The sequence below is a fragment of the Rattus rattus genome, chromosome 1, assembly GCF_011064425.1.
Source record: "Rattus rattus isolate New Zealand chromosome 1, Rrattus_CSIRO_v1, whole genome shotgun sequence".
NCBI lineage: Eukaryota > Metazoa > Chordata > Mammalia > Rodentia > Muridae > Rattus > Rattus rattus.
The window spans coordinates 248,490,796-248,560,586 of record NC_046154.1 but is presented as its reverse complement, the minus strand read 5'-3'; the positions used below and the strand labels follow the sequence as shown (position 1 = coordinate 248,560,586).

General features: G+C 54.3%; 1 protein-coding gene across 1 annotated transcript; it reads left to right on the top strand.

Annotated features, from left to right (window-relative positions):
- The first annotated feature begins 24,914 nt into the window (after positions 1 to 24,914).
- Positions 24,915 to 60,041, top strand: Plec (plectin). Its single transcript, XM_032917179.1, is given in 37 exon segments — positions 24,915 to 25,638; positions 36,521 to 36,582; positions 36,767 to 36,781; positions 36,892 to 36,981; positions 37,772 to 37,849; positions 37,956 to 38,048; positions 38,878 to 39,044; positions 39,661 to 39,776; positions 39,848 to 39,954; positions 40,048 to 40,167; positions 40,240 to 40,335; positions 40,584 to 40,711; positions 40,979 to 41,072; positions 41,781 to 41,935; positions 42,017 to 42,326; positions 42,410 to 42,487; positions 42,561 to 42,722; positions 42,896 to 43,000; positions 43,111 to 43,206; positions 43,423 to 43,548; positions 44,371 to 44,523; positions 44,618 to 44,772; positions 44,865 to 44,991; positions 45,095 to 45,278; positions 45,359 to 45,516; positions 45,609 to 45,787; positions 46,914 to 47,052; positions 47,140 to 47,496; positions 47,569 to 47,652; positions 47,824 to 47,928; positions 48,020 to 48,118; positions 49,116 to 49,742; positions 49,744 to 49,878; positions 49,881 to 51,080; positions 51,082 to 51,189; positions 51,191 to 52,504; positions 52,667 to 60,041. Coding segments are annotated over 37 exon segments (14,082 nt in total). The 5' UTR covers positions 24,915 to 25,097; the 3' UTR covers positions 58,886 to 60,041.
- Positions 60,042 to 69,791: the final 9,750 nt, after the last annotated feature.

Below are 69,791 nucleotides of genomic sequence, written 5' to 3'. Positions count from 1 at the left end.
AAGCGGAACCACCAGGAGCGTAGAACTGGGAGGGTATGGAGAGGTTCCAGATGTGTTGGGAGTTGGGAGGCGGGGGAGGGGAAGGTGGGTAGGGGTCAATGGCCTTAGACCACCCGGAACTAGGTGCCGCTTCGCAACTCCTCTTGCTCTATGCAGAGATCAACACCTCCCTAGGATCAGGAAATTGCGGAACTGGACGGGAGGTGCTTGAGTGTGGGCAGAAAACGCTGCGATGAAGGCAGGCTCAGTTGGGGGCTGGAACAGAGACAGCCACTGAGGGGCTCCGCGGTGGAGTGGGGTCGAGAGAGGCACCAGCTTGAGGACCGTTGACTCTTTCCCAGCCCTTGGCCTGAGGGCAAGGCACAGAGCCCACATTGTGCCCCCACTCTATGCCACCCCCGCTGAGACAGAGCCCCATTCACCTCTTCGCACGCCAGTGTTCTTGGGGCAGAGAGCTAGGGCGTGTGCAGGCGTGGGGATGCGTGCGCTTTGGCTGCGTGCAGTAAGCTGGTGGGTTGCTAGAGCGGCTGCCGGGCTCCCCCGGGCCTTGCGGCATCCGAGTTCCCGCAACCCACGCCGCTGCGGCTCCAGCTATTTATAGGCCTTTGCTGCAGAGATCGCAGAGACAGAGGTGGGACTGTGTAGGCTAGAGGTAGGGTAGAATGATGGGGAGTCCTAAAGACTGAGCCTGGAGGTAGATGCAGTGACCACGGGCTGGAGTTGAGGGTCTTGTTTTGAAGAGTGGGACAATAGGGACATAAGCCGTGTTTGTTGATGGCCTCATTGCCAGTCTATTGGAGGATCAGAGGAGAGGGAATCCAAGACTGAAATGCAGGGAATGGAAGCTCTAGTCCTAGTGACAGGGTCCTATCAATGTGTGCTCGAAAGTAGAGTCCTCTTCTCCTCCGGTTTGACAGGTGGAGGGCGGAGTCGGCATCCTGTGCTGGGGATGGGGGCGGGGATAGCATTTGGGTAACTAAGAGACAGGAATGATGGTCAATGTGTGTGCTGGAGGTGAGGATAGATAGGAATGGGAGAGAGACTGTAAGGTCTGGGGTGAACATCAGGGGTGATGGGCAAGATAGGAGCTTGGTATCAATGTTCAGGTTAAGGAGGTGGTAGGTCAATGTACAGTATCACCTTCACCCACAGGTGAGAGTGTGAATCCTTCTTACTTTCCCTCCAGGAGGCCATGTCAGGGGAGGACTCCGAGGTACGGCCAGTGGCAGTGGCTGAAAGTAGTTCCAATGGAAGCAGTGGTTCACCCAGCCCCGGGGACACACTGCCCTGGAACCTTGGGAAAACACAGAGAAGCCGGCGGAGTGGAGGTGGTTCTGTGGGCAATGGGAGCGTCTTGGATCCTGCAGAGCGGGCCGTCATCCGCATTGCAGGTAATGGGGAGGGGACTGTCTGGTCAGCCTACCTCATCATTATAGGCCTCAAACACCTTCTATGTACTGTGTTCAGGTGTTGAATTGGATAAGACACCAGGGGTGATCAGCTATGAAGGAGGGTTCATTCTGAACTGGTGAGTTCAGGTAGCACAGCTCCACCTGCTGGCTCCACCTTGGTAGCTGCAGGAGGTTGGAGGTCTTTTAAAAGGCTGACGTCTGGCTTCTTGCTGCAACAGCTCAGCAGTGGTCTCCTGGAAACGGGTCCAGATTTTTCGGTTGGAATAATTTCTTGGTCTCTTGGCAGCCGTATCAGGGTGGGAGCACATTGCCACCTGGAAAGGAGAAGATGTTTTTAGCCTGTGAGAGCCCTAGAATCTCCATGAGCCAGAGTCCAGCAATTCCTTTCAGGACCTGCCAGTTTGAGGATGGGAAGAACTGAGGCGAAAGGCACCATGGGAGGCAGCAGGCAGTTGGAGGGTAGCTAGCTGGAGGGCAGCCTGTTCCTTTGAGAAGTGGGTCACCTAAGGCTGGAGACCATTGGGTGGGATGTCCTGGGAAAGGGAAAACTGACTCCATTCCATCAACAGGGATGATGAGGCATTTGAAATGCAGGAAATGGTAAGGGTAGATTTGAGAGCTGAAAGGCCAGGTCCTGAACATGGAGATGGTACAACATCTGGGAACTTTGCTGGTGGAAGCATAGCAGCAGCTTGTGGAGATGGGAGGGAACAGATAAAAAACTGCTTCCCACCCTGCCTCTAGGACTATTCCTGATCTGAGTGCATGTGTGGATGTGCGTGCACCTGTGTACACACATACACACACACACACGTACACACACGTGCACACACACTATGATGATCTTATACAAGGGGTTATTTTTCCACTTGATTTTTGGATACCCATCACTACCTCAGACGTTTAAAGACAGGGGTGAGGGTAGAGACAGGGTACCCCAGAAGCCCTTTTTACTGTTTGGGGGGTTTCCTGTGTTTATTGCCCTTCATGCTGTAGCCAGCCCCACATGCTTTGTGCTCTCTGGTAATTTTCTAAGGACTGGTTTCTAGACGCAGAGCTTCTGTTCATGGTTCATACAGTGTTTAAGGTTTCCAGGAACAGTACAGTTTCGTTCAGGAAAGGAAGGCGTGTCAATGCTGGGAGACTGGTCTGTGTTCGACGGATGGGTAGAAAGGGACTATTTTTTATTACTAAGGTATTTTCTTTTGTAAATTGTGTACTGCGTCTGTTTTGTGTGCGACTTTTTCCTATGTTCTAAGGGCTTCTTATATTCCGGGGATGCCAATATATCTCCACTGTTATGATGGAGGGAAGTTCAGAGTAACGGCGAAAGGAGGGAGGGAGCCAGGCAGGAAGGGCCTCACTCAGGTGACCAGGTGAAGTTGCCCGGGGCGAAGGCGTTGGAGAAGCGGCGGCAGGCTAGGGAAACGGCCCCCTTGACCGAGTTCTGTTAGCCGCATCTGGTTCCTGAGTAGGCAAGGAAGTGTTTGCAACTGAATGTGTGTGGGATCAAGGCTCAGACTCCCGCGAAGGGGCGCCAGGCAGCGAGTACAGCTACCCGGCAGGTCCGCTGCTGGCCGGCCCGGCCCCGCCCCGCCCGTGGGGCATCCTGGGTGCGGGGCGGGGCGGGGCGGGGGAGGCCTCTTTAAGCCGTGCGCGCGGAGGCGGCGGGGGCAGAGCGGCCGCCAGGGCTGGCCTTGCGCGGTGGCCCGTTGCGTTCTGCTCCCGCCAGCATGGCCCATCTGCTGACGTCCGGCCCACCACCCGACGAACAGGACTTCATCCAGGCCTACGAGGAGGTGCGGGAGAAGTACAAAGGTACGGAGCCGCTGGCCCCTGTCTGCCCTTTCGGGCGCGCGGGGCCCCTCCAGGTTAGCCAGCCTGACAGCCGGCCGTGTCCCCAGCTGCTGTCCCCGACCGTTGTCCCAACAGAGCCCAGTCATTCGCCGCAAGTCTTACTAACTTCGCTCGCCCCCTGCAGCCTTCGGGGCCCAGGGAAGGGATGGATGCGCTCCACTGAGCCCCCGCGTCTATGACCTTAATAGGACATCTCGAGGCACGGGTAGCCACTGGGGTGGGCCCTGGTGGGGGCGGGTGTGTGTGTGAAGCAGGGCTTTCCAGGGTCTTCAGTCTAGACCAGTGTCCGGTGTCTTTACCCAGCAGACACGTGGGTCAAGGCTAAGCCCATTCCCTGCCTCTCCTCTCGGGCAACTGCCTGTGTGGGGTTGGGGGTGGCTGCTACTGCCTGGCAGTGAATGGCATAGCTGCTGCCTCTCCTCACCTCCCCAAACTGGTCAAGACTGGGCCACACCCTCCCTGGGCAGGGAATTCCATCGCACCCTGACTTTGTCCCCTGGAAATAGCCCCTTCTTGTCTAGAGGAATTTCAGAACGCCTATCCAGCCCAGTCTGTGGCTTTGTCAACTTAACCTGCTCCATGCCCTCCTGGAGCCTTGGACCTGCCCAGGTTCGGACGCTGTCAGCCACTCAAGGTCCAAATGCTTGGCCCTGGGTTGGGGGTCTGTAAGCTAGCTCGAAGTAGGTGTGAGTCCAACTGTACCTCCCATCTTTTCAAGACTTAGAGGTCTGGGTATTTGTCACTGAGGAGGGTTGATATGGCAGTCCCAGGCAGAGCCCAACAAAACAGGTTCCAGCTCCACATGGCTGGTTTTGCTGGCTCTGCCCCCAAGGGCAGCTCAGGGAGAGTCCTGCTACACCATTGCTTGGAGCCTGGGTGCTACTCCACCCCACACCCTGCCCAGGCTGGGTATGTTTCACAGTGTTGGAGGCACAGTGGCTGTGTTGGGTTGGGGGTCTGCTAGTTTTGTAGCTGGCTGGTTTGCTCTTGAGGATCAGGTAGAGATGCTCCTGGGACCGTAGGCTCTTGAGTCTGACCACGGTCACAGTACCTTAAGAGAACCATTGGGAAGGCTGGGCTGATGCTCACTCCTCAAAGGTCTATATGGAATGGCGTGGGGCAAGGACATATCTGTCTCCTTGGGCCACAGCGCTGCTGGCAAGCCCCAGGGCAGTACTGTGTAGACCAGTATTGACTATATATAGTGGCCTTTCAAACCTTCCTTGTCTGATTGGTTTACTGGGCTTATATGGCCTAGTGCCAGAGCCTTGTCTAGGTATCATGCTAAAGCCATGATGGCCTCGTCTTCCTGAGGTAGGGGGGTTTCCTGCTCATCCGGGAGTGTACTGCCAGGTCCCTGGAGGTTCTTTGGGCCCATCTCTGTGTCCTTTGCTAGCCTAGTTCCACTGGAGACAGAGGTTTATGTTAGGCCCACTGGGCATATATCAGTCCTTGTCTGTCTTCTGGCATGGGTGGCCTTGGAGGCTGGTGAAGAGGGCGGTGGGTCCAGGAGTGCTGCCTGAAGTGGGATTGTCATGTGACAGTGCAGCTGCCTGTTCGTGTGTGTCTCACCAGCCTCAAAGTAGCTGCGTTGCTAAGCAGGATAGCAGGTGCTGGGGGCTCCTGGAGTGGTGAGCGAGGATCAAGAATACTTCTGAGGCGTGCTGGAGTAGCAGAGTTTCCTTGACTCTGACTCCATACAGGAGATGGCTAAGGACTGGAGCTACAGACCAAAGAAAGGAATAGCCTAGAGGAGGCCACATGTGCCCCGTGCGTCCTGCTTCCTTTTGAGGCCTGACCCTAGTAATCTCATTGAGACCGGACCCTAGTGGTCCCGTCGGGCTGCTGAGGTCCCTGGATTGCAAGAATATGGAGAGCTGTCTTATGCTCCCCGTTAGGTGGTTATGCCTCTGTTCTGCCCTTGGGGGCAGAGCCAGCAATTACCGTTGGCTAATTCTCTGAAGGTAGGGAGGCTTGCCTGCACTAGGGTGGTCCACGTCCCAGTGCCTGACCTGAGGAAGGGCCCTAGCCTTTAAAGAGACGCTACCTCCACCTTTTGACTCTCATCCCTTTGACCTTCCTTCCTATTTACAACTTTCCAGGCCTCCTCCCTAGAGTCTTCCCTGGCTGCTCTTCTTTGGAAAACCCCAGCCCTCCCCACAGGGCATTTCTTTTCCCAAAACTTTCTAAACTTCCTGTCTACTTGAGTCCCTCTGGCTTCCCGATCTACCCAGCCTCTTATCTGTGGAGATTCCCCCAGAGTTAAAAACCCATGGAGCTTGTGGCTAGAGAGAGCGCTCTGAGTGCCTAACCAGACGGAGGGTAGCAGCACCCTTGCCTCGTGGGCTGGTGACCTATACTGCCAATTGGCCCACCTGTGAAAGGCATCTTGACCCCTTGGTTCCCCAAGCCTGGTCTGTGATGGCTCCCAGAGCTGCACCATGCTGCTGGGCTACAGGAGCTGTGGCCATGAGGAGGGCAGGGAACGTTTTGAGGGAGCGGGGATAATTTAAGTATACGAAATGGGATGTTTGGTAAAGAAGACAAGGCTTGAGTCCTCCTCCACCCCCAAGTGTGAGTCAGGGCACACAGTTCAGGGGTGACAAGAGCAGCCCCTTCAACGCTACCCCATCAATTATGGGAACCATACAGTAACAGGCAGCGTGGGTGGCAGAAGGCATAAGAGTTGAGGCAGGAGTGAGTACTCTTGGTGAGTGGATAAGGATTGGGGGTTGGGAATCTGCCTGAGAGACCCACACCAGGCTGAGGAGAAGGTGGGTTGAAAAGAGACTGGGAGCTATGTCCATATGTCTACAGCAAAACTTGTCCGGGGTCTCCCGAAGCCCTTTGAAGGCTGTGGCCTACCTGGTAGTGCTGTGGGTGGTACCTTCTGTGTTCCTGTCCTTCTTCGCACTGGACTCTGAGCTCTGTTATCTTTGTCCCTGGCACCAGCACTCCCCCCAACCCCCCAGCTTGCGCTCGCAGGGTGTTTGTACCGATGATGAACGGTGACTGTCCAGGGATCCTCTGCAGTTAGGGCTCAGCTGGCCAGGGTGAAGGTTGGCAGTTGTTTGGGGCTCTTCTGAGAGGACTTATGATCTCTTAACTGTGGAAAGGAAAAACACTAAAAAGAAGTCTGGCACAATAGAAAAGTAGTAAGGTGCTGCTGCTGGTGCTGCTGGTGCTGCTGGTGCTGGTGCTGCTGGTGCTGCTGGTATTTGTGAGGGGGAGGGAGGGAGACAGAGCTTCCTGTACTCACCAGTTCTCCAGCTATGATGACCTCCGGAGTTGATTACCTCTGGAGACACTGGCATTCCTTATCAGCCCTTATTCTGTTGACCTCATGCCTAGTGTTTGGATGCATTTCACAGGTCAGAATACAATTCACTTATGTAAAGTGTACGATTTCCCGGGACGTAGTGGTGTGGCACCTTTCATCCCAGCACTTGTGTGAGGCAGAGGCAGGCAGATCTCCAAAGTCGAAAGAAACCCTGTTTCGGGGGGAAAAAAAGTGTACACACACCTATATCATTGCCTTTTTTATATGTATTAGAATATCTACCGAGTTGTACATCCACCATAATCAGTTCCAGAACATTCCACCCCCTGTTCCCCGCTATCGTAACTGGTCTGCTTTTAGCTCTTATGGATTCTGGACGGGCTGCTTCATCTAAATGGACTCCTTCTATTTGAGTCTGCCTTCTTTCACACATACCAGTATTTTATCCACCTCCCTTTTATGCCCTTTCTCTTTTTTGTGACAGGATCATACAGTTTAACTCTTTCTGGTCTTGAACTCACGATACTCTTGCCTTCACCTCTGGAGTATTGAGTTTCCGGACATAAGCCATCACGGTATAATACTTCATTTTATAGATAAAGCAACATTTATGTGTATATTTATTTCCTAGTGAATGTTTGGATTGTTATGACTAACGGTCTGTTAGCATTCGCATACACATCTGCGTGTGGATTTCTGTCTTTCTCTGGGGTAGATGACGAGGAGTGGAATTGCTGGGTCATGTGGTCATTCTATATTTAACCATTTGAGGACCTGCCAGATGGTGTTCACAGTAGCTGAAGTATTCTTCCCTCCCAATATCACTGTGTGAAGTTTCTAATTTCTTCGGAACATTTCCTCCCCTCTTTCCATTACCTATCTATTAATTTTTCTATTATTGTTTTCTTTTTGTGGACTAGCGTGTGGAACGCAGGCCATGCTAGGTGCCTTTCTAATGTATTGGAGTGTCTTTTGAATACTTACGCCCTGAAAAAGTACTTTTAACTGAGGAATTTTGCACTTACTATGTGTTGGGTGGGGTAAGCATGTCACCGTGAGCATGTGGAGGTTAAAGGACAGTACGTGGAATTTACTTCTTTCCTTCCACGTGGGATCGGGGATGAAACTCAGCCCCTCAGCCTGGTGGTTAAGTGTCTGTACCTGTGGAGCCGTCTTCCCAGCTCAGAAAGTGTATTAAGTTTTCATTATTATCACATATCTGATTTATTGATTTATTTTTGGTTGGTTATGCTTTACATGTCATATCTAAGAAACTATTGCTCTAATCAAAGCCAGATAATTTTATGCTTATGGCTTTTCTTCCTCCTCCACCTTCTCCTCTTCTTCTTCCTCTTTTTCTGAAAATTTAAAAAGGATTTATTTATTATTTATTATATGTAAGTACACTGTCGCTGTCTTCAGACACACCAGAAGAGAGCATCAGATCCCATTCCAGATGGTTGTGAGCCACCATGTGGTTGCTGGGAATTGAACTCAGGACCTCTGGAAGAGCAGTCAGTGCTCTTAATCACTGAGCCATCTCTCCAGTTCCATTCTTATTTTACTTTTACATTTACTATTTGTCCTATCTATCTATCTATCTATCTATCTATCTATCTATCTATCTATCTATCTATCTATCTTTTGTGGTTCTAGGATTGAAAGGCTTCCAACATGAGAGGTGAAGGGTCACCACTGAGCTACACTTCCAGTGGTAGCTCATTAATCTTTTTTAAAAAAATTCAGTTTGTGAGTATATTGCCACTTGTACATACACCATGTGTGTGCAGCGCCCGTAGAGGCCAGAAGAGCGCATCAGATCACCCTGGACTGGAGTTACAGATGTCTTGTAAAAGCTGGGACTTGAACCTGCGTCATCCAAAAGAGCAGCCAGTGTTCAGAGCTGAGCTACTCTCCAGCCCCTATATTTAGTTCTAATGTCGAGGTCTTTGGTCTTTTTTAAGTTTGGGGCTTGGCACGGAGTAGATATCTACTTTAGCGTGTGAATAGCCTGTTGTCCCAGCACGACTTGTTGCAAAGATTTTTTTTTTCCCTATTGAATGCTACAGTCTCGTGGTTTTAAACGATTACAAAACACTCTATTACCTGGAAGCATCACTGTCTATTTACTTGGTCCTTAGGTGGACGTTGAACTTATTTTTAAAGGTTACTGGAGCTGGAGAGAGAAGTTGGTGGGTTAGAGCACTTGTCTTCCAGAAAACCTGAGTTCTAGTCGCCTAGTCCACCCTGGCTGGCTGATTTCTGTTATTTCAGCTCCAGGGGTTCCAGCACCGTCTTCTGGCTTCCACAGGCACCTGCACTCATGTGGCACACACAGACACAAACCCACACATATAAATAAAACAACAGTAAAAATAAAGTCTTAAACAATAATTTAAAAAAAAAAAAAAGGTTGTGTTTCTAGGGCCAGGCTGACTCCATGGATAAAAAACACTGGCAGCGCGCACCCGACAACCTGAGTTCCATCCCCAGGGCCCACGGAGGAAGGGGAGCACTAACTCTGAAGGTGTTGTCTGCCTTCCACAAGCTCTCCTGGCACATTTGTGCACACACATGTGTTCTCGCATAGGTACACACACACACACACACACACATACACGCAAATAAAAATTAAAAATGTTGTATTTCTAGATTGATCTCCAGTGTAGATGAGTCCTTCAGATGTAACACAACTTCCTACAGTCTTGCAGAGAAAATTCTAACTTGAATTATCCTATGCTATTTGATTATTAACGAAAGCCAGCATTGTCTTGTAGAGTCATTAGCCATTCATATTTCTAATTTTTACATTTTTCGTGGGGTTGGGGATTTAGCCCAGTGGTAAAGCGCTTGCCTAGTAAGCACAAGGCCCTGGGTTCAGTCCTCTGCTCCGGAAGTGAAAAAAAAAAAAGACAAAATAACATTTTTCATGTGTATGTGTGTTGTGATGGGGGAAGGTGAGAGACATAGATATCATGTATATGTTACAGTGTGCACGTGGAGGTAAGGAGAAATTTTAAGTGTTGTTTCTTTGCGTCCACCTTGTGGGCTCTGTGGATTGAGCTTAGATCATCAGCAATGCCTGTACCCAATGAGAGGCCTCACTCCCTGCCTGTTTGCAGGTTTGTTTGTTTGTTTGTTTTTTTGGGGGTGTTGAGTTGCCTGTTTAAAAGTGTTGTTTTGATATAAACTTTTCCTTTGCTCCCTACCACTCTGTGTGTGTGTGTGTGTGCATGTTAGGTGACGTGTGTTATGGTACATGCAAGTACACATATGTGAGCATGTATGAGATACAGAGGTCAGATAACAACCTCAATGTCATTCCCTGCTGCTATCTTGTCTGTCTGTCTGTCTGGATTCAGGGTGTCTCCTAAGTAGGCTAGGCTGATCTGCCTGGGAGCCCCACGGATCTGCTTCTCTCTGTCAACCCAGCACTGGGATTATGAACATTTGCTGCTCTACCTGGTGTGTGTGTGTGTGTGTGTGTGTGTGTGTGTATAAGCATTTCCTTTAACTTCTTCATGTGTGTAAGTATTTGTCTGCATACATGTCTGGGTACCATAAATGTGCCTTGTGCCTGTGGAGGCAAGAAAAGAGTCAGATCTTCAGGAACCGGAGTTACAGATGGTTGTGAGCCTCCATGTGGTTGCTGGGAATTGAACCCAGGACCTCTGGAAGGGCAGCCAGTGCTCTTAACCACTGAGCCATCTCTCCAACCCCATGCCTGGCTTTTGACATGGGTTGGAGGAGTCCTCATGCCTGTGTGGCAGCCATTTTACTGACTGAGCCAGTGCTCCATTTTCCAAAGATTATTTTCCCTTGTGAGAGTTCCTTAGATATTTATATCTTTATGCATTATGTAAACTTCATAGTTTCTGGTTATTTTGTAAGCAAGGGAAGTTTTTATTGAAGCATAGCTGTAGAAAATTGTACAAATCTACACAAACATCTATACATTTCAAAGTGGGCCTGTGATCACTGCCCAGACCAGACAACAATGTTTTTTGGATCCCTTATATTCCAACTGCTCAATCTAACATCATCAATTTGTCTCTTTGTTTTGCTTTGCTTTGCTTTTGGAATTAGAGTTCCTTTACTGTGTAGCCCTGGCTGCCCTGGAACTCACTCTGTAGACCAGGCTGGCCTCAAACTCAGAGATCCGCCTGCCTCTGCCTCCCAGGTATCAGCCTGTCTTTAATTGAGTCTGCTGACAGTGACTTTGGGCAAATTTGTTTTAATTATTTATTTTAATAATAAAAATCATTATTATTGGAGCCAGGAGTGGTGTCTCATGCTTTTATTACCAGTATTTGGAGGCAGAGGCAGGCAAGTCTATGAGTTTGAGACCAGCCTGGTCTACAGAGTGGGTTTTAGGACATCTAGGGCTACACAGAGAAACCCTGTTTCAGCCCAAAATAATGTTAATTTTATTAATTAATTATTAATTAATTCTATACTGGTAACAACTATTATTATTATTACTTGGGATGGGTCTTGCTGTTTCTCAAGCTGGTCTCAAACCCTTGTGCTCAAGTGATCCTCTTCAGCTGAAACTGTGTGTACCACAGTTCCTGGCCAGGAGTCTTTCACATTTGCCAGTTTTCACTCTGTGACCTTTGGATTTAATGCTGTGCTTTGAATGGCTTTCTTTTATTGAAAAACAAAACCATGGGCTGGAGACATGGCTCTGTGGTTAAGATCCTTCGCTGCTTCTCCACGTTTGGTCTGCAGCGCTCACATCTGGAGACTCACAGTAATAGTCTGTACCTTTAGCTCTGGGAGAATCCAGTGTCCTCATCTGGCACCTGCACATGTATGTGCATACATGTGTACACACACAGAGGGAGACACATGCATACATACAAATAAAATAAAGACAGAACTAAAACCCACACACATCTGTTCGTTTGTTTTATAGGAGGGCTTCAGGGTCTGGATGTGGGTTCATGAGCAACAAGGAGTATTTTAAACATCGTTTTCCTCACCAAACTCAGCTTCTGAGAGCAAGGCCCATGGCTCGCTGCATCTCTGCAGCCTGAGCCAAGCCCTACCCCACTTGCTGAGAGACAGGTGACTCTGAGCTGGACCCCGCAGGCACTACAGCTCCCTGAAATGATTCCTTAGTTTCCCTAAGAAGTTACTGAGGTGGCAACGAAGACGGAGAACACTTGAGATGGGGCAGCCTGTCCATGTTAGGGAAAGCAGAAGAGTAGGTTGGCACTGGGTGTATACAGCTGACTCAGATGGGGACGTGACTAGAGAGCCAACCTGCTGAGAAATGCTGGGTTGGGCCTGACAGGGGACATTTCATTTGGAGCCACCTGTAGGGAAGACCTGTCTCCCAAGACCCTCCAAGTCTAGGGACTGGGAGGATGCAGGCTAGGTGGAGGGGGCTACATGGCATTGAGGTCTCTAGCTTCGGCTAGCCTGGAACTCTTAAGTAGACTAGGCTGGCCTGCCTGCATCCCTAGTGCTGGGCTTCAAGGCCGAAGCCATCACATCTGTTTGAGCGCCAAGTCCTGAGAGCAGATAGAGTCCTGGGAGCATTGGATGAGGGACTAGAGAGACTTCAGCAGGATTCTTTAGAGGTGCAGTCAGATTCCAGGCACTAAGGAATGGGGGGGTGCTGCTGGGGAGTAGAAGCTGGTGCAAGATGAAGATGATCCCTGTGTGGCTTGGGGTACAGCCCTTTAGGGCTCTTCATTCCTGACCTCTGAGGGGCGTGGGCCTTGGGTTAGTTGTGGAAGGGTCCTCTAAGTTGGGCAGTTGGCTATTGACAGGGACACTTATTGTTTCCCGGAGGCAAAGAAATCCTTTACCCAGGAAGGAGAAGGAGGCCATTTTGCTGCCCTTTTTTTTTTGAAAGGCATGCCCGCAGCTGACTGCGTTTACCACCCTGTTCCTGTTATAGCATCTTGGAAGTCTAGCACTTCCGTTTCCTTCTGTCTGTCCCTTTAGTCCAGGCTGGCAGAGTCACTTCTGGCAGAGCATTTTCATAAATCTGTGCCTGCCTTCTGTGTCACAGAGATCCCGCCACAGGGCTTTTCTGGGTAATCTCTTTCCTCCTGACTCTGCAGAGGCAGTTGAATGGACTCGTGAGTCAGTCAGGCAAAAGGCTATCTAGTCACACATGTGCCTTTCTTTCCAGAGCATCCTGTCCAGACAGTGGCGCTCCCCATGTCAGCATCTCTGCAAACTGAATAGCCTGTGAATTTCCCAAGTCACCAATGCTGGCTTCCTTTTGCTTAACAGTTGCTTCCTCGATCTCCTTTTCTTCCTGACCTTTAAGTGAGCCACAAGGAGAGACTGAGCCATAGCCGCTTGGAAATCCTTTCAGGTAACCATCGCGTTTGCCACACCCGCAGTGGGGCGCAACCTGGTCAACCTGGCCGCTCCAAGGATCACCTTGCTTCTAGTGCAAGAGAATGTCTTTCTCATTTATTTCTCCTCCTCATCCTCCTTTTTTTTTTTTTTTGGGGGTGGGGGGGTAGGGAGGGCAATGGCATGGTTTCTCTGTGTAGTCCTGGCTTCTGGAACTGGCTCTGTAGACCAGGCTAGCCTCAAAGTCAAAAGAACTATCTGCCTCTTCCTCCTTCTTTACAGGATCTTACTATATACCCCTGGAACCCTCTATATTGATCAACATGGCCTCGGATTTATAAAGATCCATATCTGCCTTTTTCCTTTCAATGCTGGAATTAAAGGCCTCACCCCACTAACTTCCCTCTGCCCTCCCTCCCTCCCTCCCTCCCTCCCTCCCTCCCTCCCTCCCTCCCTCCCTCCTCTTAGTGTACCATTGCTTTGAATAGACATCACAATCACGGCAACTTCTAAAGGAAGGCATATAATTAGGGACTTGCCTATAGCCTCAGATGGTTGGAGTCCATCACCATCGAGGCAGGGAGCATGGTGACGGGCAGGGATGTTAACTGGAGCAATTCCTAAGAGCTTACATCCTGATCTGCAGCAGAGAGAAAGAGACCGGGTCTGTTGAGGTCTTTAGATACCTCAAAGCCCAGACCCATTGACGTACCACCCCCACACCCCTCTATTCCTTCCCAAACAGTTCCACTAACTGGAGACCAAGCATTCAAACGTGTGAGCCTATAGGAGCCATTCCAAACCTCCACACTTTCTTTTCTTTTCCTCCTTTCTTTCTATCTTTTATTTTTGCAGGGGATGGGGAGGGTCTCCTGTATCCCAGAGTTATTAGCCTCAAACGCACCGTGTAGCTAGACCTGACTCTGAGGTTCTGATTCTCCTACCTCCCACTCCCCAGTGCTGCACTATAGACGTGCCACCGCTGCCACTCTGCCTGGCTTATGAGACACCTCATGCCCTCAGAGGCTGGAGGAGATGTTAACTCCTCCTGAACTGGGGTTAGCGATGGTTGGAGCCACCATGTGGGTTCTGGGAACATGGGTTCTCTGGAAGATGGGTGAATGTGATTAACCACTGGGCCATCTCTGCAACCCAGCCAGCTAGATGAGGTGTGTTGCTGTCTTTTGCTACTTTGTGGGTTCTTCTTCGACTTTTCTCCCCCACCCCTTTTTTTACCCTTTCAACCTCCCTAACATTAGATAGGAAAGAAAAACAGATGAGAGGAAAGGGAAGAGATCCCTGGATAAAGTCAGGGGTCAGCAAGGGAGAGACATTATCTCAGACTACTTCCTGCTGATTAGGTAGCCATCAGGATATCTAATTTCTTGTTTATTCTTATTTGAGCACAACTACTTCACAAACCGTGACCAACAACAACCAACAACCCATCAATAGCCCTCACCTCTCAGGGCCTTAGCATTTATACACCCTCTAAAAAGTCCCAGAATCCCGGGCTGGAGAGATGGCTCAGTGGTTAAGAGTACTGATTGCTCTTCCAAAGGTCCTAAGTTCAAATCCCAGCAACCACATGGTGGCTCACAACCATCTGTCATGGGATCCGATGCCCTCTTCTGGTGTGTCTCAAGGCAGTAACAGTGTACTCGCATATATAAAATAAATAATAGATCTTAAAAAAAAAAAAAGTCCCAGAATCCTGAATGTCGCACAGTCACAGAAACTACCTGCAGCTGGCAAAATCACGCCTCTGCTAGAGCACAAGGCAAATCACAGTCAGCTGCGTGGACAATCTGAGACACCTGAAGTTAAGACAAAAATATATTCTTGTAATATTTGTGATTCCAAAATTGTCACTACAAAGGTGTCCAGTGAACTTTAGTGTGTGTGTGTACACGTTTTTTTGTTTATTAGTTTGTTTGTTTGTTTGTTTGAGACTGAGTTTCTCTAACTGTTCTGGAACAAACTCTGTAGATCAAGGTAGCCTTGAATTCTGACTCCTGACTCTTCTTTTTCTTTTTTTTCTTTTTTAAAAGATTTATTCATTTATTATATATAAGTACACTATAGTCGTCTTCAGATACACCAGAAGAGGGCATTGGATCCCATTACAGATGGTTGTGAGCCACCATGTGGTTGCTGGAATTGAACTCAGGACCTCTGGAAGAGCAGTCAGTGCTCAACCACTGAGCCATCTCTCCAGCCCCTTTTTTCTTTTTTTTTTTTTTTTTTTTTTTTTCAAGCCCCCCCCCCCTTTTTTTTTTTCCGGATTTTTAATGTGTATGAGTATCTTGCTTGCACATATGTTGTGTACTACGTGTGTTCCCGGTATCTGTGGAAGAGGAGTTAGATTCCCTGGAATTGAAGATCCCAAGTTCAGTTCCAGAGCAACAAGTGCTCTTAACTGCTGAGCCATTTGTCCAGCACTGACTTTTGTAACTTTTTGTTTTTTGAGATGGTTTCTCTACATAACCCCAGCTATCTTTGAACTCACTATGTTAGACCAGGCTAGCTTTGAACTGCCTTTGTCTGCCTCCCAAATGCTGGGATTAAGACCTGCACCACTACACCTAACTGGTGTATACTTGGCCAACATTTGTAACTTTTCCCCCGTGAGACAGGGTTTCTCTGTGTGGCCCTGGCTGTCCTAGAACTCTCTCTGTATATCAGACTGGCCTCGAACTCAGAGGTTTGCTTGCCTTTGCTTTCAAAGTGCTGGGATTAAAGTCGTATGTCAGCATGGCCTGGTGAGACTGGATGAGGAGAAGAGGCCTATTTAGTGGGAGGTGTCAGAGACCCAACATCTAACATCAGAGGGCTTCATCTGGTTGGCCTCTAGTAAAGGAGGAGGGGCTTTGGGCTGCAGTAGAGCCTGGTAAATGGCAGCACGTGGGGGAGCTAAGAGCTGTGAAAGTGAGATCCTGGGAAGATCCAGGTGCATAGAGAACAATCTGCTCTGAGAGCACACTAATCCCGTCCCTTGAGGGAGAGCGCCCCTGTGAGACAACGTTAATCCTTCTTAAACAGCTAATTACTCCTCTTAGGGCCTGCTGCCTCAATCCCTTTACCTTGAGGAGTTAAGCCTCAACATGAGTTTTGGAGGGGACAAAGCACATTCAGACCGTGGCAATGGACACAGTGGATGAAATCATTAACCTCTCCTAGAATAGCAAGGTTATTAGCAGTTGGTTTTTTGCTGTTGTTTGTTTGTTTTTAAATAAACTGCTATAAATGAGATAGCTCAAGTGGTAAAGGCCCAAGCCTGACGACGAATTCATCCTTAGGACCCACATGGTAGGAGAGAGGACCGGTCCTCTGACTGTACCACCACACGCATACAAATAAATACCTACATAAGAGGGACTGATGCACTAGGAACTTTGTGTGGGGGTCATGCTCATGTCTGTGACTGTTGTTCACACTTCAGATCTTCAAAACTTAGGTTCTTTTTTTTTTTTTTTTTTTTTTTTTTTGGAGCTGGGATCAAATCCAGGGCCTTGCGCTTGCTAGGCAAGCGCCCTACCACTGAGCTAAATCCCCAACCCCAAAACCTAGGGTCTTTACACCAAATTGCAGTCATCGTGTTGGTTAAGTCCCAAGGTCCGGACCTCTGAGACAGACGCGTGGAAGTGTCTATCAGATATAATATGTATACAAGGAAGAAATGAGAACCACCCTCCTCTCAGTGGGAGGGACCACCACGGTACAGGGTTGGTGGAAAGGCCAGGGTCAAAGCAAGTATGTGGGATTTTACATTAAAAGACAGAAAATCAAGATCCAATTAGGATTTGCTTGCTCTTTTTTCCATAAGGAAACTGGAGGAACGAACAGGAAGGGATTGTATTTCTCACTGCGTTTGGGATCTCGGAGGGACGGGATCGGAAGAAGACGGTTAACTCTCTGCTTTTGATATTTGATTTAAATGATGACCCCCCCCACTTCCTTTTTCTCCAGAGACAGTGACTTATCCTAGACTGGCCTCAAGCTCTCCTTGGAGCTGGAGATGACCTTGAACTTCTGATCTTCCTGAGTTTTCTACTCAAACCTGTTTCTTGTTTTGCGTTTTTAAACACCCTCCTCCCCTTGAACCCCAGTGCTGGGTATGGAATCGAGGGTCTGTGTGTGCTGGGCTGATGCTCCACCTCTGCTCTGCACCCCAGCCTCTCGCTATGCTGACGAGCTTTGATTGATTTCTTTAGCAGCACATATAATTGGAACAACACAGAGAGTATCAGCATGACCACTATGCACAGAGCGTGTAAAGTTACGAAGTGTTCCAAATTAACAAAAAACAAACAAACAAACAAAATTTAGAATAAATTTTAAGATGATTACAACTGTTTCTTCCTCCGAGTGCCTGAGAGAGTGGACTCCTGCCTGGCTAATATCTAGCGTTACAGTCTCAAACAAATAGTACATCTTTACCATAACATACCTGGGTAGGAGAGGTAAATGTAAACAGAGTGCTCCCCCTGCACTAGTGGTCGTTTGGCCGGAACCACAGTTAGTGTTTGCACCCAGGTCACCTTGCTGAACAAAGTTTCTGGGAAGTTGGACAGCTGCGTTCTGAATGGGGCTCATTGCCTCAGACTTGGCTGGGTGTGGTACATGCCTTTAATACCAGCACCCTAGAGGCAGAGGCAGAGGCAGGTGGATCTCTGTGCGTGCTTGGCCAGTCAAAGATACACACAGTGAGACACACATATATTTTGGGTCTTTTTCCTTTTTTTTTTTTTTTTTTTTTTTTTTTTTTTTTTTTTTTTTGAGACAGAATCTCACATAACTCAGGCTGCTTCAAACATATTTATTCTTGCTGAGGATGACCTTAAATTCTGTTCCTCCGGTTTGCTGGGATTATTTGGGCATGAGTCACTGAACTGGACTCTTGGGTCTTTTGAAAATGTACTTGAATAAGCAGGCCAGTGAACTTGGACTTGGTTTTCTGTTGTTGTCCCCCTGTCCTCCTTCCAGAGACAGCGTTTGACAGGGTTTCTTTGTGTAGCTCCGGTTATCCTTGAACTCACGCTGTAGACCAGGTTAGACTTGAACTCACAGAGATCCGCCCACCTCTCCCTCCTGAATGCCAGGAATAAAGGCGTGCACCCCCACTTCCCAGCTGACCTTTGACTTGTTTTGGCCAGTGATAGGCTGAGTTGTTTTGGGTGCTGAGAGGCACTCTACTGGGTCCTGATGCTGGGAAGTCTGCCACACTTGTCTCTCCATTTGTTCTCTCACAACTTTTTCCCATAACCTCCCACAGCCGTTGCCAGGGGGAACATCTGAGACTGTCGTTGTGATTTCAGAGGGTCATTAGCCTCATATTAATGACATACATCTTTCCTGGTTTACTGCTCCCACCCTTGTGCCTTTTTAAAAGTCTCAAGCTATAGCCACACTGGCCTTAAATGCAGGATCCTCTTGCTTCAGCCTTTGGGTGCAAGGATTGCAGATTTGGGTTACCATGCCCAGCGTACTGGACCATGTGTGGTGGTGGTAGTGGTGGCGGTGGTCGTGGTGGTGGTGGTGTGTGTGTGTAGGCCAGATGTGGTGTACTTGTATATGAATGTGTGTGTGTGTGAGTGTGTGTGTGTGTGTGTGTGTGCGCGCGCGCATGCGTGCCAGGATTCAGTGTGCAGTGTCTTTCTGAGGTCTCTTACTTACCAGGAGCTTGACATTTGATTAGTCTGCTGGCCAGACTGATGAACCTTGGACATCTTCCCGTCTCCACCCATCGAGTGCTGGGATCATAAATGCGCCACCATTCCTGTTCTACACAGGCTAGGGATGGATCTGAACTCAGGTCCTCATGCTTGTGCTGCAGGCACTTTATCCCCAGACCCTGTCTCTTGCCTCTTATCTAATTGAGTGAGTGGTCAGAGGTTGAGCTCTTCTGAACTGGCATGTGTGAAACCCTGGATTCTATCAGCAGCACAGCAAATACAATGAACGCAAACCACAACAAGTGAGCTCACAGTGCTGCAGAGATCAGCTGCAGGTCATCTATCTGTTTGCTTGTTGATTTATTTTTTAATTTATCTTATTTTAGCCAGATGTGGTGGCACACACCTTTAATCCCAGCACTTGGGAGGCAGAGGCGGGTGGATCTCTGAGTTTGAGGCCAGCCTGGTCTAGAGACAGCCAAGGCTACACAGAGAGACCCTGTCTTGAAGGTGTTTTGCCTACATGTTTGTCAGTACCAGGTGCTCAAAGAAGCCAGAAGAGGATATTGGATCTTCTCGAAATGGAGTTTACAGATGGTTAGGAGCAGCCATGCGGTCCTAACCTGGGAATCGAACTTGGGTTCTCTGGAAGAGCAACCAGTGCTCTTAATTGATGAGCTATCCCTCTAGCCCCATTCTTATATTAAAAAAATATTTTATTTTATGTGAATTTATGTGCACCATGTGTATACAGTACACATGGATGCCAGAAAAGGCCTGGATCCCTTGGATCCTGAGTTACAGATGGCTGTGAGCTGCCCGCCCTGTGGGTGCTGGTACCGAAATCCAGGTCCTCTGCAAGAGCAGTAAGTGCTCTTAGCCACTGAGCCAAATCCTCACCCAGAATCTTTCCCCTTAATTCAGTGGTGAAGTAGGCAGTAGCAGTGGAGTTCTTCAGAAATATATCTTTCTTGGACTTCACTTCCTTCAGCCCACCAGTGACAACTGCTCAAGGAGGTGACAAGGAGTCAGGCACCAGGAAGCACCCGGGGAGGCCTTTCTGCAGAAGCCTGGGTTATACTGAGTCTGGTCTCCAGGAATGGAAGCCATCTACTGACATGGTGTACGGCCATCGCAGGTTACACTGCACAGGATCAACTGGGCCACTTCCCACTCACATAATCCACAGCCCCAACAGGAAGGCCAGGGACGGGACAGACAGATTTAAAGATGGGCTCTTCGAGGGGAGCACCAGCCTAGGTTGAAACCAGCTCGGTTGAAAAGTAAAGGGGGAGGCATAGACTGAAGGGCTGACGCGTCTGACTCACAGGATGGGTGGAGGCATGACTAGACCTGGCTTGGCACATGGCTGAGATTGCTAGGGTCACAGGGCATGAGGAAGGGTTGCTCTGTGTGCTGAGGAGAGGATCTGGCCTGACCTGGGTCCTGGAGCCTCAGGGTGTGTTCACTTCTTTCTTGTTATTAGTAGAAAGCATCAAGAGGACTGGGCTTTGTCCAGAATGCGTGTCCCTAGGTCAGATGACACGGTGGGACTCTTAGTCACCATGGGTGCGATGTCAGGTCAGACTGCCTAGCCTCCAAGGGTGGCCTGAACAAACTGGAGCTTGTGGGTCCTGCTGTGCCCCACGCTGGTGAGCTGAGCTGCAGTGAGTGCCTACTGCTTTACCGCACAAGTGCTTTCTCAGTTTGTAATCCATAGCTGGGTTCCAGGACCCCGCGCCATGAGATCTGGGCAGTGAGGCAGACAGAAGGTGAGCTCTGCAGTGAGGGACCAGGCTCCTCCTCAAACGAAGATGGAAAGACACAGCATCCTGCCTTTGTGCCACTACACCACTTCCTCCAAGACAGGTCTCTTACCCATAGGCCCTTCTCCATTTCCAACTGTAAGATCTTGGGGGCGGAGAGATGGCTTGGCAGTTAAGAGCACTCATTCTTGCAGAAGACTCAGGTTCAAAACAAGCTAGATAGCTTCTGAAAAAGAACCTCTAAATCTGACTTTTAGCTACACGTACACACGCGCACACACACACACACACACACACACACACACACACACACACACTTGTTTTCTTGTAAGCTGAATCTCAGCTTGTCCAGATACAACTTAGTAAAAAGTAGCATTTTAAGAGGGAGTATTTAGGGACTGGAGAGATGGCTCAGTGGTTAAGAGCACTGACTGCTCTTCCTGAGGTCCTGAGTTCAAATCCCAGCAACCACATGGTGGCTCACAACCATCTGTAATGAGATCTGATGCCCTCTTCTGGTTTGTCTGAAGACAGCTACATTGTACTTATATATAATAAATAAATAAATCTTAAAAAAAAAAAGAGGGAGTATTTAGAAAATTGTGTTTTAATTCTTTACTGTTTTCCCCAAGTTTGGAAACTAGTGTTTCATGAAACCTACCCAGGCCCTAGGCTGGCTAAGTCCCACAGACTCAGGAGTGAGGGCTGAGGGACTCACAGGCCAAATGGGACTGATACCTGGACTGATACGCTGGCTGCGGCCATTGCCAGCGTTGCTCATGGCCTCTCTGGCTGTGGCCACTCTAAACTAGCAGGTCTGCCTTCAGAATGATGGGCACCCTCTGCCAGCTTGACATTATATAAACTTGAGAAGCCAGCAGAGGGTCTTGGGTGAGGACAAAGTAAGGGTGTGGGCACGAGTATGACAGGAGAGCAGGAGAGGCCAGAGGCGTCCTGTGGAGGCAGTGACTACCTCACTGTTACCCAGCACAGAGGACCCAAGGTGCCTGTGGCTTACAGTGGTCCACATGTTCGCTCGTCTCCTCCTGCCCGTGTGGACATCCTGTGTGGGAAGCAGGTAGTTGCTAACAGTGTGCTGGCGACCTCTGTGCTGGCTGGACCAGAGCAGCCGTTGTCTGTTTCTTGGTGATGGTAGTGGTGCAGGGGTGTACGACTGGGCCCTGCTAGGAGCTGCATGTCATGCTGGGTGGCATCAGAGGCGATGACAAGAACACATATAGAAGAACAGAGTCAGGAAGTCTTGTGAGGACGGCATGAAGGATGGTGACCCCAGAGTTGTGTCCTGAGCCACAGGGTCGGTGTGTGCTGGGATGCTACAGAGCTGGACAGACAGACTATGCCAAGTACAGCCTGGCTGGAGAGGCAAAGGCTGGGACACCTAGGATGGTGGGGTGACCACTTGAAAAGACATTGGATGGGACAGGGCCGAGGGAAGGGGCACACTGCTGGTTGGGGCACAGTAGGAGGTTGTAGGTCTAGACTCTGTCACCTGCAGGGAGTCGATAGGTGGCTGAGGCCTCAGTGTGCTGGACAGGCTCGGTGTAGGTACGACCTGCAGGCCATGCATATGGCTGTCAGGTAGCATACCTGGACGGTGGTGCTGGCTGTGTATACATACTTGGTGTTATCTGGTGTTTGGGCAGGCTGGCTAGAGTTTATTGGCTAGGAAGCTCTTGTTGGCTGCGTAGAAGGGGAGGGGCAGCATGGTGCATGGCCTGGAGCATGCGCTTTGGACACCGTGTCCTGGCCATTGATCAGCTGAAGCTCCGCCTCTGGCTAGCAAGTCCTGCCCCACACCTCCCAGCTCCTCCTTCAGGCTGCAGTGGTGGCCTTGGGCAGTGCGGTGCTGTGCAGTCCTGGGCACGGTCTGCAGCACACCGTTCTCAGCCCCTAAGTGAAGACATGGACCCCTCGAGAGCCATCCAGCATGAAATCAGCTCCCTCAAAGGTACAGTCTGGAGGAGCCTGGCTCTTGGACGCTCATTGACCTCTGGCTGGGTGCAGCAACTCACGGGTGACTGTCAGGGTCTGCTGTCTCCCTGGTAACATTGAAAAGTGCGGGGCTGCAGGTGGAGGACCCCAGGCTCATGCCCTTCCAGGTTTCCTCCAAGGGCTGGGTGAGGGGAGCTACAGTAGCCGCTCTGCAGCCCTGCAGCAAGCACTGCAGCAGCCGCAGTAGTAGGAGGGCGGGAGCTTTTGGCCCTGGAGCAGTCAGCACTCCTCCGCCTGGGCCAGATGCCTCACAGATTGGTGTATGAGGGGGTAGTATAGGCCTGTGGGGACCTTCATGCCCAAGGCACTAGGCGCCAGACGGGCTGGCCCTGGGAAAGGCCACACTGTGGCTCTTTGTCCAGGGTTGGGGGGCTAGGGACTGCCCAAGGGCGCTGTCTGGTTGCTCTGGAAACCTGAAGGGGCCTCCCAGGGAGTGCTGCTGGGGCTCTCTCAGTGCTGAATCAGCAACTTCTCAGTGTTTCTGCAAGGTAGGAGAGGACACACAGAGTTCTCCTGAGCCCAGGGACCCTGAAGACAAGCAAACCCAGACAGGGCTGTGTGTGTGCCTGAGCACGTGGGGGCAGATGTGGGAGGACATGTTGTTCTAGGCTCCTCCTCCCTGCGGTCTCAGGCTTGCAGGTGCTCTGGCTGGTGGGAGGGAGGAGAGATTCCCTACGCACTGGCTCTGCTGCTGGGAGCTACTGCCCTCTCCTGCCTAAAGGTGGGATAGGGACGATGGCTGGGTTGACTTAGTTACTGTAAGGGCACCCATGTGGGACTGGGCAGAAGTGTCTTTAGGTCCAAGGGCTCAGGGGACTTTGGAAGTGGCTGGGATCATTTGGGGTTGGTGATGAGTTATGGCTTCGTGGGTGGGGAATTAGAGATTTGATGGGATTAGGTTAGGAAATCGTGTCAGGAAGATAAGATCTCTGCGTGGGGTGAGTACAGGTTACTGTGGAGAGGTATCTGAGGGACAGGCCAAGAGAGTCGGAACTTGTTTGCTCTAAGAACTGGGCTGGTATTGGTCCCATAAAACACTGGTATGGAGAGTCCTTAGGTGCTGCAGGGAAGGGGGTGTGGTGGCTGTACACTCTTGGCCCTACAGACCCAACTTAGTGCCACCCTGCACTTCCAGGGCTGGGCTCCCAGGGTCTGGCCCCCTTCCTGCTTCAGTCTGGCTAGGGGCGTGGTACAGGGAGAGCCCTGCCGCAGTGAGCTGGCTAAGCTGGCCTCAGGGAAGGCTTTGGGAACTGTTGGCTGAGCCTTCAGAGTTTCCACCCGCCACCGGTCTGTGTCTGTATGTTTGGAGTCTGCTGGGGCGCCATGGTGACAGCCCATAAACCCGCCCCACGCACTGCTTTGTTGGCTGCCCGCCTGCCGCTGGCCAGCGCCTCCCACCGCAGGATCCCCCGCCTCCGCCCTATTTATAATCAGTTCCTGGGTTTGCAGTGCTTGGTGGGAATGGGTGTGTCCACTTAGGGAGCGCCTTAATGGTATGGGGGTTTCGAGCAGCACAACAGGGAGACTTGGGGGGTTAGGTGGTGACAGCCAACACAGGTTACATCCTTGTGTGGGACCCTCAGTTGTGAGGACTGGGCAGAGCTGGCAGCAGTGCTAGGCAGCCCTTCGGGCATGTGGTCATTCCTCTTCCTTTCACTTCAGTCCCTGACGGTGTCCTGGTGTCCTCTCCACAGCACCTGCCCCTCTGGACACTCAGCTGCCCGGGGGTAGGGAATTTTTGGATGTCAGGGCCACCAAGCAGGGGTGTCAGGGACTTGGTGACTTTGATTCCCTATGGCAGCTGGGAGTCCCTGGCCTGCAGCAGCTGCGCTGAAGGTGTGGGAGGATAGAGGCCTCACCCAGAACCCTCGGGCCTGAGCTCCCTTCAGAGGTCTCTGGACTGGAAAGTGGCTTTGTTTCTGGACCCGCCCTAATCCCGCCTGGCATGGAAGTGCTAAGTTCTGTGGTCATCTGGTGAGAGAGGGGCACTGCAAGGTCTCTTTCCTTTTCGGATGGACAGTGGCAGTGGTGTCTGCACCCAACTGTCTGTGTGCCCTGGCTGCTCCCCCTGCTCTTCTCCTTCAGGTCTCTGTCCACCCACCACACCCCAGATTCCTCTCCGTACCCTAACCTTCCTCCCTTGGATTCTTTTAGTTTCCCAGTTCGGGCAACCCCTCCTTTTAGATAGCTGTGGTCAGATGACACCCACCTCACTCTGAGATCACAGCGGGAGGTGGGGTGCTGTCCTTTTGATGAGGACCCTCTCTCTGCTCCCTGTTTTCTGCCCATCTGTTATCTGGGGGGGGAGTGATTCTTGATCCACATTATACTTCACCCTGCCCTCACAGTCTTGGGAGCCTTGAACAAGTGTTTTAGAAACAGATGTAATTTCTGACATTGGAGCTATGTGGCTCGGGTGGGGAGGGGCAGTTTATTGGTGCCCCCCACTCTTCAAGGGGCCCTGCCAGTAGTGGGTGGGAGGGGCCGGGCCTGCTGCTGAGTCAGAGGGGGCCGGCCCAGGCGTCCTGGAGGGCGGGCAGGCGGGAGGCTCAGACAGGCAGCCTTGCCGGGCGCAGGAATTCACGGAGCAAGGCTCTGGAGCCACACTGCCCCCGAGCTTGCGCCCTTGTGCCCTTGTGCTTAGAACCCGAGCCTGCCTGCCTACTTGCCAGTGGCCCCTGCCGCATCCTGTGCCAAAGGAGCCTCATCAGCCTCCTGGCTGTGCCCCACCTGCTGTCCTCACCCGGTGCTGACCGGCAGGCTTCCAGCAGCCATGGTGGCTGGCATGCTCATGCCACTGGACCAGCTACGGGCCATCTATGAGGTGCTCTTTCGTGAGGGGGTGATGGTTGCCAAGAAGGACCGGCGACCCCGCAGCCTGCATCCCCATGTGCCTGGCGTCACCAATCTACAGGTCATGCGTGCCATGACCTCGCTGAAAGCTCGGGGCCTGGTGCGGGAGACCTTTGCCTGGTGCCACTTCTACTGGTACCTGACCAACGAGGGCATCGACCACCTACGCCAGTACCTACACCTGCCACCGGAGATCGTACCTGCCTCTCTGCAGCGCGTGCGCCGCCCTGTTGCCATGGTGATGCCTGCACGTCGTCGCTCCCCCCATGTGCAGACCATGCAAGGTCCCTTAGGCTGCCCACCAAAGAGGGGGCCTCTGCCAGCTGAGGACCCTGCCCGGGAGGAGCGGCAGGTCTATCGCAGGAAGGAGCGTGAGGAGGGGGCACCTGAAACCCCTGTGGTGTCTGCCACCATCGTGGGGACCCTGGCCAGGCCAGGCCCAGAGCCCACCCCAGCCACAGGTCAGCTGCATTTTGGCTCTAGGCCATGAGGGATGGGAAGTGACTGTAGGTGTTTTTGGTGCTGGGACTTAGGTCTGGTGGGCTCTGGTGGGCAGCACATTGTGTACGGGTTCTGTTCATATCAGCAGGTGGCGCCTTTTCTGCCTGAGGGTGCTGGGTGTTCTAGCCATGGACCCACGTGGCTTGTGCTCCTCTAGGCAAATCCTGGTGAGGGCGGGGCCTCTAGGCCCAAGACTGGCAGGACCAGCTGTTGGCATAGTCCTGTTTGTACCCCTCTCAGGCACTGTCCTTGCCCTTCTCCCCTCCCCCATCTCAGTGGCCTTTGGAGGCCCCTCTTTTCAGAAGTGGGTGTGTATAGAAGATCTGCTGGCATGGGACTGGCTCGGGCAAACTGCTTGTCCACTGGGACTTGAGTCTGTCTTCCCCTGTGGCCAAGTGGCTCAGAATCTGTATTACATGACCAGTACTGAGGACCCGCATGAATAACTGGGTGCTTGGTCTGCTTGGAGTTGGCCATGATATATGGAGGTGGAGTGGCTCTAGGTGAGATGGGAAGAGCATTGCCTAGGGGGGCAGAGGCTAGGGCATGGGAATGTCAACAGAGCCATGGTCTAGGTAAGGGCCTTGGTTTTTCCCAGCTGGGAACAAGATCTTAGAGGATGGGATAACAACCCATTAGCCCAGGGATTCCAGAAAGCACCCCTCTATCCTCAAGGCTATGTGCTCGCTGCCTGATGCTTGTGCAGGCTCTCCTGAGGACGTTGTCCTTAATGTCTGCTGAGGGCCTCCCAGGACCGCCAGCATTCCCATGTATTACAGGCACCAGAATGGCCTTAGTATGTGGGGAGGGACTTACTATCTAGGAGTTGGCGAGGGAGTCTGGAGAGAGGTAGATGGTACATTGGGCACAGCTGCCTGAGCAGAAGCCTCAGTCTTGGCCTTTCTGGGTTGGACTTCTACATCTTGTTGGAGTGATGAATGTAGCTGGGAGGGCCAGGGAATTTGAATGGCCCCTGGGCTCTCTCCATGGCCTTAGGCAAGCCGATGGCCTCTCCAGCTTCCCTGTAACCATGTCTGTGTCTCAGTCCTTTTGGGTGTGGTGAGCGGGAGGGGAGCCCTCCCCTGCTTTTCTTGCTTTACTTCCTTGTCCTTGTCCGGACTGGGCCAGCAGTTGGCTGTGGGACTAGGAGGGGGTTCTGGGTGTGGCTGTAGTGGGCAAAGAGGGGGGCACCCTCCCTCCCCTGTCTCTGATGGAGGTGACTCAGTCTTCCCAGCCACAACCGCTTGTGGCAATTCAGAGTTTCCAACAGGAAATAAGCTCCAGCTTCAGACTGAGTCAGGGCCCAAGGCGAATCCCCCGTCCGCCCCCCCATCCCCCAAGGGCTGAGCCTCAGGCCTTAGATGCTGGGTGTGGCTGGTGGCAGGGGTATTATATGCAGCTCTACTACAGGCTGGGGCAGATCTGATGCCACTTAAAACCATTGGCTTCTTTGGGTTAAAAACGAACCAGCAAGCTAGGTGGTAGGGACTGCTCACACCTTTAATCCCAGCACTCATGAGGCAGAGGCAGGCAGATCTCTGAGATAGGGGCCAGCCTGATCTACAGAGAGAGTTCTAGGACAGCTAGGGCTACACGGAGAAACTGTCTCAAAACAGAACAACACCAACAACACCACCACCAAGCAGCTGAGTCACACAGATTGCCACTGTCTCTAGCACGGCCCCTCCGGTGGGCAATACATTTAGTCTGTGCTGCAGCGGTTGCATGGTCCCAGATAGGTGGGCCACCTCCATCCATAAAACCCTGGACAGACAGCCAGACATTTGGCAGAATGAATTGGGAATACCCCCCCACCCCCAAGCCCAGTCTCCAATCAGCACACTTATGTGGAGGGTGTCATATCTTGTGGTTTCAGATGTGGTGAGGAGAGTGTGGTAGGAGGTGGCTTTAGGAGCAATCAGAGCTCAGCCTGACAGTTGAGAAGTTATCATGAGGAGGGAGGCATCCAGAGATTTCCTTGTGTTATAAAAACCGCAGGAGTGTTTGTGTATGTGAGTTTCATTCTAACTCCAAAAGATAGTATTTTGCCTGGCTCAGAATTCAGAACCAATCCAGGAGTGTTTGGGGCAAAGATGTCTGAGCACCCTGAGGCATGTGCTCTCAGAGGTTGTCATGTAACAGTCCCCACATGGACATCAGTTCTGTCTTCATGCCAGCATGTGGCTGATGGACCCTGGCTTTCCCCATGGTCCTCCACTGTGTGGCATGCATAGGGGCTGCAGTGCTATCCCGCCTTCCTCTGCCCACTGCTCAGGTGGGCTATGGCTCTAGGTGCTCACTGGGGTACTAGGATGCAGGGAGGAATCTGAAGAACTCTGGAAGGTTTTTACCCAGGTCGTGGACTAATCAGGTTTGCATCTCCCCGGTTATATACTGCCGGATGGAAGGAAATGTGGACGGTTAGGAGACGTCATGTTTCCTCAGACTAGAGGCTGATAGTTGAGAGGGGACTTGGGTAAGGGAGGGGACCGGCTTTGGGGGCTGAGGGAATGTGGATACCAAGGAGAAGTAGACAGGGGCCAGCAAGATAGCTCCGGTAATACAGGTACTTGCTGTTAAGTCTGAGGACCTGCATTTGATCCCTGGACCTACAAGGTGAAAGGAAGGAACTGACCCCCCTTGGTTATCCTCTGGTCTCTCTCTACCTTCATGCTGTGCCCCCCACCCCCGTGAATGAATGAATGAATGAATGACACAACTAAAAAGGGAAAAAGTTAAGTGGAGGAATTCAGGGGCAAGGCATGTGAGTCAGTAGTCGTGTGGTTGCCCAGACGGTCAAGGTGTGGAGCTTGATTCCCTAGTACCCCCAAAATGGTATGTGTGCACATGAACACACTCACACATGTGGCTACATGGGATGTGCCTCCTTAGCGTGTGGATGTTTGACGTGTGGGTGAGTGGTGTGGCAGGGCTTGCCTGGCGAGGAGAGAGTATGGAGGGAAGTAGATGCTGTGGGGTGAATTGGGCTGAGCCTGGCAGAGTCAGTAGGGAACACCAATGGCCTGAAACCCCAGCGCTTAGGGACTAAGGCAGGCCTTTCCTCTGTACCCCCAGATTGGTCTGCTTAGGCTACCCACTGATGCTAGTCACCAGGCTTGGGTTCTGTGGGCCTGGCTGACTATGGGGACCCTTTAGTCAGTCATGAGGAGGAGCTACTACTGGGGTGTGGAGGCCAGGGCATGAGCAAGCCCTCCCTTTGCTTCCCACCCCTCCCCTCCTTCCTGCCTTCCCTTCCTTTCTGCTGGCTGTGGGAGAAGCGCATCCTGGCCCTCAGCTATGGATATGTACAGCATGGAGGAGCTGATCCAGCTGGGCCAAGGTAGGGCACAGCAGCCGTGGAGGCTTCAGGTAGAGGTTAGAGAGTTAGGAGGGACCAAAGTCTCCAGCCGAGACTTAGGCAGAGCACAGGTCCTGGGGAGGGAAGAAGGCCTGGCTGCCATCTACTGATAGTTCTCATGACCTCAGGCACCTGGACGTAAGGGTGGCATGGCCCCTCACAGCTAGCCCGGGGTATGTGGAATGTGGTGGGGGCTGCTCAGAGCCAGGGCACTTTGCTTGGGGGGACGACTCACTGAGGCTGTGGAGACACGGGCTCTGCTGAGAGAGAAGCTGTACTGTTCTCTCTGCTGAACCTTGCCTGGCTGTCTCTGTCCCTGTCCACTGCCAGTTATCAGGTATCTCTTTGGCCTGTTCAAGGGGCTTCCAATGCCCCACCCCAGTTGGCACAGAACTGACCACCACAGGCTAGTTTATGAGGCAGTGGTGGGCCCAGCCTTCTCATGCACTCCTCTGCCCAGTGTGAACAGGGTGTCCCACATTAGCAGTCAGGGTCCAAGGCTGGTCTGCTATGCTGTGTTGTCTTATCGAGGTCATATATGTTGGGGACTCATTTGATCCTGTGGTGCCTCAGGCCAGCTTCTCACTCTGACCAGGCCCCAGTTTCCTCATCTGGCTAATGTGCTCACAGCCAAGACTCTAGGATGTTCTTATGATTGTAATAGTATGGTGCTCGATGCAGGAAGCGGTACAGAACATCAGTCAGGACCATGGGCCTGGCCCAGTGTGATCAGGCTCCTGGGAGGAAAGAGGTGGGATTGTGTCTTCCCCTCCACACAGATGCACACACACACACACACACACACACACACACACACACACACACACACGCAGTGTGTTTCTCAGGAAGCACTGGGGTCCAGGTCAGTATTACATATGGCGGATGTTTTGTGGGCCTGCTTGCTGACTTGTGGACACTGTGCCTCCACAGACTAGGGATGCTGGGAGCCTGGGGGTTTCCCCATTCTGTAACTCCTGGGGTATCAGGAGAGTCGGTGGGCAGTGCATCCTGATGGGTACAGGTGGGCGAGTGCTCTTGTGGCTTAGGCTCCAGTTTTGGGTTGCCTGGGTCTCTGACTTGTAGTCTGACCTTGGAGACACAGTCCTGTCTGCCCTGGGGCCAGGTGTTGTGTCCAGTGACACGCACAGAGCTCTCTGGGAGAAAAGGGATTGGTGTCTCTTTGGCCCATGTGGCATTTCCCAAGAGCACCCCAGAAGATGGTCAGGGTGTGGGCTGCACCCTCTCCCAAGGGAACATGAGCCTGAGTCCACTTCTGTCTCCATCCATGGTAGATCCTGATGCCAGGCACCTCCTTATTATAGTATCACCCATGGGAGCTGGGGGGGGGGCCGGGGAGGGAGAGCACTAGGGGGCTAAGTGTTGTGGGGCCGCCCAGCCAGATGGGACTCCAGTGAGCCTGGGCTCCATACGTCATGTACTAAGTCTGGACAAGTGACGGGCCTTGCTTGCCCTCTTGGATATTTATATCCCCCTGGGCCCCCTGCCCACTGCGCCTCTCCCCTCCCCCAACTTCTGCTGACACGGCTGGAAAGCTGTGCCCTCCCCGGCCTCACCACTGCCGCTACAGGCTTGCTGCCTCAGAGGGGCCTGTGACCCTCCCCACGCCCCTCACCCGCTCCCTGTTGGCCCCGTGGGCTCCTGTCGCTGTCCCCAATGAAGATCGTGCCCGGTAGGTGGGGCAACCCTTCAGTCTTTTGGGAACCCAGCTAGGCTGGAGGCCATGACCCCTGTTTTCCTCTGAATACACCCGCCCGCCTAGCCTCACCTGGCCTCTCCCTCAGACCCTGTCCAAGGCCTCACATTGGACCTTGGTGTTTATGAGGAGCCCACCCATCTGGAGTCAGTGTGATGGGGTTAGTGTGGTGGGGTCAGTTGTAGGGAGGGCAGTGAGGGACTGGGCATTGACATCTGTCCACCCTCTGTGCTTGGTGGCTGTTCCCAGAGGGCGCTCATGGAAGTAGACTGAGCGTTCAGTTCTCCTGATGTGGACAGGGAGTGCTGATTAGGTTTGACTTGGGAAGGAGGACCTGGGTAGAGTCTGTCCAGGCTAGGCTGGGGGGCTGAGGCTTGGGGAGAAGAGCTACAGGCCCCTCCTTCTGGCGGGTGTGGCTGTGGGTAAGCAAGGGTTAAGGCTCCAGTTAACCTTGAGCGTCGGTGGCTCTGCGTAGACAGCTGAGCTGGGCCCTGTGGGGAGTGCGCGCGCGAGGGTGGGGAGCGGCCAAGAGCCACGAGAGGGAGGAGGCTGGGAGGAGGCTGGGTAAGAGCGCAGTTGGTGCTGAGGGGACTGTACATTGTCCCCTGGCTGAGTGCAGATAGTACAGTAGGGCTGTCTCTGAAGGCAGGGCAGCAGGAGGCAGAGTGGGCTCTGGTTCCTGGGGCCCCATCGCTCACCCTCCATGCAGGGAGGTGCTGTTTGACTTCGCAGCAGCTGGTCCCTGTGAGGACGGCTCTGCCCGTTTTGTGTGTCAGCCATGGAGCCGTCGGGCAGCCTGTTTCCCTCTCTGGTAGTCGTGGGTCATGTTGTCAGTCTGGCTGCTGTATGGCACTGGCGTAAGGGGCATCGGCAGGTACAGGATGAGCAAGGTAAGCACCCTTGCCTCTGCCACTGTCCTGGGCCACCGCCCCTGACAGGAGACTGGGGCGGGGCAGGGGTGGAGGGTCCGCCTTCCTCCCGCCCCTTGCCTTCTCCTGAGCCCTCCTCTTCCTGTCCCTGAGTGAAAAGCCAGTGAGTGTGAAAGCCCGTTGTCTCCCTTGTGCCTATTCTGCATTGAAGGCCCTGCCACTTCCTAGGATGTGCTGGGGGTAGAACTTCTGTGGCTGCTTAGCTTGCATCAGGTCCTGGGTAGGTGAATGGAAAGAGGTGGGGTGAGCTCCGGATTGAAGGCACAGGCCCGTGGGGATGCCTACCTTCTAAAGAAAGGCCCCCCTCTCTCCCCACAGCAGTGAAAAACCAGAGTGACAGGTTTGCAGACTGATCTTTGCAGGGCCTGCCTAGTGACCTCCCTGCCCACAGAGTGTAGGCTGAGTTGCACAAAGGAAGTTTGTCTAAGAGTCTTCCAACATGGCATAGCAGAACCAGTTGTGGGGCAAGAAGTTAGGCTGTGTTCTGCCCTCTCCTCAAAGTCACCAGCCCTTGGGCTATAGTCCGAGGAGGCCATGCTCACCGCAGGATGGGGTGGGGCTGAAGTGAATGGAGCCTGGGACAGTCCCTGGGGATTGGGCAGTTCTGCACCAGGGCTTCTGGCCAGAGGTACTGCCCTCATGAGATGCAGCTCAGGCCAGGACTGATGGGAGTGTGTTTGTGGCCTACTGCCCCCTAGCGGGCCTGCTAGGTCTTAGCGTCCAGCAGAAGATCGTCCGGACGTGGGTTTTCCAGGCGTGGCTCTAGGTTTCCCAGAAGCCGGTGAGTCAGCTGCAATCAGGGGCATCCAACAGAATGCACTGGCCTAGAGCTTCTTCCCCTTGGAGATGTTTTTCGTTTGGGGCCAAGACTTCCTGAGCTCAATTTAGTTTCTTGTCACCACATGAGGCAAAGGGCTTCCTGTGTCCCCTTTTGGTTAACTAGGAGCCCTGCAGTGCCAGGTGTGGGCGTGGTCGTCCGCAATTCTGTACTCTGCCCATTGCCTCAGCTGCTCTGAGGGCGGGTGACCCTTGCATATCCTGCTGGGCACTGCTACAGACATTAGTCTTAGAGTTACTCCGAGCGTGGGAGGAATCCCGGAAAACTCCGACCACTGGACAGTTCCCAGACCCTTTTGGCCTAGAGGGCACCTGCACCCTGGTTCCCTCGAGTTCCCGCGAGGTAGTTTGCTCCCGTTGGGCTGGGGCGCGGCTTCCTGACCCACACTGGGCGGGGCGCTTGCATCAGGGGCAGGTTCTCCGGGTCTGGGTATTGCGTCCGGTGGGCGGGGGCGAACGTGGAAGGCCACGCCAGGGCCCTCAGCCTTCAACACGGGCACGGCTTCCGTGTTGTTAGCGAACAGCCCAGGGCGCTCGGGGCTCCTGGCAATGGCAGGGACGTGGGCAGCGAAGGGCGTCTTCACTTCGCAGAGGGAGGTCCTGTTGGAGCGGCCCTGCTGGCTGGATGGGGGCTGTGAGCAGATTCGCAGGGGCTATCTCTACGGGCAACTGTGTTGTGTAGGTGGGTGCGGCCGCTTAGTTTGGTGGGCAGGTCTTGCGCTTGTGATGGGGTGTTGCTTGGCCCAGGTCTAGCCCCGCCTCCGAGCTCCGGAAACACCTGGAGAGGAAGACGGAGTTGTCTTGCTCAGGGATAGGTTTTCCTCTGGAGGAGGGGGATGGTAAGTGGGCGGGCCAGAGGGTTCCGGGCTTAGTGCTTTAGCGTGGGGACAATCCCAGAGCGGTTCGGGCACTGAGGGTGGGGCTCTGGGCCCTCCCACTTGTGGTGTCCCAGGCGCCTTCAAGGTTCTCTCCCAGAGAGACAGAGACGGAGAGACAGAGGAGAGGTGGGAGGAGAGACAGAGAAACGGAGAGACAGATAGAGGCAGGAGAGAGTGTATGTTGAGCAGAGAAAGACATTCCTTTAGAGGACCATAATCTCCTTTTTCAGAGAGGCTTAGTGCCGAGGGTCAGCTGCCTTCTACAGGTGTGCAACACAATATTGGGGTGGGGAGTATCTGGCTGGCTGGAGAGGTGACAGCCGCAGTGAAGTGTGCAGCAGCGTTTGACGGCATGCCTGGGCTCTGGCCAGATCATGACTGCCTATCTTGGGAACAGTTACCCGTGGGTTTGAGAGTGAGGAGGATGAACAGGAGAGGGGACATCTCCAGCAAGGGGGCAAGAGGCAAGGGGCCAGGCAGAGTTGGAGAGATGAGGGCAAACATTTTCAGGGGAATGAGTGCTACAGGAGGTGGGAACCCTGACCTGGCGCTGAACCCACTTCCCAGACAGTTTCCTTAGGACATGATAGTGGCAAAGACGAAGACACTGACTGGAAAGTCGTTTGGCTGGAACCTGAGTGAGGGTCCATGGTATATCTTTGATGTTAGATCCTGTCTCCCACATTCTAGTGATTTCTCAGGTTTCTGTGCTCAACTGCTGGCCCATTTCCAGAGCCTGTGCCCTCACTCAGCAGAGTGACAGCTCACAGCAGCAGTGCGGCCACTGTTGGCACACCTCCACCTCTGAAGGGTTTGCTTCCTGACTAGTCTTTGAGAAGTACCCAGAACACTGACCAGCGTAGAGTCAGATTTGAGGTTCAGAAGGCATCTGGAGTGAGATGAGTCATCTCTGGTGTGTTGCAGTGGTTGTTGGGTCAAAGGGAAAGAGCTAGACGGTCTTGTGTTGGAGGCTGAGGAGAACCCTCAGGTGTATAACACCCGAGTGCAATGTGCTCTCCGGGGTTAAGGCTTCAAGCTCTCCCAAGACTTACTCAAGTACTCGCTCCTGCTCTGCCCTACAGAGTTTTGGTGCCCTCTTGTGGCCACTGGGGAAGCAGCCAGGGCAGCACAGGGCCAACTTTTCCTGGAATAGAGGCCCTAGCCCCTGGGAAGAGGGTTGTTTCTCTGCAGCTCACAGCTGGATCACATCAGTGCCTCTGCTGGAAAATTCTTGTGGTCTGGGTGGTACATTTTTTCCTAGAGTGGGTTGGGTTGGTTGGGTACTTCCAGATGCTGGCCCTAGGTGGCTCCACTTTCTGACCTTAGGGAGTCAGAGGTTCAAAGTAGACACGTAGTTAGACAGGTGTGGTCACAGGGGCCCATGCCCTTTGCCCCGCTCCTCCATCTTTACAACCTGTAACAGCTGCTATCTGCCAGACCTACCCTGCTGCAAACATCCCCATCCGCCCCAAGGTGCAGCTTCCTTTCTGGTGAGTCACAGCACCAGGCCCCCTCCCCCGGTCTGACTCACTGACTGTGGCCCCTCGGTGTGTTCCTTGCTGCCCCAGCAACCCTTTCTCCCACCCCAACTGGGGATGTGTCCCTGCAGCTTGGGCTGGGCTGCCCTGCTGGGATGAGTCACCACTGAGTTATGAGCTGTTCTTGCCTGAGGTGTGCTTTGCCTGGCTGGGCTGGCTTGGGCTGGACTGTTGGAGACCCTGCCAAACCCAGGAGGTCCTTCAGCAGGGCCTGAAAGCCCAGCAGTTGTGGGGGCTACTGGGTAGGGCATAGTCCCTCTTGGGTGCAGGAGGTATGATTTAGGGGAGCTTCAAGAAGAAAGGCAACTGATCCCCACCCCTTGGACTTTAGTGTACAGTCACTCTATGGGGAAGTAGTCTGTAATCTATGCTCTAACCCCCCTGTGTGGTAGGGGACCTCTGCTCATTAAGAGTGATATAAGGTCCCTCTGGGTGGCCATGGGGATAGTATATGTTCCCTTGTGATCCTGGGGGCAGCCCCCCTCCCCCATCTCTGTACCCATGTCCTACTGCTGTGGGTAGGGTGGGTAAGGAAACCCGGGTTTCCTGTTTCTGGTGGGCTGAGGGTGTGGCCATGGGGGAGGGGCTGCCTTCCTCCTTTCCCGCAGGGACACTCCCCTCTGGGGGGCGGGCAAGGCCGGGTAAGGCTTGTTGGGTGGGACGGCCTTGCTAGGAGCACAGCAGGCAAGGGAGTGGCCACAGGAACTTCAGTGTGAGCTGAACCTCTGCTGAGTTACTGTCCAGAGCGGCCGGCAGCCTTCAGCAGCCTGTGTACCACCGCACGAGGCTGTGTAGACCAGACAGAGCACAGCACCTGAGAGCCGAGGGACAGTGTGACTAGGGGGAGGGGCAGCACCATGTCTCAGCAACGGCTCCGTGTGCCCGAGCCTGAAGGCCTGGGTAGCAAGAGAACCAGCTCAGAGGACAACCTCTACCTGGCTGTGCTCAGGGCCTCCGAGGGCAAGAAAGGTAGCTGGCATTTCTTCTGGGCAGGGACTTGGTGACAGGAAGGATTCTTCCTGTACCAGGAAGTTTTGGCACAAAGTGGGGTGGGGCCCTGTTATAAGGGTATGGATTTCGGGGACAGGCTCCAAGATGGGGGCCAGTGATCCATGCTCAATACTGATTGGCCCTTGAGCTTTAAGCCAGGGTATCTAGGGCTCTCTGTGTCTCTGGGAAGGCCGGTTGCCCTGTCTGGGAGACAACTTTCCCTCCAAAAGCTCTGCTGGCCCCAGCCCTGCCATGCTCTTGCTCAGCCTGGGAGGCAGCATGTGGGGTGGGGCAGGCTGGGACTTGTATGCTGTGGGCTCTGTACAGTGGCTCTAGACCTCCTGTCTTAGAAACAATGGAGGTTTGGAACAGCAGCAACCTGCTGGGCCTGGCTAGACCTGGGTTCCTTGGTCTCTGGTGTCTGTGTGGGGAGGCTTCGTGGTGGATCACTGTCTTCTGATCTGGGAAAGGCCAGGGATTGCCCCGGTGGAGCCTTGTCAGGCCAAGGTTTGGTAAAACAGGCCACTGTGTTTGTACCTCTGGAGGCATCTCGAGGTTTTTCCCAGGCTGTAGGTAAACTGGTTTTTGTCTCCTCCAGATGAACGAGACCGTGTGCAGAAGAAAACTTTCACCAAGTGGGTCAACAAACACCTTATCAAGGTTAGTGGTGCCTGCTTATGAGTGGGGAGGGTTCCCCAGCCCACGCCCCCGCTCCTCGGGTGTTCTCACACTTCCTAAGCTCCCCTTTCATCTCCAAAACCTGTTATTTTCTGTCCTTTCCTCCCACACTTACTCCTGTCTCTTTCTTCCTCTTCTCTCTGGTCTCTCATGGGCTCTGCTGTAGCACTGGAGGGCAGAGGTAGGTGTCTGCATGGGCCAGGGGTGTGCTCCAGGCCCCTGCTTCTCCATACCCAAGGCAGCTCTGGGGGTTCTTACCTGTGACAGTCTTGCTTCCTGCTATTTCCGCAGGCTCAAAGGCACATCAGTGACCTGTATGAAGACCTCCGTGATGGCCACAACCTCATCTCCCTGCTGGAAGTCCTCTCAGGAGACAGCCTGGTATGTGTGTCTGTCCCTGCCTTTCTTACTTCCTTGGGGCCTTCCCCTTTGACCCACTCCGTGTCCAGCTCGGTCTCTCACCTTCTCCAGCCCCAACCGCTCCTTCACAGCCAAGGCGTTGGCATTATAGCCTAAGGCCAGGCCTATCGGCAGCCATGACCCCCGCTGTTCTCCGCTCTAACACAGTAACCTCATGCTCTGCTCTGCTTTGGTTTCTCTGCTGCTTGGACTCTGAATCTTGACCTCTGCCCTTTACCCTTTGCCCTGCCCTGGCTGGGCAGCCGAGGGAGCGGGACGTAATCAGGAGTGTGCGCCTGGTGAGTGGTTGTGCCTGCTGACATGGCGGCACCTGGGCTTCCCAAGACTGAGGAGCCCACCCAACTCACCTGGGGATTGCGGCCAGTCCAATCTGGCTGTGTGTCAAGCTGCCTGCTGTCCTCCATGCTGCCTACCTGGGGCTGGGCCAGAGACTCACAAGAAGCTGCAGTGGGTACCACTGAGGACCCCACCCCCCAATGCCACTGCCCTCCGCCTGTGGCTTCCTGGCTATTGTCTCCTTCCCACTCCCTTCCTTCCTTCCCACAGCCAGGGTGGCAGGTTTCCCGAGCCTGCCCCTGGGCTGGTGGTCATCCAGCTACAGAGGGTGAACCTGGGATCATGGAGGGACTGTTGATGCACTAGGCGGGGACCCTTGGTTTAGTTGGTGCTGCTGCTCTGGGGGTGACTGGAGGGTTGGGCCTTGAAGCAACTATTGCCCTGTGGACTCTAACTGAGCCTTGCCTCCTCTCAGCCCCGAGAGAAGGGGAGGATGCGTTTCCACAAGCTGCAGAACGTTCAGATTGCCCTGGACTATCTCCGACATCGGCAGGTAAGGAAGGAAGGCTGTCTACCTGGCCCCAGGCTCTAGGTCATAAGCCTCAAACCCGGCCACCTCCCTGAATGTTGGGTTGTTTAACTGAGCCATTTGTTCTCAGGTGAAGTTAGTGAACATCAGAAATGATGACATCGCCGATGGCAACCCCAAGCTGACCCTGGGCCTGATCTGGACAATCATCCTGCACTTCCAGGTAGGTGGCTATGCTGTACCAGCCACCTTCCCCTAGGGATTTGGTGGACCCCACTGCTGCTTGGTTGGCCCTGTTTCTGCCTAGGGTGTGGCCTGGAAGGTAGTGCTCCTTAGCTTTCCTGCCAGCCGCAGCCCAGTCTAGCTGGCTTTGTAGCTCCAGGGCGTAATTCTGTCTCCAAGACCAGCCTATCCCATGCCCTCTGGCTGTGGCTGGATAGAGCAAGTAGAACCTCCTTGCAGAGGAATGCATTTTCTGCTGGTTGCCTAGGGAAGTTTCTGGAGCTGCGGGGATGCCCTGCGTGACTCATCCGTTGTCTGCGCTAGCCTCACAGGAAGCCACAAATCTAAGATCTTGGGCCTAAAAGCCAGATTAGCATGGAGCTGAGTCACATGGGCTGGCAGACCAACAGACAGAAAGCTGGTGGACCCAGTCCTGCCCGCAACGAGAGGGTGTCTTTAACTCATCCCTCTACCCCAACAGCTGGGCCAACTGTAGGCTGCTCCTCTTGTGTCTGTTGCCCATCCTCTGTTACATGAGTCTCTGGGGGCTCAGGGTACAGTCCAGCCTCCCGCAGCTAAGCGGGTCCCTGAGCACCAATTATTTGACCGAAGTTAGGGACTCTGTTGTCTTCTGTGGAAGCTGCCACCTAGAGTAGCCTGGTCTTGAGGTAAATGTGGTCGACTTTAGCCACAGGAACCCCAGTGTGCCCCAGGCGGCCTGGGAGCCCCCTGGGCTGCTTTGCTTTTATGGAGCTAGTCAAGGCATCGGTGGTTGGGTGGTCAGGCAGGCCAGGCAGCCACAGCTAAGCTTTACCTGTTGTGTGTGGCAGATCTCAGACATTCAGGTGAGCGGCCAGTCCGAGGACATGACAGCCAAGGAGAAGCTGCTGCTGTGGTCTCAGCGTATGGTAGAGGGCTACCAAGGCCTGCGCTGTGACAACTTCACCACCAGCTGGCGTGATGGCCGGCTCTTCAATGCTATCATCCACAGGCACAAGTATGTGGCCCCAAGGAAGGCTGGAGCTGGGAGCACTGCAGTCGGGTGACTCCTAAACAAGTCAGGGCAGAGGGAGCAGGAGTGCCTTCTACTGTTGGAGCCTGATGCCCACAGGGTGTACTGAATGCCAGCAGCTTCCTCTGGGAGGTGCCTAGAGCAGGACCCTGCATGTCTCCTGCAAGGCCCTGGTCATGCCCACATGGACCCTCAAAAGAAGCCTGATGGGCAGAGAGACCATACAGCCCAAGTTGATGCTCTTGACCCAGTGCACTGCTCCTGTGTTGGGGCACACCATGGGCTCCTTGGGCCCCGTTGCTGGGTATGGTGGTGCATGCCTTTAACCCTAGCACTCTGGAGGCAGATACAGAGGCAGGTGGTTCTGTGAGTCTGTCTACACAGGAGTTACAGTCAACCAGGGTTGCAAGTAATACCCTGCCCCGAAACAACAACAGCCCCCCAACCCGAAACAAAAAACAGCTTCCCCGTGGTAGGATTGGAGATGTTAGGGAAGTAGGTAGCATGCCTTGAAGAAGGTACGGGGCTAGGCTCTGTTTGCTGGGATGTATGAAGGAGTGTTGGTGCAGCCCTGCTCAGTGGGTATCTCTGCCACCCGCAGGCCCATGCTCATAGACATGAATAAAGTGTACCGACAGACCAACCTGGAGAACCTAGACCAGGCCTTCTCGGTGGCAGAGCGGGACCTGGGAGTTACCAGGCTCCTGGACCCAGAAGGTATGATCCACTGACTTTCCCCATCTTCACCCTTGCTGCCCGGGCCCCACTGAGCCAGCCTCTCCCTGCAGATGTGGATGTCCCTCAGCCTGATGAGAAGTCCATCATCACCTACGTTTCATCCCTGTATGATGCCATGCCCCGTGTGCCGGGCGCACAGGATGGAGTGAGGGCCAATGTAAGTGGGTGGACAGGTGCCCGATGTAGGTGCCCCCAAAGGCCCGGACCCGGACAGACCCTGACGGTCGCTCACTTACTCCTTTGCTTGCAGGAACTGCAGCTTCGTTGGCAAGAGTACCGGGAGCTTGTGCTGCTGCTGCTACAGTGGATCCGGCACCACACCGCTGCTTTTGAGGAGCGCAAGTTCCCCTCCAGCTTTGAGGAGATTGAGGTAGGCCTGCCTCCCTGGGCTGCTGTCCTTGGACTGTCTTGGTGTAGCTGCTGACACCTCTTGTCTCTACAGATCCTATGGTGCCAGTTTCTGAAGTTCAAGGAGACAGAACTTCCTGCCAAGGAGGCAGACAAGAACCGGTCCAAAGGCATCTACCAGTCTTTGGAGGTAAAGTGAGGTGCTCCTAAGGGGAGTGAGTGGTTGTCTCCTGGTTTTGAGGTAGCTGGGGGTATGAGGATCATGTATTCCCGAGGTAGATAAATCGAAGTCTCCGTGAGCTCCAGAATTTGATGCCTCTCTAGTATGGCTTGACCTTGCTTAGTGCTCAGGAACCAAAGTTGTACCAGGTTGTAGAGGAGCTGACCATCCAGGATTCCCTGAGTCCAGTTTAGGCCTGAGCTTGTCCCTCTTCGCAGGGAGCAGTACAAGCAGGCCAGCTCAAGATTCCCCCCGGCTACCACCCGCTAGACGTGGAAAAGGAGTGGGGCAAGCTGCACGTGGCCATCCTGGAGCGGGAGAAGCAACTCCGGAGCGAGTTTGAGAGGTGGGCCGTGTGGAGGGTGGCAGGCAATGTGGGAGACCGACAGCAGGCGGGTGGGGCCCTGCGGTGGCAGGGGAACCACCCCAGGGTGAGTCATTGCCTGAGGAGGAAACCCCCCCACACCCAACCAAGCTTCAGTGTTTGGGGCCAGCAGGACAGTACGCCCGAGGCAGGCAGAGAGGCGGAACAGAGGGGAGCTCCTCTCTACCCCTGGAGTGTGGTGGGCCCCTAGTGACTCCCTCTGGGGCTCTGCCGTGATCTGGTCCTCAGGCTGGAGTGTCTTCAGCGCATTGTGAGCAAGCTACAGATGGAGGCTGGGCTATGTGAGGAGCAGCTGAACCAGGCGGATTCCCTACTGCAGTCGGTGAGGGAGACCAGAGAGGCGGGGCGGGCCAGGAGGGGGGGAGAGGAGGCGGGGTGGGCACCTCTCCAGGCCTCAGGGAGGTAGGAGGAGCTCTGAGCTGCTTACTCTGCAGCCAGGGCTGTGGCCTGCTGGGCCTCAGGCCCAGGGTGTGGCACTAGGGCGGGAAAACCGGGCTCTTCTGGTCTGCTGCCAACCCTGACCTCCTTTTCTGAGCAGAACTGGCCTCTGGCCGCCAGGCAGGACTGTCTGCCTCTCTGATTCATTGCAGCATGACTCTCCTCATCCCCTCCCTCCTTGGGGAATGGGGAGTAGGGAGACCCCAGCCTCATGGCTGAAGAAGTGCCGTGGGGTCTATAAGGCACAGGGCTGTGTGGGCCTGGGTGGGAGAAGTTATGCATAGATGACGGAGCATGAGGCACGGGGTCTCCTGTGAACAAGCGGTGAAGGTCTCTGGCCTTGGACCTAGTGGAATCTTTTGGACAGGATCCTGAGTTCCCAGAGAGCTGATACAGAGTAGTCTAGAAGCGTGCGAGGAAGATGTGTGGGATCAGTGGGAGGGAAAGGAGTGAATGGGAATCCCAAGGCTGTGAGCCAGACAGGACCTTGATTCTTAGTCTGGGAAATGGGTGAAGGGGCAGCCTTGATTGAGAACCCTCGGCAGCGAATAGGAGAGTTAGCCAGGCCAAGTCACACAGGACCATCTTGCAGGATATTCGGCTGCTGGCCTCAGGCAAGGCGGCTCAGCGGGCTGGGGAAGTGGAGAGAGACCTGGACAAGGCTGATGGTATGATCCGGCTGTTGTTCAATGATGTGCAGACCCTTAAAGATGGGCGGCATCCACAGGGTGAACAGATGTACCGGAGGTAGGTACCTTACCTGGGAACGCTGGGTTAGGAGGCCTGAGACCCACCTGACTCACCTTCCCAACTCCTGTGCTTCCTTAGGGTGTATCGTCTGCATGAGCGCCTGGTAGCCATCCGCACTGAATACAACCTCCGGCTGAAGGCAGGGGTGGGTGCCCCTGTGACCCAGGTGACCCTGCAGAGCACACAGAGGCGCCCAGAGCTAGAGGACTCCACACTGCGTTACCTGCACGACCTGCTGGCATGGGTGGAGGAGAACCAGCGTCGAATAGACGGTGCTGAGTGGGGCGTGGACTTGCCCAGCGTAGAGGCACAGCTGGGCAGCCACCGAGGCATGCATCAGTCTATTGAGGAATTCCGGGCCAAGATCGAGCGGGCTCGGAATGATGAGGTGGGCAGTACCCTCAGGGTAGGCAGTGGCTGTGCTAGGCCCAGGCCACTGCAGACCTCACTACTCACTTCCATCACCTGCAGAGCCAGCTCTCCCCTGCCACCCGAGGTGCCTACCGAGACTGCCTGGGCCGCCTGGACCTGCAGTATGCAAAGCTGCTGGTGAGTGGGGAACAGCAAGTAGCTGGGAGGGGTAGGCAGCGGCAGTCACTGACTAATTCTTTCCTCCTTAAAGAACTCCTCCAAGGCCCGCCTCCGGTCCCTGGAGAGCTTGCATGGGTTTGTGGCGGCAGCTACCAAGGAGCTGATGTGGCTGAATGAGAAGGAAGAGGAAGAAGTAGGCTTTGATTGGAGTGACCGCAACACCAACATGGCTGCCAAGAAAGAAAGTTACTCGGTAGGGCAGCCTTTCCTCCTTAGTATGTCCACCCTCTCCCTTCCCACTCACACCCACCCGTACCATTCCCAGTGCTGGGAGTTCAGCCTCGGCTCTGTGAAGATGGGCGTGGGGCTTGGATTGCATTTACAGCGTTCCTGAACCCGTCCTTGAGACTCTCTTCCTTTTGTCAGGCCCTGATGCGTGAGCTGGAGATGAAGGAAAAGAAAATTAAGGAGATCCAGAACACGGGGGACAGGTTGCTGCGGGAAGACCATCCTGCCCGGCCCACAGTGGAGGTGGGGCATGGCTGCAGGGAACCAAATGGGCATCTGTGGGGGTAGGGCTGTGGGCCCGATGGCCCGGGAGCGGGTCCTGAGGACCGTGCTGTCTGTCTGTCTGTCTGCAGTCCTTCCAGGCTGCCCTGCAGACACAGTGGAGCTGGATGCTGCAGCTGTGTTGCTGCATTGAAGCGCACTTGAAAGAGAACACAGCCTACTTCCAGGTAAGGACCAGAGCCTCGCTTTCTCCTGTGCTTCAGTCGTAGCGCCCTGAAGAGTCCTCATAGCATCTGACAGATGTGTGGCCCTGGTTAACCCTCCTCCCAGGGGTGGGACTGAGGGGAGTTCCACTACTGCTTTCCTCTGGTCTGGCTTCTGCTAAAACAGCTTGTCTAGGGTTTGGGCTCTACCACCCCTAGATGACCCCCCTGCTGTCCTAGTTCTTCTCAGATGTTCGGGAGGCCGAGGAACAGTTGCAGAAACTACAGGAGACGTTACGCAGGAAGTACAGCTGTGACCGCTCCATCACTGTCACAAGGCTTGAGGACCTGCTGCAGGATGCCCAGGTAAGGCAGCTGTGAACAAGGAACAGGGACAGACCAGATGGGACTGGGCTGTCCCTGAGGGTACCTGAGCATGGGATAGAAGAGGGTTAGGGAGACACATGGGGTGCGTGTGTTCGTAACAAACAGAAAACCTGGTGACAGGTGCCTTGCTGGTGGGCTGGGATGAGCCCCGCCCAACCCGAGAGCCTACTGAGGGGAGGGCTCAGCTGGGAGCACCTGCCCTGTGGTGAACAGGCACTGACTTTATGGCCTGGTGATGGGAGCAGGCGGAGCTGCAGGGCGGTGAAGGGGCACTGAAGCCCTAGCTCATACATGCGAGGGCGTGGCTGGGTGAGCACTCTTGGTAGGGAGTCACAGGCAGAGGGAGAGGAGGAAGCCAACTGTGTGGTCTGCAAAGATTGGGCCTCAGCTTCAATACCGACCCGAGAGGGTGGGAGGGGGCCAGGTGCTCCAGCACAGACGCTGTCCTTAAACCGCTCCTGGTGAGAGAGGTTCTCCTTCCTCTCCCTTTGGGTTTGATGGAGCAGGGTGACCTTCTACAGCTAGAAGGGTGTTGCAGGGACTGGGGTGTAAGTAGGCCTAGTCCCTACCTTAGAGGATGTGAGGAGTACCCTAGGGTAGGGATGGGGTTCCTGGTCTTGTTGGGAGGAGCGAGGACAATGGAATGAGTTTGTGGAGGCCTGTCCCCTCTTGCAACTGCACCTGCCTTTAAGTGCCCTTGCTCCTAGCATCAGGAGCCTCTCCAGACGGGGTGCTGGGTGGGGGGGTATCCCTCCACCAGGAGCTAGTTGGCTTGACCCTAAGGCTCCCCTCCCCCAACAGGATGAGAAGGAGCAACTGAATGAGTACAAAGGGCACCTCTCAGGCCTGGCCAAGCGGGCCAAGGCTATTGTGCAGCTGAAGCCACGCAACCCTGCCCACCCCGTGCGGGGCCACGTGCCCCTGCTAGCCGTGTGTGACTACAAGCAGGTGGAGGTAAGGGCTGAGCCCGGCTGGGCCCAAGCCAGAGGGGCTGTGTCGACCAGGACATAGGTCGACCTGCTGCATCATTTACTATTCTGACTCCCAGGTGACTGTGCACAAGGGTGACCAATGCCAGCTGGTGGGCCCTGCCCAGCCGTTCCACTGGAAGGTGCTCGGTGGTTCCAGCAGTGAGGCTGCCGTGCCTTCTGTGTGCTTTCTTGTGCCGCCACCCAACCAGGAGGCCCAGGAAGCTGTTGCTAGGTGAGTAACCTGGGGCTACACAGCTGCAGGGAGTTTGTGGAGAGAGAAGAGGGCTCTAGACAGAATTGCTGAACATGGTCCTTGTCTGCCAGGCTGGAGGCCCAGCATCAGGCCCTGGTTACTCTGTGGCACCAGCTTCACGTGGACATGAAGAGTCTTCTGGCATGGCAGAGCCTCAACCGTGACATACAGCTCATCCGGTCCTGGTCCCTCGTCACGGTAGGACTGCGCTCTGGCCACGGGCCCTGGGAAAGATGGGAGATGGTGTCTTGAAGGCACCATCTGGCCTGGCCCCATTCTCAATGACATGTGCCACCCCCAGTTCCGCACGCTGAAGCCCGAGGAGCAGCGGCAAGCTCTGCGCAACCTGGAGTTGCACTACCAGGCCTTCCTTCGAGACAGCCAGGACGCTGGTGGCTTTGGGCCCGAGGACCGGCTGGTGGCAGAGCGCGAATATGGATCTTGTAGTCGCCACTACCAGCAGCTGCTACAAAGCCTGGAGCAGGGTATGGGGTGGGCCAGGGAGGGTGGCGGAAAGGCAGGCTGTGTGTAGGCCGTTTCCGATTAACCTGGCTATTTCCCCCAGGTGAGCAGGAGGAGTCTCGCTGTCAGCGATGCATCTCGGAGCTCAAGGACATTCGGCTGCAACTGGAGGCCTGTGAGACTCGGACTGTGCACCGTCTGCGGCTGCCATTGGATAAAGACCCCGCACGGGAGTGTGCCCAGCGCATCGCTGAGCAACAGGCAAGCGCAGCCTCCATTCACTCCTCACCCCCCACCCATCCCGACCTGTCAGGACCTGCCAGTCACTGTGCCCCTACCTGGTCTCTCTACAGAAAGCACAGGCTGAGGTGGAGGGGCTGGGCAAGGGAGTTGCCCGGCTGTCTGCTGAGGCTGAGAAAGTTCTGGCCTTGCCAGAGCCGTCACCTGCTGCACCAACTCTGCGCTCGGAGTTGGAATTGACCCTGGGCAAGCTGGAACAGGTCAGAAGCCTGTCTGCCATCTACTTGGAGAAGTGAGTATCCTCTGCAAGTTTCAGAGTCCAGTGAGGGTCCTCTGGTGAGGGCAGTTATTCCAGACATGTTCTGAGCAGAAGGATGAGGGCGGGGGTGTAAAGTAGCATTGGAGGGCTCTGAACAGGCCGGCTAGTGGACAGTGGGCTTGGACCTTCCCGGCAGCGCGTGGTGGTAAGAAATGCTCTGAACCTGATGCAATTTGAAGATCATATCCATAGGTCTTCCTGTTCGTGGGATGTGAAGTAAAGGACATTGCTGCTGCTCTCCGAAAGCCAAGATAGGAAGTCATAGACTTGGCGTCAACCAGGAGCCAGCATGGGGCGTGGGAGGGGCGGTCAGGGCAGAGGTTCTTCCAGGAAGGGAGCACGGGTGAGAGGGAGGGAGGGAGGGAGGGATGCTGAGGTGTGGCTGGACCACTGACTTCAGGAGGAAGGACCAGTGAGAGACAGACAGGCTTCTTGGTGGAGAGAAATGGAGACCTAAGGGGAGCAATGAATGCTGGAGTGTGCTTGAGATGTTCGAGGGACAAGGCAGCAAGACACTCCCCAGGCCAGGCCTCCTGACCTCCAGCTCTTAGGATCCTTCCTTGCCTGAGCTCCTGGAGGCGTGAGGGCCTTTCGGTAGCACAGCCCCTTCTGCCTGTCTTCCTGTACCAGCCGCAGTGGCTGCGCATCCCGTTCTGTTGACTTCAGCAGAGTTTGATTTAGTTCGTACATTCATAGGGCCTGACTTTTAGAAGCCTTGTGGCCCCAGCATTGGTTTTCAGCAGTTATTGCTTTCTGTACTACATAGTGCGCCTGGCCTTTATCAGCACATGCTAATACGGTGCTTGAGAGGAACGTGTCCATCGAGCACATGGCCCCCTTCCTACTTCCTGTTTGCTCAGCCGGTCTTGAGCTAGGAGGTTGAGAACTGAACTACACTGCAGGTGGAACCACCTGCTCTAGGACGTTAGAATCTGTAGCTCCTGGCTGAGCATCCTCCCTCCGGGCCTTCCAGCTTAAGTGGCCATTGCTCTGGCCAGGAGAGTCTGGCCATGGCAGGAGGCACCTAGTGTTCCAGTTCCTTCATTGAGGGTGTGCTGTTTGAGCCCACATACTATGAGTCTTTCTATCTCCTACCTAGACTCAAGACCATCAGCTTGGTAATTCGCAGTACCCAGGGGGCTGAGGAGGTGCTAAAAACACACGAGGAGCAGCTGAAGGAGGCCCAGGCCGTGCCTGCCACACTCCAAGAGCTCGAAGCCACCAAGGCCTCACTAAAGGTACCTTTTGGGGGAACTGTGCTTCACTGGGGACACGGTCAGTAAGAGTCTGTGTTAAAATGGCACCTATCCTGCCTTGCCCAACAGAAGCTGCGGGCCCAGGCGGAGGCACAGCAGCCTGTATTCAACACCCTACGAGATGAGTTGAGGGGGGCACAGGAAGTTGGTGAACGGCTACAGCAGCGGCATGGTGAGCGGGATGTGGAAGTAGAGCGCTGGCGAGAACGTGTCACTCAGTTGCTGGAGCGCTGGCAGGCTGTGCTAGCCCAGACTGATGTGCGGCAGCGGGAGCTTGAACAGCTGGGCCGCCAACTTCGCTACTACCGTGAAAGTGCGGATCCGCTGAGCTCCTGGCTGCAGGATGCCAAGAGCCGGCAAGAGCAGATCCAGGCTGTGCCAATAGCCAACAGTCAGGCTGCACGAGAACAGCTGCGCCAGGAGAAGGTAAGGCCGGGGAAGGCTTGCTATGGGGCAGGGTGCAGCCTGTAGCTCCGTGCTGACCCCGCCCTCCCCCAGGCCCTGCTGGAGGAGATTGAGCGCCATGGTGAGAAGGTTGAGGAGTGCCAGAAGTTTGCTAAGCAGTACATCAATGCAATCAAGGTGAGGCCTCTCAGCTGGCAGCTCTAAACCTCAAACGGGAGCAGGCATTGGACTCCTGCGTGGCCGTCCCAAGCCTGGACTGTGCCAAAGAAAGCCTGTGAGGCAGCCTGGGGGTCAGGCCCAGGCAACCAGAGTCTAGAGCAGGCAGCTGACTACAGTGTGTGTCTACAGGACTATGAGCTCCAGCTGATCACCTACAAGGCTCAGCTTGAACCCGTGGCCTCCCCCGCCAAGAAGCCCAAGGTTCAGTCTGGATCTGAGAGCGTCATCCAGGAGGTAGGATGGAGGTGGGGCCAAACCTGAGCCAGCAAAGGGCTAGCCCTCATGGGGGCGCGTGGGCACTGGCTGACTTAATCCTTTCCCTCAGTACGTGGATCTGCGCACACGCTACAGTGAGCTGACCACACTCACGAGTCAGTACATCAAGTTCATCAGTGAGACACTGCGCCGCATGGAAGAGGAAGAGGTACGCCTGGGCCACGTGGACGGGGGTGGGGAGGAGGGGCGGGGGCGGAGGTAGGGGTTGGGGCAAGTCCTCTTTCCTGATTTCAAACGCAGCCTATAGGCACCTGTCTAAGACCACTTGATATAGTTCATTTCACGCCCCATGCCTGGCGCTGTCCAGTACCCCACCCCAGCACGGCTGCCCAGGTTGCCCGCCCTTGTGGCCCCACCTTGACCTGGCACGGCTCTGCTCTCTGCCTGGTGGCAGTGCGCCCTTTCTCATTGGCGAGTGTTCCTGTGTGCATCCTTCTGACCCTTACGTGTGCTTTTCCTGGGGACTCTGTGTTGGTGTCACTGGGTCGCTTGCCCTAGGAAGAGTTGGTGTGTGAGGTTTAGTGTTTGGAGAGGGGCATCTCAGAGTAACTTGGCCAGGCGCGGTGTCATCTGTCTGCCTCCCAGGTGGCCTCGCTGGCCTGGGTACAGCTCCACCTGTTCCTTGCACCTGTCTGCCAGCTTGAGAGGCCTCTGAGCTGGTTCTGGTCTGCACGGCTGCTCCTACTTTGTCTGCCTCACCATGCCTCCATCCCACTGGGCTTTGGGAATGGCCCTCCCCATGAGGGGAGAGCGTCCTTGTGGGAATGAGGCCTGCTAGGGTGGTGGAATTTAGGCAGGACTGTGGTGGGTACGGCTTGCCGGCCCTGCGAGCCTCCTGCTTTTGCTCTTTCTCTCTCTCCCTGTCCATCTGTCTCCGTCGCCTGTCTGCGGGAAGAGGGGAGGACGCCTGGGCCTCCTTCCCCAGGCTGGTGAGCATGGTGGGGCTGCTGTGCTCGCTGCTCGAGTATCCTGGGCGGGATGCACGCTGTCTCTTTGGCCGGGTTGGAATCTCTGTTCTCCCTGATCCCCCAAATCGCATTGTCCAAGTGAACTGTGGTGGTACCTTCCGTGTCATGTGAGCACCTGGCACCGTCCCCACGCTCACATTGTCTCTGGTTCTCTTCCCCTCTCTGCTGCCGCCACAGCGGCTGGCTGAGCAACAGCGGGCAGAGGAGCGGGAGCGCCTGGCCGAGGTGGAGGCCGCGCTGGAGAAGCAGCGGCAGCTGGCTGAGGCCCATGCCCAGGCCAAGGCACAGGCCGAGCTGGAGGCACGAGAACTGCAGCGGCGCATGCAGGAGGAGGTGACGCGGCGTGAGGAGGCGGCGGTGGACGCACAGCAGCAGAAGCGCAGCATCCAAGAGGAGCTGCAGCATCTGCGGCAAAGCTCAGAGGCAGAGATCCAGGCCAAGGCCCAGCAGGTGGAGGCTGCAGAGCGCAGCCGCATGCGCATTGAGGAAGAGATCCGCGTGGTCCGTCTGCAGCTAGAGACAACTGAGCGTCAGCGTGGAGGGGCGGAGGATGAGCTGCAGGCTCTGCGTGCGCGGGCTGAGGAGGCAGAAGCACAGAAGCGGCAGGCGCAGGAGGAAGCCGAGCGCTTGCGGAGGCAGGTGCAGGATGAGAGCCAACGCAAGCGGCAGGCGGAGGCCGAGCTGGCCCTGCGTGTGAAGGCAGAAGCGGAGGCAGCGCGAGAGAAGCAGCGGGCCCTGCAGGCTCTGGATGAACTGGAAACTACCGGGCCGAGGAGGCGAATGCGGCTCACGCGCCAAGCCGAGGGCAGAGAGGGCTCGCCATGTGCAGGGAGTAGCCCTGGAGACAAGCACTTGAGCGTGGTGGTGAAGATGGAGCTGCAGAGCAAGCGCCGCCCTTGCAGAGAAGACCCAAAGTGGAGCACGCCAGGAAGAGCACGTGGGACAGCAAGTACAGCTGCGGAGGAGGCGGAACGGCGGGCGCAGCAGCAGGCTGAAGCCGAGCGAGCCCGCGAGGAAGCCGAGCGGGAGCTGGAGCGCTGGCAGCTGAAGGCCAATGAGGCGCTGCGGCTGCGGCTGCAGGCAGAGGAGGTGGCGCAGCAGAAGAGCCTGGCCCAGGCCGAAGCCGAGAAGCAGAAGGAAGAGGCAGAGCGGGAAGCCCGGCGGCGGGGCAAGGCAGAGGAGCAGGCCGTGCGGCAGCGAGAGCTGGCTGAGCAGGAGCTGGAGAAGCAGCGGCAGCTGGCAGAGGGCACCGCCCAGCAGCGCCTGGCTGCCGAGCAGGAGCTGATTCGCCTGCGGGCAGAGACGGAGCAAGGTGAGCAGCAGCGGCAGCTGCTGGAGGAAGAGCTGGCCCGGCTACAGCACGAAGCGACCGCAGCCACACAGAAGCGCCAGGAGCTGGAGGCTGAGCTGGCGAAGGTTCGGGCAGAGATGGAGGTACTGCTGGCCAGCAAGGCACGAGCCGAGGAGGAGTCTCGCTCCACCAGCGAAAAGTCCAAGCAGAGGCTGGAAGCTGAGGCAGGGCGGTTTCGAGAGCTGGCTGAGGAGGCTGCCCGCCTGCGCGCTCTGGCCGAGGAGGCCAAGCGGCAGCGGCAGTTGGCCGAGGAGGACGCGGCACGCCAGCGGGCCGAGGCGGAGCGAGTGCTTACGGAGAAGCTGGCTGCCATCAGTGAGGCCACAAGGCTCAAGACGGAGGCAGAGATTGCACTCAAAGAGAAGGAGGCCGAGAACGAGCGCCTGAGGCGCCTGGCCGAGGATGAGGCCTTCCAGCGGCGCCGGCTGGAGGAGCAGGCAGCTTGTTATTGCTGCAGACATAGAGGAGCCGCCTGGGCCCAGCTGGGCACATGGTCCCGAGAGCCAGCTGGAGCGGCAGAAGGGCTGGTGGAGGATACCATGGCAGCGGGCGTGCAGGTGGAGGAGGAGACTGCGGCCTGAAGGCGAAGCCGAGAAGGCTGCTGGCAAGGCAGAACTGGGATGGAGCTCGCTGCGATCCGGCAGCAATGCCGAGACACCATGCGCAGCAAGGAGCTGGCAGAGCAGGAGGCAGCCCGGCAGCGGCAGTTGGCAGCTGAGGAGGAGCAGAGGCGCCGGGAGGCCGAGGAGCGCGTGCAGAAGAGCCTGGCAGCTGAGGAGGAAGCCGCACGGGCAGCGCCAAGGTCGCATTGAGGGAAGGGAGCTGCCCAAGGCCAAGGCTGAGAAGCGGCGCCTGGGCAGAGCGGCTGGAGCAGGAGTCTCGGCGAGGCAGCTGCAGCTAGCTGGCCCAGGAGGCTGCCCAGAAGCGGCTGCAGGCGGAGGAGAAGGCGCACGCCTTTGTGGTGCAGCAGCGAGAAGAGGAGCTGCAGCAGACTCTTCAGCAAGAGCAGAACATGCTGGAGCGGCTGCGGAGCGAGGCAGAGGCAGCGCGGCGAGCTGCCGAGGAGGCGGAGGAGGCCCGGGAGCAGGCAGAACGTGAGGCAGCGCAGTCTAGGAAACAAGTGGAAGAGGCCGAGCGGCTGAAGCAGTCGGCAGAGGAGCAGGCTCAGGCCCAGGCGCAGGCACAGGCGGCTGCAGAGAAACTGCGCAAGGAAGCGGAGCAGGAGGCGGCGCGCCGGGCCCAGGCGGAGCAGGCAGCGTTGAAACAGAAGCAGGCAGCCGACGCGGAGATGGAGAAGCACAAGAAGTTCGCAGAGCAGACACTGCGGCAGAAGGCTCAGGTAGAGCAGGAGCTGACCACGCTGAGGCTGCAGCTCGAGGAGACCGACCACCAGAAGAGCATCCTGGATGAGGAGCTGCAGCGGCTAAAGGCTGAGGTAACAGAGGCGGCCCGGCAGCGTAGCCAGGTAGAGGAGGAGCTCTTCTCTGTCCGCGTGCAGATGGAGGAGCTGGGCAAACTCAAGGCTCGCATTGAAGCTGAAAACCGGGCACTCATCCTTCGTGACAAGGACAACACACAGCGCTTCCTGGAGGAGGAGGCCGAGAAGATGAAACAGGTGGCAGAGGAAGCCGCGCGGCTGAGCGTAGCTGCCCAGGAGGCGGCAAGGCTGCGGCAGCTAGCCGAGGAGGACCTGGCCCAGCAGCGGGCCCTGGCGGAGAAGATGCTGAAGGAGAAGATGCAGGCGGTGCAGGAAGCCACAAGGCTCAAGGCTGAGGCCGAGCTGCTGCAGCAGCAGAAGGAGCTGGCACAGGAGCAGGCCCGGCGGCTGCAGGAGGACAAGGAGCAAATGGCTCAGCAGTTGGTAGAGGAGACACAGGGTTTCCAGCGGACCCTGGAGGCCGAGCGGCAACGGCAGCTAGAAATGAGCGCAGAGGCTGAACGCCTCAAGTTGCGCATGGCTGAGATGAGCAGGGCTCAGGCCCGTGCAGAGGAGGATGCCCAGCGCTTCCGGAAGCAGGCTGAAGAGATCGGCGAAAAGCTGCACCGCACTGAACTCGCTACACAGGAGAAGGTGACATTGGTGCAGACGCTCGAGATCCAGCGACAGCAGAGTGACCAAGATGCCGAGCGTCTGAGGGAGGCCATTGCTGAGCTGGAGCGTGAGAAGGAGAAGCTCAAGCAGGAGGCGAAGTTACTGCAGCTCAAGTCTGAGGAGGTACCACCCTCCCTCCTCACAGGTGGAAGGGTGGCCTGGGTGGCCTGGGTGGCCTGGGTGGCCTGAGTGGCAGGGAGGGTCTAGTCTACCCGTGGGTAGTGGTGAATCCTCCTGGGTCTCCGTCCTCCCTGAGAGCTTGACCCCCTTTTGCATCCCCAACAGATGCAGACTGTGCAGCAGGAGCAGATACTGCAGGAGACGCAGGCCCTGCAGAAGAGCTTTCTCTCTGAGAAGGACAACCTGCTGCAACGCGAACGCTTCATCGAGCAGGAGAAGGCCAAGCTGGAGCAGCTTTTCCAGGACGAGGTGGCAAAAGCAAAACAGCTGCAGATGGAGCAGCAGCGGCAGCAGCGGCAGATGGAGCAGGAAAAGCAGGAGCTGGTGGCCAGCATGGAGGAGGCCCGGAGGCGGCAGCGTGAGGCAGAGGAGGGTGTGAGGCGCAAGCAAGAGGAACTGCAGCATCTGGAGCAGCAGCGGCAGCAGCAGGAGAAGCTACTGGCAGAGGAGAACCAGAGGCTGCGGGAGCGGCTGCAGCGCCTGGAGGAAGAGCACCGAGCTGCGTTGGCGCACTCTGAGGAGATTGCCACCTCCCAGGCTCCTGCCACAAAAGCACTGCCCAATGGCCGCGACGCACTTGATGGCCCCTCCATGGAGGCCGAGCCCGAGTACACCTTTGAGGGATTACGTCAGAAGGTGCCAGCTCAGCAGCTACAGGAAGCAGGCATTCTGAGCATGGAGGAACTGCAGCGTTTGACACAGGGCCACACCACGGTGGCTGAGCTCACGCAGCGGGAAGATGTGCACCGATACCTAAAGGGCGGCAGCAGCATCGCAGGACTGCTCCTGAAGCCCACCAATGAGAAACTGAGTGTCTACACAGCCCTACAGCGGCAGCTGCTCAGCCCTGGAACAGCCCTTATCTTGCTTGAGGCCCAGGCAGCCTCGGGCTTCCTGCTGGACCCTGTGCGGAACCGGCGGCTGACGGTCAATGAGGCTGTGAAGGAGGGTGTGGTGGGTCCCGAGCTGCACCACAAGCTGCTGTCAGCTGAGCGTGCCGTCACTGGCTACAAGGACCCCTACACAGGAGAACAGATCTCTCTCTTCCAGGCCATGAAGAAGGACCTCATTGTCAGGGACCATGGCATCCGCCTGCTGGAAGCCCAGATTGCCACAGGTGGCATCATTGACCCTGTACACAGCCACCGTGTGCCCGTGGATGTGGCCTACCAACGTGGCTACTTCGATGAGGAGATGAACCGTGTGCTGGCTGACCCCAGCGATGACACCAAGGGCTTCTTCGACCCCAACACCCACGAGAACCTCACGTACCTGCAGCTGCTGGAGCGCTGCGTGGAGGACCCCGAGACAGGCCTGCGCCTCCTGCCACTCACAGACAAGGCTGCCAAGGGTGGTGAGCTGGTGTACACTGACACGGAGGCCCGTGACGTCTTCGAAAAGGCCACAGTGTCTGCACCATTCGGCAAGTTTCAGGGCAAGACCGTGACCATCTGGGAGATCATCAACTCAGAGTACTTCACAGCGGAGCAGCGACGGGACCTGCTCCGGCAGTTCCGCACGGGCCGCATCACGGTGGAGAAGATCATCAAGATTGTCATCACGGTGGTAGAGGAGCACGAGCGGAAGGGCCAGCTCTGCTTTGAGGGCCTCCGTGCCCTTGTGCCTGCTGCAGAGCTGCTGGACAGTGGGGTCATCAGTCATGAAGTCTACCAGCAGCTGCAGCGGGGTGAGCGCTCTGTGCGGGAAGTGGCCGAGGCAGACAAGGTGAGGCAGGCCCTGCGGGGTACCAGTGTCATTGCCGGTGTGTGGCTGGAAGAAGCAGGGCAGAAGCTGAGCATCTATGAGGCCCTGAAGAGAGATTTGCTGCAGCCAGAGGTGGCTGTGGCCTTGCTGGAGGCCCAGGCTGGCACTGGGCACATCATTGACCCTGCCACGAGTGCCAGGCTGACTGTGGATGAGGCAGTGCGTGCTGGCCTGGTGGGTCCTGAGATGCACGAGAAGCTCTTGTCAGCTGAGAAGGCTGTAACAGGCTATAGGGATCCCTACTCAGGACAGAGCGTCTCGCTCTTCCAGGCTCTGAAGAAGGGTCTCATCCCCCGAGAACAGGGCCTGCGCCTGCTGGATGCCCAGTTATCCACTGGTGGCATTGTAGACCCCAGCAAAAGCCACCGTGTGCCCCTGGATGTTGCCTATGCCCGGGGCTACCTGGACAAAGAGACTAACAGGGCCCTGACGTCACCCAGAGACGATGCCAGAGTCTACCTTGACCCCAGCACCCGGGAGCCAGTCACCTACAGCCAGCTCCAACAGCGGTGCCGGTCTGACCAGCTGACTGGGTTGAGCCTACTGCCCCTCTCAGAGAAGGCCGTCCGGGCCCGGCAGGAGGAGGTCTACTCTGAGCTCCAGGCCCGTGAGACATTGGAGAAGGCCAAGGTGGAGGTTCCTGTGGGCGGCTTTAAGGGCAGGGCGCTGACGGTGTGGGAGCTCATAAGCTCGGAATACTTCACTGAGGAGCAGCGGCAGGAGCTGCTACGGCAGTTCCGCACAGGCAAGGTCACTGTAGAGAAGGTCATCAAGATTCTTATCACCATCGTGGAGGAGGTGGAGACTCAACGGCAGGAGAGACTGTCCTTCAGTGGCCTCCGTGCCCCTGTGCCGGCCAGTGAGCTCCTGGCCTCCAAGATCCTCAGCAGAACTCAGTTTGAGCAGCTCAAGGATGGCAAGACATCAGTCAAAGATCTGTCAGAGGTGGGCTCTGTGCGGACACTGCTGCAAGGCAGCGGCTGCCTGGCTGGCATCTATCTGGAGGACTCGAAGGAGAAAGTAACCATCTATGAGGCCATGCGCCGGGGCCTCCTCAGACCCAGCACAGCCACACTCCTGCTGGAGGCCCAGGCGGCCACTGGTTTTCTAGTGGACCCAGTGCGGAACCAACGTCTGTACGTCCATGAGGCTGTCAAGGCCGGAGTGGTGGGCCCGGAACTCCATGAGAAGCTGCTGTCGGCTGAGAAGGCGGTCACTGGGTACAAAGATCCCTACTCTGGCAGCACCATCTCGCTGTTCCAGGCCATGAAGAAGGGCTTGGTCCTCAGGGACCATGCCATCCGCCTGCTGGAGGCCCAGATTGCCACAGGTGGCATCATTGACCCTGTGCACAGTCACCGCCTGCCTGTAGATGTTGCCTACCAGCGTGGCTACTTCGATGAGGAGATGAACCGTGTGCTGGCTGACCCCAGCGATGACACCAAGGGCTTCTTCGACCCCAACACCCACGAGAACCTCACGTACCTGCAGCTGCTGGAGCGCTGCGTGGAGGACCCCGAGACAGGCCTGCACCTCCTGCCACTCAGAGGGGCAGAGAAGACAGAGGTGGTAGAAACCACACAGGTGTATACTGAGGAGGAGACTCGGAGGGCGTTCGAGGAGACGCAGATTGACATCCCAGGTGGTGGCAGCCACGGTGGCTCCTCCATGTCTCTATGGGAGGTGATGCAGTCAGACATGATCCCGGAGGACCAGCGTGCCCGGCTCATGGCCGACTTTCAGGCCGGCAGAGTGACCAAGGAGCGCATGATCATTATCATCATCGAAATCATTGAGAAGACGGAGATCATCCGCCAGCAGAACCTCGCCTCCTATGACTACGTGCGCCGCCGCCTCACCGCCGAAGACCTGTATGAGGCCCGGATCATCTCCCTTGAGACCTACAACCTCTTCCGGGAAGGCACCAAGAGCCTCCGTGAGGTTCTGGAGATGGAATCTGCCTGGCGCTACCTTTACGGCACAGGATCGGTGGCCGGTGTCTACCTGCCTGGCTCCAGGCAGACGCTAACCATCTACCAGGCCCTTAAGAAGGGGCTGCTGAGTGCCGAGGTGGCCCGCTTGCTGCTGGAAGCACAGGCAGCCACAGGCTTCCTGCTGGACCCAGTGAAAGGCGAGCGGCTGACTGTGGACGAGGCCGTGCGGAAGGGTCTGGTAGGCCCCGAGCTGCACGATCGGCTCCTCTCTGCCGAGCGAGCTGTAACTGGCTACCGAGACCCCTACACCGAACAGCCCATCTCACTCTTCCAGGCCATGAAGAAGGAGCTGATCCCTGCTGAGGAGGCACTGAGGCTGCTGGATGCTCAGCTAGCCACAGGAGGCATTGTGGACCCCCGCCTGGGTTTCCACCTCCCCCTGGAGGTGGCTTACCAACGAGGCTACCTCAATAAGGACACGCATGACCAGTTGTCAGAGCCCAGTGAGGTGCGCAGCTATGTGGACCCCTCCACGGATGAGCGTCTCAGCTACACACAGCTGCTCAAGCGTTGCCGCCGTGACGACAATAGCGGCCAGATGCTGCTGCCGCTCTCTGATGCCCGCAAGCTGACCTTCCGCGGCCTGCGCAAGCAGATCACCGTGGAGGAGCTGGTACGCTCTCAAGTCATGGATGAGGCCACAGCGCTGCAGCTGCAAGAAGGCCTGACCTCCATTGAGGAGGTCACTAAGAACCTGCAGAAGTTCCTTGAGGGTACCAGCTGCATTGCCGGAGTCTTTGTTGATGCTACCAAGGAACGGCTGTCGGTGTACCAGGCCATGAAGAAGGGCATCATCCGTCCCGGGACAGCCTTTGAGCTCCTGGAAGCGCAGGCAGCCACCGGCTACGTCATTGACCCTATCAAGGGGCTCAAGCTGACTGTGGAAGAGGCCGTGCGCATGGGTATCGTGGGCCCCGAGTTCAAGGACAAGCTGCTGTCTGCTGAGCGTGCGGTCACTGGCTACAAGGACCCTTACTCTGGGAAACTCATCTCTCTCTTCCAGGCCATGAAGAAGGGCCTGATCCTGAAGGACCATGGCATCCGCCTGCTAGAGGCTCAGATCGCCACCGGTGGCATCATTGACCCTGAGGAGAGCCACCGCCTGCCTGTGGAAGTGGCCTATAAGCGTGGTCTCTTTGATGAGGAGATGAACGAGATCCTGACTGACCCCTCAGATGACACCAAGGGCTTCTTCGACCCCAACACCGAGGAGAACCTCACGTACCTGCAGCTGATGGAGCGCTGTATCACTGACCCCCAGACTGGCCTGTGTCTCCTGCCGCTGAAGGAGAAGAAGCGGGAGCGGAAGACGTCCTCCAAGTCCTCAGTGCGCAAGCGCCGCGTGGTGATCGTGGACCCTGAGACGGGCAAGGAGATGTCAGTGTATGAGGCCTACCGCAAGGGCCTCATAGACCACCAGACATACCTGGAGTTGTCAGAGCAGGAGTGCGAGTGGGAAGAAATCACCATCTCTTCCTCGGACGGCGTCGTCAAATCTATGATCATCGACCGCCGCTCTGGCCGCCAGTATGACATTGATGACGCCATCACCAAGAACCTCATTGACCGCTCAGCACTGGACCAGTACCGTGCTGGCACACTTTCTATCACCGAGTTTGCCGACATGCTCTCAGGCAACGCTGGTGGCTTCCGCTCCCGCTCCTCCTCTGTGGGCTCATCTTCCTCCTACCCCATCAGTTCTGCTGTCCCTAGGACCCAGCTAGCCTCCTGGTCTGATCCCACTGAGGAGACTGGCCCAGTGGCCGGCATCCTAGACACAGAGACTCTGGAGAAGGTGTCCATCACAGAGGCCATGCACCGCAACCTGGTAGACAACATCACTGGCCAGCGGTTGCTGGAGGCACAGGCCTGCACCGGGGGCATCATTGACCCCAGCACTGGTGAGCGCTTCCCGGTCACTGAGGCTGTCAACAAGGGCCTGGTGGACAAGATCATGGTAGACCGTATCAATCTGGCCCAGAAGGCCTTCTGTGGGTTTGAGGACCCACGCACCAAGACCAAGATGTCAGCTGCCCAGGCCCTGAAGAAGGGCTGGCTTTACTACGAGGCAGGCCAGCGTTTCCTCGAGGTGCAGTACCTAACGGGTGGTCTGATTGAGCCTGACACACCTGGCCGTGTGTCTCTTGATGAAGCCCTGCAACGTGGCACTGTGGATGCCCGCACAGCCCAGAAGCTGCGTGATGTCAGTGCCTACTCCAAGTACCTCACGTGTCCCAAGACCAAGCTCAAGATCTCTTACAAGGACGCTCTGGATCGCAGCATGGTGGAGGAGGGCACAGGGCTGAGGCTGCTGGAGGCCGCGGCACAGTCCAGCAAGGGCTACTACAGCCCATACAGTGTCAGTGGCTCTGGCTCTACCGCTGGTTCACGCACTGGTTCACGCACCGGCTCCAGGGCCGGCTCCCGTCGTGGCAGCTTTGATGCCACTGGCTCTGGCTTCTCCATGACCTTTTCTTCTTCCTCCTACTCTTCCTCAGGCTATGGCCGCCGCTATGCCTCAGGGCCTTCAGCCTCTCTTGGGGGCCCTGAGTCTGCAGTGGCCTGATCCCCCAGCCTGCATCCTGCCTTCCCGCTCTGCATGTGGCCAGGCTCCCCGTGGAGGCGCTGGGGTCTTTTCTTTCTTTCTTCTTTTTTTTTTTTTTTTAACATTTAAAGGTGTCTTCCTCCCAAGCGGTGCCTAAAATCTAACAAAAAAGACCAGACTAACACATTAATATATATATATATATGCGATGTCCAGACAGCCTGTGTCTTGGGAAACAGGGCTGGCCCAGGCCCAGTGACCACTCCACTCTCCTTGGGCCTCCCTAATCCTTTCTACCTGCCACTCACCACAGCTAGGTGCCTTGGAGAATCCAGAGCTGGGCACTCAGCCCACCACTCCTGTCTCTCCTGGGAGGATTGCCATCTGGGAAAGGCCCCCAGACCTCTAAGCCAACCCCACTGGATGTCTACCTGCTGGTCCTAGCTGCTGAGGGGAACTGGGGACGGTCCTGTGAGCAGACAGCTGTTGAGTCTCTTGAGGCCTCTGCCCTGAGCCAGCTGCTTCTCCCCAGTGTATACCTGAATATTCAGTGGGTTTTGCTGGCAAAGGAAAGATCCCAGGCCAACCATCTCTTCCAGCCTGCCCAGAGAAGCCCCTTCCCCATGGGAAGATAAGGCCTGGTCCTGGCCCCAGCCTCCCGCCTGGCTCCTGCAGCTGCCATTGGAGCTGTGCTTTGTAGCTCACTACCCCATACTTATTCCCTTGAGACCTGAGCCTCTGCTTCAGCCTTCCAGCCTCAGCTCCCCTTGTAAGTGCCTTCTGTGTCCTTGTACCCAGGCCCTAAAGACCCAGACCCAGGGCAAGAGATGGACATTCTGGCTGGGCGGGGCTGGAGGGTTCTGCAGATCTGAGAATTCTACTCCAGAGGCCCAGGGGCTCTTCAAGCCTGTGGAACCCCTCTCTGGGTGCTGCTGCGCACCCTACTCCCAGGGAGCCCTGGCCAGCCCAGCTGTGCTAACATAAGTACTTGGCCAGTGACACTCTCCCTTCCCTGGCCTTGGTGGCTCCTACCCCTGCCTCCACCCTCTGAGTGAGCTTTGCATGTTCCACTAACCTTGAGCTGGTGGCAGGTGGAGATGCCAGGCAGAACACTAACCTGACCATGGGCGGGGGCCCTGCGGTGTCCGCCCCTCAATAAAAGCAATTCCAACCTTCATCTGCGTCCTGCCTTGTGCTTTGGTCTTAGACCATCCGTGTATCGGTGGGAGGGTAGAGGCTGTGGTTCCCGGCTCCAGGCTCTGGCTCGCCAGATGTGTACTGGCCAGGGTAGATGCATGAGGCCTTGTGAAAACATTAGGCCAAGGCTGGGCCTCGCAACCAGGAAAGCCCAAGTGGTGACCAGAGAGCTACCAGGCAGAGATGCTGAGTGGAGAAGGGAGCAGCTACACTGAGGTGGGCCTGCTGTGTCCAGCCTCTCATCTGGGTGATGACCTGTCATTGGCACATCCCTATGGCAGCCACAGGGTTGGCACTTGAAGAGCATTCTCTGAAGTGAGTGTGCCCACACACTCCCGCCGTGCCTTTCATCCCTGGGGGAGGGGGCAGTGAGTTGATTCCTATTGGTCAAGGGCAGCTGTTTTAGGAAGGTGGCTTTCGTGCTGGCTGCTGCCGCCCCCAGTGCAGTTTATCTTAAATCTTGGGCCCACTTTTCAGTGAAGGTCAGTGGGTCCTGGACTTAAGCTGTATGGACTTGTTGATTGGTTACAGAAATTTAAAAGACCAACAAGACAGGGACAGCCTGCTGCCACCCCCTGGCTCTGAGGACATCAGTGACTTCCTCCTTTGCCTGTGGAGTACAGACCGTGATCAGCCTACACTCGTTGGGCTCTTCTCTCTCTGCATTGGGTGAATGACTAGGGCCTCCCTTGCCAGGTGACCGCAGCCTCACCTGCCAGGTTGACTAGAATGTGTTCCCTCAGCACATGCTGCCTTGGTAAGAATGGCCTGCCTAGTGTGCTAGGTACTTGCCACACTGCTAAAGTAAGATCTGTTGTGGAACACTGTTGTAGCCATCTGTTTATGTCCCCAAGGCCCAGGCCCCTTTGACCTGGGTCTCTCTGGACTTTACTCCCCCACCCCCACCCCCCGGCCCCACCGTGTGCTGTCATGTTCAAAATTGCCACTGCGTTGCTGTGGATGGATGACAGGACAGGCAGTCTCCACACGCCTCCTGAGGTGGGTCAGTAGGCATTCCTAAGTCCCCTCCTTGGACTGTGTTTCCAAGGTTACAGTAGGCCCCACCTGTTGCAGGCCAGTTCTTCAGAGGTTGAGCTTAGAGTGGCAGTTGAGGTGCCTGTGGCTGGAGAAACTATCTTGGGAGTGGTGAGAGAGGTGTGGGGCAAGAAGCTGACCAGAATGCGGTCTCTACTGGAGTCTGGTTGTTTCTAGACCAGTCGGGCATGGGGCCAGCCAGTAGCCACAAACAAACTAGTGCTAGGGTGGCACATGTAGCTGGCTTCCAGGCACCTCCAGATGTAGCTGCACTTATTAACTGGAGAAGGGAAGGTCTGTGCCCAGTAAACAGCCAGGGATGGACAGGAGGACACCCCCTTCCCCATTGGGATTCAAGTGGGCCATCAACAGCCCCTTTCTATTTGAGTGTAGATTGTGTTATGTGGTATGTGCTGGTGAGAGTTTGGTAGCCTGGTATCGGTGCCTTTCTCTCACCCTCACACTTGTAAAGCAAATACTTTTACCCACTGGCCATCTGCCCCTGGTGACAGTTCCCCACAGAGGACTGGAATCGGGCCACCCACTGGCTTGGTAAGGGAACTGAACACCCTTCAGAGAGGTTAAGTCCACATGGTCTGCACTGGCTTTGGTGTAGTATCCAGCGTAAGTCTTCATCCTGTGATCCAGAGGTCTCGTTCAACCCCAAGGCTTCACAGGCTGCTCAGCTAAAACCCAGGCTTTCTAGCATGATCCCACAATCCAAGATTATCACACATGAAGGCGAGCACTGAGAACAAGTCAGAAAAGCAGAAATAGAACCTGGGGGGGTTTAGGATACCAGGATTATTCGGTAAATAATAGGGCCTGGGGAGATGCCTAGGCAGGTTGAGTGCTTCTGAAAGCCTGGTGGCCCGAATTTGACCTCCGCACCCATAAAGCTCTGAATGCCCCAGTGTGCATCTGTAATTGGAGTACTACAGTGAGACAGAGGTGGAGACGTGAGTCGGCCGGAACCTGGTAGGCTAGCCAGTTGCTCGTACACATCACAGCTACAGACACAAGAGAGATCCTGCTGCGAAACAAGGGGGAGAATGAACTGACACTCTAGACGGTGTCTCTGATGTCACTTCATACACAGTAACACTACACACACACACACACACACACACGCACACACACACACACACACGCACACAGATATATACATATAACACACACACGATGTGTATAATCCTACCTAGCCTCCTATCAACCTGGACTTCCATCTCCTGGCCCCTGGGTCCACTGCTCCAGGAGAATCCAGCTTTCTCTCCAAATGTGTCGTCCTCTTACCTAACACAGGCTGTCCAGGCTATCAACCCCAGTATCCTCCCCCTCCCCTATGTCTACTCTTGCCCCAGGGCATTCATCCCGTGAATCAGGTGACTCCTGGCATGGTAGGATTAGCGTCACATAGACAGCGGAGATGTATTATACAGTAACTAATAGAAACACACCAGGCATTTGTAGCACACATCTGTAATCACGGTATCTGGGAAGTAAAGGCGGCAAGACGAGGCGCTCAAGACCAAACTTCTTACACAGTGAGTTTGAGGTCAGCTTGAGTTTAGAATTCTTGTTTTAGTGACTGAAGAATACACTACCAGAAAACACATAGGAGATCTATTTTTAAAAACCAACCAAAAACGAAGTACTCGGGGGTCAGAGGGTAAGAGCACTTCCTAGAAAAAGCAAGAGGCTCTGAGTTCAAACCCCTAGTGCCCATATAAAAAGTTGGGCGTGGCTGGGTGTGCCAGCCTAGCACTGAGAGGTGGATGCCGGGAACTCCCATGACCGGGCACATTAGTGGGTACGTGCCACCCACACATAGGCATATAGAAGAAGTAAACTAGCTTTTTTGCATTTAAAACAATGCTTCAGGAAGGTAGACCAAGCCAAAAACAATATAACCACAGACGGAAATAGACAAAACACACCTAAGTAGGTTTCCACACCCTTCTCCTGGTGAACAGAGAAGTGCATCTCTTTAATCCCAGCACTTGGCGGTCAGAGGCAGTGGATCTCTAAACTGGAAGCTAGCCTGAGCTGCACAGAGAGTTCCCCATAACTCGATATTATATTTATCTTTTAGATATTCATCTAAAACAAATAAATAATGAAAATAAATCAGAAGGGTTGAAAGTTTTTACTTAAAATTTTAAAATTTTCTCATTCCTTACCTGCCATTTGCATTTGTAGCCCCTCCCCCCACCCCACCCCTGCCACTCCCCAACACCCCACCATCTGCCCCTCTTCCCCAGAACCACTCCTCCTGTACTTCCCTTTGGAGAAAAGAGCAGGCCTCCCAGGGACATCTACCAAATATGGCATACATAACAAGTTACAAAAGACCAGACACAAACCTTTCTATTAAGGTTGGACGAGGCAATCCAATAGGAGGAAAAGGTCCCTACCTCAGGATCAAAGACAACCCCCATTCCCATTGTTGGGAGTCCCATAAGAACACCAAGCTACACAACCAGAAAGTATACACAGAGAGCCTAGCTCAGACCCTTACGGGGTCCATGTTTGCTTCATTCTCTGTGAGCCCCTATGAGCCCTGCTTGGTTAACTCTATGGCCCATGTTCTCATGGTGTCCTCGACCCCTCTGGCTCCTATAATTCTTCTTCCTCTTCTGCAGGCTTCCTCTGCCTAATGTTTGACTGTGGGTCTCTGAATCTGCTCCTATCAGTTGCCAGATGAAACCTCTCTGATGACAGTTGGGCTAGGTTGATCAATGAGTATAGGAATCATTTCATTGATTTTTTTTTTTTTTGCCAGTCATGTTTAATTCTATCTTGGGGTCTCTGGGTTGTCTTGCCTCTGAGTCCTGGCTATCCAGGCAGTGTCAGGCGTGGGCTCCTGGGATGTTGAAGTCTTTAATGTTTGCTGTGGATTCTTGTTCCGTGTTTATAGTGGCTGCAGAATGTACTTCCTGAAAGCACGTCTAACCCCAAGTAAGCCATATCGGAGTCTAAGCTATGAAGGAAGTCTCAGCGACCTTAAAACATGCAGGCCACAAAACATATGCTGTCTCAGTGCTGGAGAGATGGCTGGCTCAGTAATTAAATTGCTGTGCAAGCATGAGAACCCAAGTTCAGATCCTCAGAACAATTATAAATACCAGATCGCTGTGATTCTAACCTTGGCGGGTAGAGATCCCCAGGGCAAGTTGGTTAGCAAGACTAGTCATGTTGGTGAGCATTGACCGAGAAGTGCTATTTTGATGTATGCGGTGGAAAAGAAATGGAGATGAGTTCAGATGTCAACTACATTCATGTGCACCCTATATACACAGTTATGCCCATACAGTGCAAATACACACACACACACACACACACACACACACACACACACACACACACACACAGAGAGAGAGAGAAAAAAAATGTCACTGACACATTGGAATTAAATTAGAAATGAACAGTACGGCACCTTCCTTTAATGGCAGCACACTGGCAGAGTGTGAGTGGATCTCTGAGTTCTGAGGCCAGCTTAGTCTACAGAGTGAGTTCCAGGTCAGTCAGAACTATCTAGTGAGACCCTATCTCAAAAACATGAGTTGTCAGGCATGGTGTTTCATGCCTTTAATCTGGTACTTGGGAAGCAGAGGCAGAGGGAGGTGGCTCCCTGTGAATTCTAAGCCAGTCTGGTCTACACAGTGAGTTCCAAGGATAGCCAAGGCTATGTAGAGAGACCCTGTCTCAAAAAAGCAAAATGAAGCAACCAAGAAACCAAAGTAAATGATAAAACAGAAAAATATCTGGAAAATCTTCAAGAATTTTAGAAACAAAATAACTCATTTCTGCGTAATTCTGGCCCAAAGTAGAAATCAAAAGGGAGACTGAAAAGTATTTCAGACAGGATTAAAATAAAAACGAGTCAGGGCTGGAGAGATGGCTCAGCAGTTAAGAGCACTGACTGCTCTTCCAGAGGACCTGAGTTCAAATCCCAGCAACCACACGGTGGCTCACAACCATCTGTAATGGGAGTCGATGCCCTCTTCTGGTGTGTTTGAAGACAGCTACAGTGTACTCATACATGTAAAAGGAATAAATAATTAAAAATAAAAACAAATCAAAGTTAGAGAGATGCGGCTAAGGCAGTGCTTAAACAGTACTGTGTAGCCTATAACCAAATTAATGAAGAAAGAGCTGGGATGAATGACCACGGCCTCACAAACGATGTGAAAGGAGAGAGCCAACCTCTAACTGTTACCTTCTGACTGCCACATGCATGGCGGGGCACGTGTGCACACTTGCACCCACGCACACTTGTGTCTTTATATCTTTTTAAAGGTACAGCATCCAAATTCACCTTTCAGTTCCAGGCAGATTTGGCAAAATCCTTGAAATTTTATTGGATTTCTCCTCAAAGGAAGGGGACCAGATAGAATTCAAATCTTAAAGCTAATTTTAAAATTAACATGGAAATAGATATTAAGAACAGCCAAAACAACCTGGAGGTTTGAAGAAACTAAATTTAGAGGCCTTATGCCGTGAGCTGAAGAGTCGGTAAGTCCAGTGTTCTTCCGGTGGTGAACAGGGAGGTGCTGCTCTACAGGAGGCGGACGGGACAGACTGCACCAACGGGACAGACTGCACCACTTTCGTTTGGCTTTGAATGAGGGTAGGAAGCATTGGCGGGGATCGTGTCAGCAAGCATGCTGTGGTGGCTGCATATATAAGCAGGAAAGAAGAGTTGTGCAACGCACAAAGGACCTCAGGCTGGATCACTGTCACGGTCACTGTCAGACTCTAAGGCCATGAAGCATATGGAGGAAAACAGAAAATCTCAGCTTTGGGGTTAGGCAAAGATCTCTGAGACTTGGGGTTGGGGATTTAGCTTAGTGGTAGAGCGCTTGCCTAGCAAGTGCAAGGCCCTGAGTTCGGTCTCCAGCTCTGAAAAAAAAAAAAAAAAAAAAAGATCTCTGAGACTTAACACCCAGAGGGTAGCCCACCAGGGAAAATACTGCTAAATCAAACGTCATCAAAATTAGAAACAAAATGTTCTTTTAAAAGGCATGCAAAGAGGGCTGGAGAGATGGCTCAGTGGTTAAGAGCACCCGACTGCTCTTCCAGAGGTCCTGAGTTCAATTCCCAGCAACCACATGGTGGCTCACAACCATCTGTAAAGAGATCCGATGCCCTCTTCTGGTGTGTCTGAAGACAGCTACAGTGTACTTATATATAATAAATGAATAAATCTTTAAAAAAAAAAAAAAAAAAAAAAGGCATGCAAAGAAAACAGAGAGGAAAGCCCCAGTCTGGGGAAAGTCCTCATAAGTCGCTTACTGGGTTCAAAACTTGTAGCTGAAACCTACAGAAATCTGCAAGCAGTGAACACATTTAGACGGGGTTCGATTCTCAGACTCTCCAGTGCGAGACAGCCATTGCTGCAGACAGCTCCATTGCTCAAGTGCCCACTGAGAGAGCAGGAGGCACAGAGTTGGGGCCCCAGAACCCCTGGAAAAGATAGGCCTGGTAGTGCACTCTTCTAACCCCAGCACGGGGAGGTAGAGACAGATCCCCAGGGCTTGCTGGCCAACCATTCTAGACTAATCAGTAAGTTTCAGGACAGTGAGAGACCCGGTCTAAAGTAAAAAACACACTGAAAACAAAAAACCACACCCACACAAATGCATCCCCACCCACAGGCACAGCCACACGTGCACAAGCAACATGATTTCTGCTTGGTTCCGTCCATACTGTGAGCTACGGAAAGTGAAAACGAGTCAGTGGGGCTGGGCGGCCAGGCAGTGGTTATTAAAAGTGGGACATGTACAGGCAAACATTAAAGGACTAAACACATGAGCATCGCTTTACAGTCTTTGTGTGTCACAGCACCTTTAAAGACCACGGGGAGGCACGGGAATCCCTGGCTACCATGACTTCTCCAGCTGTTGTACGGCCTAGGGCAGTCACAGAGATGTTTCCTTATGGCCCTGGAAGTGGACCGTAGCCAAAACTACAAAGAAGCCAGCGGGTGTAATTAGCCAGTGAACCACGGGCTCTTTCTCCTTATCTCCAAAGCCTTTGGAGATAACATTTCACTGTAGCTTTGGGACTGAGTTCAACACTCTCAGGAATGTGCCAGGTAGCCTGGATGTATTGATCTGTTCCAAAGGAGGCAGAACAAGAGCCTTAGGGACCCAGACCTGGAGAATGGCTCCCTTTGGAGGGCTACAGAGAAGCTGAAAGCCAGGAGATGGGTTAAAGTTTTCAAAGCTCTCTTGGAGGAGGAGTCACACCTTCAGGCTTCCTCTGAGCTTTCTTAAGAATCTGTAGTGAATGGATCAGAATGATTGATTCGAAGCTATGCTGTGAGACCAGGAAGGACCTGTTAGAAGAATTTACATCTCAAGGGCCAAATTGTTAATTCAGCACGTGTCACCCTCATGCTTTGAGGAACCGAAAGAGCTGGCAGCAGCCAGGATGTCCTCAAAAAATGAGTGGCACTTGGGTGCTCCGAGAACACCTGCAGGGTAATGTGCGTCCTGCAAGGCCCTGGGTTCGGTCCTCAGCTCCAAAAAAAAAAAAAAAAAAAAAAAAAAAAAAAAAAAAAAAAAACCCAACAACAACAACAAAACCAACGGTGAGTAGAGTCCACTCAACTTCAGTCCACAGTCCAGGCTCGTGGGTTTTTTTTTTTGTTTGTTTGTTTGTTGTATTTGTTTTTAGAGTGAAATTTGGATTTCTAAATGAAAGTGAGACTTCCAGAGCTGTGACCTGTCCCCACTGCCCCTCGGGGCATGGCCTTCTGTGGTGCGGTCTCACTCATGGAGGCACACACTGTTGGGTTACTGGTTCTCATTTGAGGCTTCATGATCATTCATCCAGGAAACAAATCTACCATTGAACCATTTTCACCCACAGAATTTAAAAAATAGATTTCTCCCCCAAATGTAAGGAAACATTTAGACATTAAAAAATAGCAACAAAGCCAAAACCAACTGTGTTAGTCCGGGTTTCTATTCCTGCACAAACATCATGACAAGAAGCAAGTTAGGGAGGAAAGGGTTTATTCAGCTTACACTTCCACATTGCTGTTCATCACCAAAGGAAGTCAGGACTGGAACTCAAGCAGGTCAGGAAGCAGGAGCTGATGCAGAGGCCATGGAGGGATGTTACTCACTGACTTGCTTCCCCTGGCTTGCTCAGCTTGGTCTCTTATAGAACCCAGGACACCAGCCCAGGGATAGCACCACCCACAGTGGGCTGGGCCCTCCCCCCTTGATCACTAATTGAGAAAATGCCTTTACAGCTGGGTCTCATGGAGGCATTTCTACAAGGGAGGCTCCTTTCTCTGTGATAACTCCAGCTTGTGTCAAGTTGACCCACAAAACCAACCAGTACGACTCTATAGACATTTGATGCGTTATAAGTGGTCTTTAAAAAATGTTACAAAACACCATGTTAGGAATTGCTTGGGATGGATTTTTAACTTTTGTTTTTATTCTTCTGAGACAGGGTCTCACTATATCACCTTGGCTGACCTGGGATTCACTCTGCAGACCAAGCTGGGCTTGAACCCATAGAGATCCACCTGCCTCTGTCTCCCAAGTGCAGGATTGTGTACCACTAAGCCTGGCAAAATCGAGTTTTAAAAATAAAGCTTTAAAATTCTTTTTGTTTGATTTGATTTACTTTTATGTGCATGGGTGTTTTGCTCGCATGCATGTCCATGCACCATGTACATGGCTGGTGCCCACGGAGGCAAGAAAAGAGCATAGTTCCCTGGGATAGAGTTACAGAGTTACAGAGAGCCACTCCATGGATGCTAGGAACTGAATGAAGCCAGTGCTCTTAACCACTAAACCATCTCTCCTCCCCCTAAAAATAAGTTTTTAAAGGACAGCAGGAAAAAAAATCATCTTTTGTTCTATTTGGAAACAACTATTTTTTGAATTTCTACTGTGTAGAGAAATTATTAAATAAGAATTCAAGGGCCAGTGAGATGGCTCAGCGGGTGGGGTGCTTGCTGCTAAGACTGACAGCCTGAGTTCAATGCCCATATGGACTCTCACACAAAGTTCTCTGATGTGCATGTTGTGGGTGTGGCCTGTGTGCACACGTCCATAGGTGCACACATAAATCAATGTTAAGGAAAGATTGGGCTTTCTTTGGAGATGGTGTTTCTCTGTGTTTTCTTGATCCTAGAACTCACTCTGTAGACCAGGTTGGCCTCGAACTCATAGAGATCTGCTTGTCTCTGCCACCCAAGTGCTGGGATCAAAAGTGTGCAGCACCATTGCCAGCTTGGAAAAGAATATTTAATTGATCCAGACCTAGTGGCACAGGCCAATAATTCCAGCTACTCCAGAGTCTGAGGCAAGAAGATCTCAAAGTCAAGTCCTGCCTGGGCAACTTAGCAAGATCCTGCCTCAGAAAATGAAAAAGAATTAGAAAGAACTTACCTGGTATGTTTAAGGCCCTGGGTTCAACCAGGAACTTAGTGAAATAAATACATTTGAATTGTCTTCATGGCTTGAACTTCACTGTTGTGTACAACATGAGTAAGTGTAAATTAGCTGGGTTTGGTCACTGATGGCTTGGCGTCGGTCTCGTCTTCACCATTGTTAAGATATTAGAGATTTGTCGTCTTTGAAGAAAGTTCAGCTGGGTGGTGGTGATGCCAGCCTTTAGTCCTAGCACTCAGGAGGCAGGCAGATCTCTGAGTTCAAGGCCAGCCTGG